Here is a 72,089-nt window from a genome sequence, read left to right on the forward strand (position 1 = left end):
TTACCAAATATATTGTACCAAACCCCAAACATACTAAATCAAAATCTACGAAGTTGGGGCCTAGACATGTGTTTTAAAAAGCTCAAAAGGAGGGGGGGGGGCGCCTGGGTGGCTCAGTTGGTTAAGCGACTGCCTTGGGCTCAGGTCATGATCCTGGAGTCCCTGGATCGAGTCCCGCATCGGGCTCCCTGCTTGGCAGGGAGCCTGCTTCTCCCTCTGACCCTCCCCACTCTCATGTGCTCTCTCTCTCTCTCATTCTGTCTCAAATAAATAGATAAAATCTTTAAAAAAAAAAAAAGCTCAAAAGGGGGTGCCTGGGTGGCTCAGTCAGTTAGGTGTCTGACTTCGGCTCAGGTCATGATCCCAGGGTCCTGGGATGGAGCCCCATGTCAGGCTCTCTGCTCAGCGGGGAGCCTGCTTCTCCCTCTGCCTGCCGCTCCCCCTGCTTGTGCTAGCTCTCTCTCCATCAAATAAATGAATAAAATCTTTAAAAATAAAAAGCTCAAAAGATAAATGTAGTAGATATTGTTGGTTGCTCACCATTTTTCCTAATCTGAATCCTGATTTTAAAAAATTATCCATGCTGCCCCCATATATACCCAATGTGCCTCAGAGGAAGAGGATTCTAAACTCCAGGAGACCCAACTGGCCTAAGGGTTATTCCATACCCTTTCCCAGTGACTGCCTCAGGGACGGACAGGTCTAAGCTACTTTAAATCAATGAGACCCAAGGATTTGGTGGCAAATCCTGGGAAAGCTTTTGCATATTAAGAGAAGGCCCTTGGAATCCAGCCTGACTCCTCCACTGCATGTAAATGAAGATGCACATGGCTCAAACCGCTATTGGCAATCATCCCATGACCACGAGGGTAGCCAGCCTTAGGATGATGCCAATGCCGCAGTTGAAAATGGGAGAAAAAAACCCTAGAGCCTCTTGGTGACACTACTGAATCACTGGATCAGAAATACTAAAGCCTGTTCTATCAGCAGACTTCATGATAATGATTCAATACATTTTATTAAGTCCTTTTAAGTTGGATTTTTAGTTATTTGCATCTGAAAGCTAGAGTGGTCCCACCCAGTACAGCAGTCTTTCAACCATAACAATCTGTATTAAATAGAAACCATATAAACACCAATTCATATTTATTTAATCTATAAATCTGAGGTTTTCTTTCCTATTTTAACAAAGAATGAATCTTTTAAAAAATAATTTATATGTGGTTATATTTTTCCAGTATTTGAGCTGAATTGTATTTAAAAGTTTATATTCATTGCATTCACTTCATTATTTACTCAAAGTTTTTGCTATAGGCTTTATCTTGAATGTGTAAGACCATTCGCCGTGCATAGAAGTCCCTGTATTCCTCTGGTAATTCAGCCAGTGTTTTTAAAGCTCTGTCCAAAATTTGTGCAGCTCTTGATGCTGCTGTAGGATCTTTGTTTCCATAGGTATCTGTTTTATCATAGCATTCAGATGGAAGGTGCTTCCAAAAGATATTCACTCCCACTCCAAACTCTTCAGAAATTACGTTATGGAACCATAAAGCTGGAGAAAGTTTAAGGAAAAAAAAAAGTTAAAAATAAAACCTAGAGTAAAAAAAAAAAACCAAAATGTCAGTGAAATATCACAAATTGCATATAGCCAGTGTAAGAAATTCTTGTAACTAGATCCCTTCGTTAGCACACTCCCAGCTTTTAACAGAATCATTTTAACTTTTATGAATTGCCAACCAATTTAAAGTGTCAGTAACACAACCCTACTTTTAAAACCTTTGGAAATAGCAATTTTCCCTTTTAACTTGAAAGACATAATAAAGTTATATTTGTTTTGTAGTTCTGTAATTTGGGGCTATGTTTTCTGTTACTTGTTTACACTTTCTGAGTCATACAACCACATTAAAAGTGTTTATTTTTTATACACAGAACATTTCAATCATTTGAGGAGTATCTCTGACCTTTTCTGCCTCAGCACAGTACTTTTGTTCTCAAAGACTTCCTATTCAAGCTGCATTTGGTTTTCTAACTTGCTTAAATTTGCATTCATTGTAGCCTGCTTAGTTTTATACTTCTTTTTGTAATGCATTTATAAATGTCTTATATTTCTTTCAGCTCCTGTACAATAAGTATATAAAACTAAAGCAAATATTTTGGTGGTAGAGAAGATGAATAAACTTTATCATATGATATAGCTAATTAATTTTTCACTTCCTCTAGAACGTTTCTTTGTTTTCAGTTGAGTCTGAATGTTTTCAAACTATAGGTGCTATAGGAATATGAAAGCAACATCACAATATAACCAAGACGAAATACTAGTCATGTAAATGGTGCATCTGGGTCGTTCAGTCGGTTAAGCGTCTGGTCTGCCTTCAGCTCAAGTCATGATCTCAGGGTCCTGGGATGGAGCCCCGAGTGGGACTCCCTGCTCAGCGGGGAGTCTGCTTCTCCCCCTCTGCTCCTCCCCCACCCCTGCCACTACTCTCTCTCAAATAAATAAAATCTTAAAAAAAAAAAATACTAGTCACGTCAAAAAATGTTTAATCTTGTGAATGGGAGAAAGTAAGATTTACAAGATGCTAAATTTTAGAAACAAACTGATTCTAAGAGTGCTCTAGGAAAAACAAAAGCTTAAAATATTTTGATTTGCAAAACTAGTTTCAAACATGGATTTAATCTTAACTACTCTTTCTTTCAGAATCTTTTTCCTTATTCAATATAACAGGAAAAAAGCTAACCATTCTGTTAAATTTAAATGCAAAGATGGGGGTTTTGCTTTTATTTCAAAATATATGCAAATGTTAAGTATTTCTGGCTCGCTTTTTTTTTTCCTTAAGTTGTATACAGAATAAGAGAAAACTGCATAGCTCTTAACCAGTCTCAAAGATACAAAACCAAAAAATTTAAATAATAGCAATGGATTTAAACACTAGTGTGCTGGTTGTTTACAAAGAACATAAGAAGTTAATGTATCAAATTTTTATAGATAATCAATTATGTTAAGGACATTGTATCAGGCCCCTTGGGGAATACAAAGATTGCCAAAACATGGTTCCTTATCCTCAAGCAATTTATAATGTAGCCCCAAATAAGATCATCATATTTTTATTAATACTTTTTTTACTTAATTCTGTCACTGAAAAAGAGGTATTTTTTTTTTAAAGATTTTATTTATTCATTTGAGAGACAGAGCACAAGCAGCGGGGGAGAGGCCGAGGGAGAGGGAGAAGCAGACTCCCCACTGAGCTGGGAGGCCAACAGATCCCAGGACTCTGAGATCATGACCTAAGCTGGAGGCAGATGCTTAACCATCTGAGCCACCCAGGTGCCCCCAAAAAGAGGTATTAATGATTAAAAATATATTAACTTAAATATGAAAAATAAACTATACAAACAGAATTTGTTAATGCACTCCTTTAATCTTAATTATGATTTTTATAATCTTAAGGTATTCACTTCTGAATAATTACAGATGTTAAATGTATCACTAATTACTAACAACTAATGCCCTATTTATTGTACAAAGAAATTAAGTGACACTAATTCAGACCATAGAAAATAATGCACACGGGGCGCCTGGGTGGCTCAGTCGTTAAGCGTCTGCCTTCGGCTCAGGTCATGATCTCAGGATCCTGGGATCGAGCCCCGCATCGGGCTCCCTGCTCAGTGGGAAGCCTGCTTCTCCCTCTCCCACTCCCCATGCTTGTGTTCCCTCTATCGCTGTGTCTCTCTCTGTCAAATAAATAAAAATCTTAAAAAAAGAAAAAAATAATGCACACAAAAGACATCACAGGTGTTGAGATTATAACAATTTGATATTTAATAAAATCTCTGATCTGTTTTGACTTTGAAATATATTTACCATTTCTTGGTAAATACTTAAGTGACATAGTTCTAAAATATGCAGTATTTTATTTTTTTTTTTAAAGATTTACGTATTTTAGAGAGACGGGGGTGGGGGAGGGACAGAGAGAGAGGGAGAGAGTCTTAAGCAGACTCTGCGCTGAGTGCAGAGCCTGACATGGGGCTCCATCTTACAACCCTGAGATTAGGACCTGAGCCAAACAGAGTCGGATGCTTAGCCCATGGTGCCACCCAGGTGTCCCAATATGCAAATATTTTAGAAAGGGTTAAAAAGAACCAGGTATAATCTTTTCCCAGATACAAAGTATCTTGTTTGATGTCATTTAATAAAATAAGAGTATAATGTTATATAGATTGCCTTTGAAAAGCAAGATCGTTAATTTTATAAGAATTTGCTTAAGCATACTTTAAACACACATACACAGTTGTATAAAAATCAACTTGTATAGGACAGAATACATATAACAAACATACATTTGTACTAAAAAAATCACATAATGGATGAGTGACAGAGTACAGATTTTATAAACAGGAAATGACTGAGGTCTAGAAATCTTACCAGGAATGAATAATACATCTCCAGCTTTAAGGGAACATTCATACCTTCTAGCCTTGGAAAACAGTGGATATTTAGCTAAGTCTGGGTTATCTATATCCAGTACTTCTGATTTAGTACCTGAAAAGTTCCAAAAAAGGATAATATAGATTAAGCAAAGTTAGCATTTCTTAAAAGGTAATCACAAATATAAACTTGAAAATTTTTCTTTTCTGTACCATTATTTATTATATCCACACTGTAAGAACAATTACTATTCTCCTGAAACCTAAGACAATTTTCAATGATCCACCCTTTATGACTATTGACATCCATGTAATATAATTAAGAAAATCTGAAAATTTCATTGTTCATATAGCCTATCATTACATATATACATGTGGAGAACACAAATACATCATAATTAGAAAGAGGCCCTAAGATGTTTTTCTATGAAAATAAAGAGGTTTCCTAAGAAGAGTAACTGAATAGACTAGACTTTTGAAATATAAACTTAAAAAAAAAAAAAAGTACCTGATAAATATAAATACTGGGCATCTCGAGGACTGAATAGTACAACACGCTTTTTTCCTGTCACTTGTATTAAGAAGTTATCCATTACCTGAAGGCCAATAAGAACTTATGGATAAGCAATATCTAAAATTTAAATGAACAGAACCAATGGTATATTCCAAACAGTTAAATGTAAATCCTATCCTTTAGTAAGACTTGACTCACATTATCTAAAACATTTATAGTAATATGCTAACAGTGCAAACATTTGTATTGTAAATGAAACTGTGCCTTTATTAAAGACATTCCTGAAGGACTGGCAAGCCATTAGGAAATCGGAGAACTATCTGCCCTTGCCCCACCAGTATGACAGGGAGGGTAGTTATACTTATTTGAGGCTCTCCTTGTTAGTACTTCCTTATCTGTCATGGAATGCTGTATGGCCAACATTAGGCAGCAGATTGAAAGCACTTAGAAGAATTAAGTGCTGGGAAAACACAAGGTACTGCTGTAATCAACCATCACTAAACTCTTTTAATATATACGGCCAACCATAATTTAGTTACAGGCATCTTGATTTCCAAATTCTTTCTTTCCAGATTTTCTTAAATGTACTTATTAATGGAGTAATCTTGACTACTACTGCATACACAAGGGTACACTTTGCGGAAAATGTTAAAAGGCAGAGCTACGTAATTCTCAGCCAAGGAATTAAAATCTATACTAAGCAAGATATATTCATAATTATTTACATATCGCTTCTACCTAAGCATTTTTCCTTTCATTACTAACCCTTTTCTTATGTAAACCTTAACTATGTAACAGGCATTCCTTTGACTTATTTTTAATGTAAGAAAAGCTGTTTGGAATTCTATTCTAAATCTAGATAGTGATACTAGTTAAAATTTAAAATAGTCACATAATACAATTAAAAATATATTTAAGTCACCACATCATTTTTTCACCATATCATTTATGCAAAACTTTTAAAAAATATACTAAGAATTTATGTCTATCTCATTTAATTAGAGTTATGATGTTAAAATCCTCCCAAGCGGCCCTCAGCTGAATTATAACACACTTATAAAACTTAATATAGCTTGATTTAGAGCTTTTTAAAAAATTATCTTTAGAAACCTATTAGGTATTGCTTTAGCATCCTAAATTTCTCCACCCAACACCAAACCATATACAATACTCTTAATGTGTTTAAAATATTTATATGCATATATTTAAGCAAGTAAAATTGTAATACCATAGAGTAAATGATCAGGGACAATATTCTATACATCTTGGTGCTCAACAAATACAGTGGACATTTCACATTCTCAAGGGATGTATAATCTAAGACCTTCAGAAATCCCCAAATTCTTATAACTGGAAATGGCTCTCCACAAACTTCTGCCTTTCTCTTGAATAACAGTTCCATCTAGTCATGTGTATCATTTCCACATCCTCATTGTCACAACCTTATTGCTTTTTCCACTTGTACAACTTTCCCCCTCATCTGGTGGCCATTTTTCACATATTAAAAACCACTTCATAAAACTTCACACACACACACACACACACACACACACACACACACACACACAATATAACGAATCAAGAACACCACCACAGAGAAATGCAAATGTGAGAAACTAACTAGGCTATAGCATTAGTTAAATAATTTATTCCCGTATCACCAACTTGCAGAGCACCCTGTTTTCAAATCTCACGTTTCAGCAAATTATGTCTCCAAGATCTTTAGGGTAGTCTACAGAAAGTTGAAACTGTAAATGTTATGTCTATAAATGCTAAATATCTACTGTAGCTTCAGATTTCTCATTTATGTAGCATACATCATAGTGGGTCCAAAGTTGTAATCCTGGTGAGCTAATTCGAAAAACACTGGAAAAGAACTGCTCCTCTTTGAAAAATTTTGGAAACTTAATATCTCCTTCCAGTAAAGGAAACTGCTTTCTGATATCTGCAACATCCTGCATTGAGAGAAACATGGTAAGAGTTTTAATAATGCAATATTTGTATAATGCTTGTTTTACCTCAGGCTGCCATCAGAGCCCATGATATTAAGGAGGAATGGGGTAAAACTGTTCATTGCTTTAAAATACTACTAAGTGATGACAGTCAACACATGAGCTTTCAAATGAAGGAATAACAGACTATGTAACAGACTGCAGATTCAACAATATCAGTACGGTTAAGCTTAATATGCTTCATTAATAGGTTCTTCCTATTTAGACAACAATCATACAATTGCCATCTACTCCAATAGTAAGTATTTAAAATTTAGGAGTCAACAATTTGACCATTATCAACTATGTAAAACCTATGGGTTTTACTGAGGGAAGAGACTAAAAGAAGTCAAAGAACTAAATGGGGACAGAAAAGGAAAAAACAGAATCTTTATCATTTTAGGGACCATTCCTTAACAATGCAGCCATACTAATTTGACTCTGAATACATGTCAAAGCTTGTATTAGTGAATTATTCAGTATTTTAATAATTATTTTAGATTATATTTTATGAGCTGAATGGCCATCTGTAAAATATAGTAGAAAGGATTTTTTAATTGTGTAGAGATTAGAGGAGTGACTTTAAACACTAAGATACTATGGTCCTACTTAAAAACTAATCAACTTTTAATAATTTTACTTCTTTTTTTCTTTTAAAGATTCATTTATTTATTGTAGAGAGAGAGAGCATGTGCATGCAAGCAGGGGAGGGGCAGAGGGAGAGAGAGAAAATCCTCAAGCAGACTCCCTGCTTGAGTGCAGAGCCTGACTCGGGGCTTGATCCCAGGACCCTGAGATCATAACCTGAGCCGAAATCAAGAGTGGCCACTTAGCCGACTGAGCCACCCAGGCACCCCTAATAATTTTACTTCTTATTCAAGGGCAGAAATCATTGAGAAAAGAATGGGAAAAAGATGAAACAGGTCATATGTCAGGCAATAAGTATAAAAACTACAGTGCCAATTTAAAATATATACATCCATTAGGTTTTAAGCCTTTGTTTTACATTCAGAATTCTTACCTTTCTAGGGTCTTCCCCAAGTGACCGTAAGTAGTACTTCTCATCCTTAAACACCCCAAAGAAAAGTAACATAAATATTCATGTAAAAATAATAGAAAATAAAGATGGAAGGAAATGAGTTGTAAAATCTAACTCAGTTGTTTTTGAAACAGTTCCGTTTTCTTACCCTTTCTACTAATGCTCTCTGGTGGCCATATGAAGAAATGTCTTTATTAGGCTGCTTGTAATAATGACTGGATCCACAAAATATTATATAAATATGAAAGGCAACACATATCTACTCTATCTAAAACACAATGCTTAATTCAGACTTTAAGTTATTTAGACTCTTAACAATAAGACTTAAAAGAATTCTCATTTGTATAACACACATGATCTCAAGGTATTGTTGAGGCCAATAACAAACTTAATATAATGCAAATGTAGAATAGGAGATAAATATGATAATTAAAATTTCAGTAATACATTTTTTAAAAATCTGGAACACTGCATTTTATCAAGTTAAGCCTACCACTGGTCATATAAATTCTCAAGCCAAATCCTTTAAAGTCAGCTCATGTATGAGTTAGAAATATGTCATTTCAAAAAAAAAAAAATGTCATTTTAGAGTAGTAAATTCATGTTGATACTTAAAAAAAACTGCCAATTACCCTTCACTGAGTAGCTATAAGAGAGAACTGTTTGAACTATAAAACACTACTGTTGCCTGCATTTCCTCTAAGAATTAGAGAACTGAGATACTGGGTCAAGCACAAGGGCAATCCAACTCAGGAATTCTGCCTCTTTTATACCTACACTGACCACTGTAACACAAAATTCAAAAATCCATGTTATTTACCTTAACAACGTATTATAAATCTATGACCAAAAATTTAACTCTACTCTCAGATCCAGTGTTTTTACATTTTTAAGTAATACCAGATAATTTCTATAAATTTATTATTGGCTAAATAGGTTTCAAAGTATGCTCTTCAAAATTCTAAGAGTTTTCTACCAGTTCTAATGTTTCAGGATTGGAAAAAAAATTCATGGGCAGACACAGAGGTGCACCGCTCAGAACCCCTTTAAGAAAGAATTCATTGCTAGTTGCATAGAGTGCGATTAACTTATGGCTGCCAGCCATTAATTCTTTCAGGTCTACCTCAGCCTTTCAAGGTCATGCTCTTCTTGGGGTAGCCCCAACCAATGACTGAGCAAGACAGTAAAAGGCTCAGACATTGCCAACCCACACAGGACTCCTCTAACAGGCAGTCTTTGCTCAGGAGTTCCACAGTGAGCTGGCAGAGTCCGTCAGATCTAGGTCACTGTCTGATGGCTTCCCCCTACTCAATCCTTCTCTTTCCTTTCAGGGGTATTACTCCCCAGTAAACCTATTTGTACTCCTAATTCCATCTTAGCACCTGCTTCCTGAAAGACTGAAACACTTTCCATAATTTTAAGATGTAAATATACATGTATAGTCAGTTGCCCTTTGAAACTTTCCTGTCCAAGGGTAATGAGCAGCACAAATGTAAATAGCCATGAAATGTCAAGTGAAGTAAAAGAAATAGAGACAACATAAAGGATTTACGTCTAAAGATTATGGAAAGTATATAAATAAGATGAATATACACTGTTAGTTCAGGTATAGTTAATGGAATCAGTTTTAGTAGACAATCTTATCACACCACAGAATCACAGACCTGCAGAGTTTGGAGGGATCCTGGTGGTAATGTGATGTGACCACTACCTGTTGAAACAACTGTGAGCAGGCAGCACTTGTCACTACCAAACTGGCCACCAGCCTGGCTGGCTCAAATGCAGACAACAGCTTTATTCAAAGCTTAAAAAGCAGTTTATTTTTAAAATGTGCTTTTGAGATAACCGTGAATTTTAAAAAAATGTATTTATATATAAGCCTCAATGCTTTATCTCAAGATATTTAAATTGAATTAAAACTGAATTATAATGTAAATAAGTAGAATTCTTCTGCATTTAATCCTGAACAAATGTTATAGCAAATACAACAGAAATCACATTGATAATAACAATAATAAAATATAGAAATAGTCTAACAGTCAATAAGATATGAAAATAAAGTTCTCCTTCAGCATTTGAACTGAATATCAGACCAAAGCATTTTCTTTTCTTTTTTTTTTTTTTTTTTTTTGAGAGAGAGCGAGCACAAGCAGGGGGAGCAGCTGAGGGAGAGGGAGAAGCAGGCTCCCCACCGAGCAGGGAGCCAGATGCGGGGCTCGATCCCAGGACCCTGGGATCATGACCTGAGCTGAAGGCAGCCGTTTAACCGACTGAGCCACCCAGGCGCCCCAGACCAAAGCATTTTCAAAGAAAGTTATCATTAATCGCTAACATTTAGTAAGTAGTTTCCACATGTCAGGCATTGTGCTAAGTACTCTACAGATTTTATTTAGTTAACTGTCACAAAAACCTTATCAAACAGGTACTGTTATTGTTCCTATTTTATAGATGAGTAGACTGAGGTACAGAAAAATAATTTGGCCAAGGTTTGAGATCTAATAAATAGCAAAACTAGATCTACTGGCACACACAACCAAACCTTAAAAACAGCTATCAGAGAAGACCACAGCTCTTGTATATCTAATATTCTTGTATAAGAAAATTCACCTAGTATATACATATTAATGCTTTCTAAAGAAAATATGTTCAAAGCAGTTACCTCTGAAATAAAGAATTCTTCATGCTTTTCTTCAGCTGCCCTCTGAACCAACTTATCAAAAGGTAAAGTTCTGAAATAAAGACAAAGAAGCCTTGGACTCAATAAGTCAACTAGTAATACCCTTATCACTATATATAGGCTTGTTGGAGTTGTATATGCTCTTCTGTTTTACGATAGCCATAATTTTATTATAATCTATTATGTGGAATTTTAAATTTTCAAAATTCATTTAGCAGTATGCTTATTTGACCTAGATTGTCTAAAATTATAATTTCAAAAATTAAAGACTTCTAAATCTACGGGACAGATGAATCCTTCTTATGTCAATACCCTCCTATTCCAAGTTACTGTTCGAAAAATGTTTCTATGGTATCTGGTTACCTCTGGATATACACAAACTTTCAAATGTGCTACTTCAAGTGTCATGGCAAAACAAGTCTTGTGACTGAGAAATGGGACAAACTACTAAGTGCTACTTTGGAAGAGATAGTAGGTAAATGGTCCAGTAAGATCAAGTCCTTCACTCTCTCACTGATCTTCCTGCCTTCTGGAACTACCACAGAAAATAGAAGCCCACAACACTGCTCTCAATCTCCTTCACCACTCTGTCATTTTAAGGCTTCTGAGGAATACCTCAAGGAGAATTCAGGGAAGTGACCAAGTTTTATTCTTCTTCAACATTTCTGTTCAAATGGCTATCTCCTTCCCTTGTGGTAAAAGGGCTGAACATCACAAAAGCAGTTCGTTTCCTTTTATCTCACTATTGAGCCTGGAGGGCTACCATTTCTCTGGGTCCCATCCTGTCCCTTCACCAGTCTAGAAGCAAAAGTACTGATCCCTACATGAAGATGATAACAGTAACATCAAGACAATGAAGTCCTCAAAAGCATCTGGGTCAAAGCCTCTCCACCCAACCCCCATTGCACTCCAGCCTCCAAACCTCTGATTAAGAGTAGTAGTCTTTTCTCCCCTTTTTTTCTTTTAGTCTTTTCACTCTTACCACCAAATATCTTTCCACTTTAAATCTGTACTGAGGAAATGGGGAGAAAGGGTTAGCAAAAACCCTTTCTCCTTCTCTATAAGATGACCTTGGGCTTACCTTTTCCTAGCAGTGCTTTTGTAGAAACCTACTGGGTAAAGATAAATGTGGAAGGTCACCTGTGATATCAGTTAACATTGTTTATTGTAAAAAATGACCCCTAATTGATGAACTATGTCTGGACTGAAAGGCTGATGAGTGGATTATAAATATTTGTTAAGAAGCAAAAGATATGGCTTCCCTGTGTGTGGTGTAACTCTTGTAATTGAGTTTGTCCCTTGGAGGAACCTAGATGCTAAATTCATGGGCCATTTCATGTCACTGGTTTCTGTGGACTATGTGGCTTCATTTAGCTAAGGTGTTTCTGTACCCATCTTTATAGTCTTTCTTGTTCCCTTGCAATTAAGCTGTCACTTGGTGAACCAAAAAATGGCTCCTGGATTGGTACAAGGACTCCCACTGATACTATACTGCTAGAATGTGGTTTCCTGCCTTGTATCCTTTTGTAAAGCTAAGTGAATCTGATGCCAGATTATGGACTAATAGGTCCTGTGGGCATGAATGTCAATCTGAACTTGAGGACATTGCTGATGATTATGTATAAGAGTGAGCACTGCAAGAGAGAAGAAAGGAGTCTGCCATCTGCTCAGACCAATTTGCTACTACAGTTTCTAGTTAATTATATCAACAAATTTACTTGGCATCCTCCTATGCAATGTTTTCCATCTCTGACCTCACCATAGACCCTTCATTCCTACCAAAGCAACTTTGAAGAGTTTGGGGAAAATATGGAAGCCTCTCAGGTACAGAGCTACCCCTGTAATTGGTGCAGTTGCCTAGGCTTATCTTTTTACTAGGGAAAACTCAGAAGTGTTTCAAGACCTTTATAAGAACAGAGCAAATAGCAAACTCAATCCAGAGAAGCAGAACTTGGGTGCTCTCAGCAATCTTTTTCCTTAGATAGTGGTGCCTGTCAGAGCTTCTGAGAGAGGGGGGAACAAGGTGTGAATTAGGAAGTTCCTTAGACTCAAGGTTTTCATCTATCCCATGCATGTTTCAAAAAGAAGGACATCTGCTATTTAAGTTCCATCAGTCTGGACTGGTAACAGACCAGTAAGGGAGGTAGTATCAAAGAGGGGTTAGGATCATGGGTTCTGTGGAGTCAGGCAAATTTGGATATAAATTTGGTTCCATTATTTCAAGCTATATGTTCTTGGGTAAGTTACTTAATGTATTTAAGCCTCCATTTTCTCAATTGTATAATTATTGAAAACAAAACAAAACAAAACTACCTCACAGGCTTTCTAAATTAAATCTAGGATGCATGGCACAGTACTTGATATATAGTAAGTGCTCAGTAAAGGACAAATGGTGGGGTTAACAACAATGATAATGTACCCTTCAGCAGCATGAAAGTGGTTACCAACATTAAAAAAAAGAAAAAATAATCTTCAGTGTCCTGCTTCCCATTTGCAAAAGCTGCTTTGCAAAATCAAGATCAAGATTAATAAAAGTATAATAAATAGTAAGAGCAGGATGATGAAAGGAATTAGATGATGTGATAGACAGAAGCAGTTAAATAAAGCTATATTAAGAGTCAGACTGATTTACTTCTTTAAATCTATGACCAGAAGAATACCAACAGTATTCTTCCACCACACAATACTCCTCTCACTCATAGTACCCTGATTCTGGAAGAACACTGAGAGCCACCAAGAAGAAAGAAGTAAAAGCTAAGACCTGGAAATGTATTGCTCTTCAAATATTTAATAAGCAGAAATGCAACCTTAAACTAAAGTGATGACAATGATATATGTGTGTAGGATTTCTTCCTTTCTAGACTCTTTCTGACCTAGATGCCTCCCTTCTTTCCTGCTCCCTGGTAACTGCCAAAAATGACTACATCTATTTTTTTCTTGCACTAAGAAAATAATCTTGCAACTCTTTAGTAGCTCTCGTGAAAGGCCTGGAGAAAGCTGGGATAGGAACTATTACATAATGTATGTGATTCAAAAACAAGTTTTGAGAAGTTTATGGAACATGACAAAACAGCAAACCAATTCAAGATGAAGTTTCAATACCCATTTGTTATGGCTTTGGACTCTCTGGAAAATAAACATCATTAACTGCCGGCTTAAAAACGTTCATCATTCCAGCACTTTCATCCACCTTTTTGATTTAATAAAAAATGAAAAGTTCTTACACTTAGAAAAACTTGTGGCAATTAAACTCAATTCACGGCCTATTAAAAACCAAAACTATAATGGTGAATATTCAAAGGATCAAAAACTGAGAAATGCTTTGGCAAGCTGCTATATGAGCTTGGAAAACTCTAATGAGAAAGGAATGGCTCTGGACATTAGAAGCTCTGTTTAACTCATCTCTAAACTCTGGAAGGAACAGTGAGAACCATCTTTCTTTAAAAATCAGTCTTTTGTGAACTACATGGTTTTTTAATAGACTGAGTTTGCTGGAAACTGCACGTGCAGAATATAAATATTTGTTTTTTAACATTTTTAATGAAACATGGGAATAAATAACATATTACATCTATAAGATTACAACATTTAAAACTTTCAAGTTTGGACACTCAACAGCTTTTAACTATCTTACTTACTTTTAAGATATCCCAAAGCATAAAGTGACAACCACAAGGGAAATTAAAAGTATTTAAGGTTATTTTGTCAAAAGAGAAAATTTAGTATGATTTTTTTAAAGCTATCCAAGTTGATGAAAAACTATACCAAACATAGCAACTACCTGTCCTTTATTTCTGGAGAGAGCAGAAAAAGAAAACATGGCCTTACGCTTCTGTCACAATAATTACAAATTAGAAAATCTTCTAAAAATAAGAGCATTAAAAATCAAAATAGGTTATGAAGGAAAACTTCAGAATTCATTACTCTAGATAACAATTACTGATGAGGTAGGATCAACTAATTAATGAAGCACTGAATGAGTATAGCACACCCAACGTTAGAGGTACTCTAACTCCAGTTACAGAAATCCAGTTCCTTCCATAGCTCCAGAAGGTATCAGGCATATACCTTATTTGAAAAAAATGGTCTTCGCAAATGTTTTTATATAACTGTGTACACTCAGAATTCTTGTCTTTTAAAAGCTATTCTTTAAAAATTAGCAAGCTATTCCATGGCTGTATCAAAGTAGCCAAAAGATCAAATGCCATATGGTCTTTGTATAATAACACAAAAATATTTTCAAGGCTTAAAGTAAGTTATTTGTAGTTCCAGAGTAAACCTCAGAAGAAAATACCTATATACAAAGTTCTTACTAATGAAGTCCATCTGGGCAACTGCAGCAACATGAATCTTCACTTCTCTCCTCCCTCCAACTTGGCTCAGGTAATCCACTGTCCATTTGCTTGTGCATGCCCCCAAATCAATTCCTTCCAACACTAGGGGTTTTCTCTGTACGTGGGGAAAAATATACAACAAAAAATTAGGGAAAATGAACAATATATCTGGACTTATATTTGGCAATAGAAGGACAAAAACAATTAAGAAATGATTCTTGATCCTAAGATGCTCAAACTCAAACCTTTGACAATTCATGCTATAAAGCAGGAAGAGCATCAATGTAATAGAACAAAATTTTAACATTAGGAAAATAAACCAAATGAAACAGCAGTACCACTACTAGCTGAGAACAAGAAATCTGAACATTATTTAAAGCATTTTCAGGGTGCCTGGGTGGCTCAGTTGGTTGAGCATCCGACTCGTGATTTCAGCTCAGGTCATGAGCTCGTGGGTCATGGGATTGAGCCCCACATCTGGGCTCCAGCACTCAGCGGGAAGTCTGCACAAGACTCTCTCTCTCCTTTTGCCCTCCCCACCCTCACACTTGCGTTCTCTCACAAATAAATCTTTAAAAAAAGGCATTTTCACAAGTGTTATTTATGATAAAAATATAAATGATTAAAATTTGTATTTTATAGTCAAATATTGTTTGTAACTTTTTATTTTGATAGTATTTCAAACTTGTGGAAAAGCTGCAAGAACAAAGAACTCCCATATACCCTTTACTCTGATTCACCAACTGTTAATTTAACATTTGTCTCATTTACTTTATCATTTGTTCTCACTCTATGTTGTGTATAGAGAGGAACATATTATTAAAAATAATTAAATTTTTTCTTCTTAACTACTTCAAGGTATTGCTGACATCATACTCCTTTATCTCCAAAAACTGGAGTATATTTCCTGAGAACAAAGACATTTTCTTACATAGTCACAGAATAATTATCAAAATTACATTTAACACTGATATAATACTACGACTTCACAGTCCATATCCAAATTTTGCTAACTGTCCTAATAATATCCCTTATAGTTGCTTTTTGTTTTGTTTTGTTTTGTTTTCCCATTTCTGAGATGCCACATTGCATTTAGTTGCCATGTCTCTTAATCTGGAACAGTTCCTCAGCCTTTTTCTTCCATGATCTCGATGTTTTTGAAAAGTACAGGCCAGTTATTTTGTAGGAAGCCTTTCAATTTCAGTTTATCTGATGTTTCTTCATGATTAGATTCAGGTTATGCATTTTTAGAAGGAATGTACCAAAGAAGCAATGTTGTGTCCTTCTCAGTGCAACGCATCAGGTAGCACATGATATTTTGCCCTATTATTTGTGATGTTAATTTTGATCAACTGGTAATTCCTCCCTGAATTAAGTATTGCTATGATGAACGCAAAAATTATGATTTTTAAAAACTCCATCATCTTCTACATTAGTTGGCTTTCTGATGTCAAAATGAGCTAATTTATTTATTTATCTCCATTAACTTTATTCACTTGGTTATAATCTACTGATATAATTTTGATGTTCAAATTATCTTAGATTTGGCCAGTAGGATCCAAATCAAGCTGGCTCTTGTGACTTTTTACCTGAACACTTCCTTACTTCATAGCAAAGAAAACACAATCCAGAATCCTTTTATACTCTTTCCATCCCAGCCCTACAGTCATTTCTTCAAGCAGCTCTGGTTTCTTTTAAAGGGTATGTTACTTAAAACCATGATCTGGGTGTTAGGTGTGTTCATTGCTATTGGGGTATCATTACTTCTAGGCCTTCTTAGTGGACAGGGCTAGGAAATATGTGGAAGTCTGTGTATACTTATTCCCCCTTTTCCCAAATACGCGTGTGTGCATGCGCACACACACCCCCACCCCACATATGTATATACCATATCTATTTATCTCTCTCTCCAAGCATATGTATATACTATACACATACATACACACACACACACACACACACACACACACACACGCACTTAATGGATGTATCTATGAACGAACCATAATACCTCTAATACTGATACCTCAATTCTGATCTTATACCACAAGACTCATTTTAATTTTTGTTTATATATTTGTAACTCCTTTCTCCTAACAATGAGAAACCTCGTTCCTATTATCCTCAATGTTTAATCAATTGAATAAATTCAAAGTAAGTACTTTCACAATTGCTAAGTCACATCACTATAAAAAGCAAGTCTATTAACTAGAGTTCAGTATTTGTTTATAGTTGTTTTTTTTTTTTTTTTCTTTTTTTTTTTTTTTAAGATTTATTTATTTATTTATTTGACAGAGAGATAGAGAGAGAGCACAAGTAGGCAGAGAGAGAGGGAGAAGCAGACTCTCCACTGAGCAGGGAGCCTGACGCGGGGCTCGATCCCAGGACCCTGGGATCATGACCTGAGCCGAAGGCAGCCGCTTAACTGACTGAGCCACCCAGGCGCCCCTAGTTGTTTTTGTCTTTAGACTGAGGATATACAATATGTACTGTGTTCAAAAGTGACTTGGGTTACTTATCTTCCTCCCCCTTACTTACTATTTTTTTATATTTTATATTTGAGTTTTGGGTTTTTTAATCATCCTCATCCTTATTAATTTTATTATTACTATTACTTTAGAATGTAAAACATTAATGTGATCCCCAAAGTCAAAACTATACAAAAAGGTCACCCCAGCCACATTCTTTCACCTCATACTCACTCATCCCCTATAGATAACCAGTCTCATTTCTGGCTTATCATTCCTTTTTTCCACCCCCCCCCCAAAGAGACCAAAAACATATATACTTCTTTATTTCCCCTTCTTTTTTTCACAAAAAGGTGGCATGTTATGTATTTTCTTTTGTAATTTGATTTTTTTTTAAATTTCAAAACATATCCTGGAAATCACTGCTATCAGTTCAGGTTATCTTCCTCATTCTTTTTTGTTGTTGTTGTTTTTTAAAGATTTTTTTTATTTATTTGACAGAGAGAGACACAGTGAGAGAGGGAACACAAGCAGGGGGAGTGGGAGAGGGAGAAGCAGGCTTCCCCCTGAGCAGGGAGCCCGATGTGGGGCCCGATGTGGGGCTCGATCCCAGGACCCTGAGATCATGACCTGAGCCGAAGGCAGACCCTTAACGACTAAGCCACCCAGGCGCCCCTCTCATTCTTTTTTACAGCTTTGTACACCACAGTGTAAATGAGCAATTTAATCAATCACTCTCCTATGCATAGTTTTTTTTTTAAATGTGTTGAACTTCATGGACTCTACACACTGTCTTTTTTTTTTTTTTAAGATTTTATTTATTTATTTGAGAAAGAGAATGAGATAGAGAGAGAGAGCATGAGACGGGGGAGGGTCAGAGGGAGAAGCAGACTCCCTGCCGAGCAGGGAGCCCGATGCGGGACTCGATCCTGGGACTCCAGGATCATGACCTGAGCCGAAGGCAGTCGCTTAACCAACTGAGCCACCCAGGCGCCCATAGTTTTTTTTTTTTTTTTTAGGTTATTTGCACTAATCCTCAAAGTAAACTCCTAAAAGTGGGACTGCTGGATCATAAAGTAAACATATATACAGTTTCATTAGATATACCAAATTCCCCCCCACAAGAGTTGTACCATTTGGCATAAAGTGTGAGAGTGCCAGTCCCTTCACAGCCTCACCAACAGTAGTATTTTTAAAAATCAGCTTTCTGATTTTTTGCCAATGATAGATAAGAAATGGAATATCAGTTTGGCTTGAGGTTCTCTTATGAGTAAAGTTGAACACCATTTCATGTTTAGAGGTCATTTTATCTTTTTTTTTTTTTTTTTGGTCAACTGCTCACATTTTATCAGACTTTCGGCCTTTCACACCCCACCCCTTTAATTTTTAAAAGTTCTTAAATACATGGGCTTCTATGGCCCTTTTATGAAACATGTTGCCAATATTTTTTTCCCAGCTTGTATTTTATGTATTCAAATTTTAATCTTTTACTACACCTGAATTTTCAGTCATAGTTAGAAAGCCCTTCCACAGACCTACATTATAGAGGAATTTACCTATGTTTTCTTCTAGTACTGTGTAGTTTCACTTTATATTTGCGTCTCTGATCCATTTAGAGATTACTCTTGTGTATGGTGTCAGATATAAATCTAATTTTATCATTTTTTAAATGACTATCCAATTGCCCCAGCACCATTTATTTAAAAGAAAATGTGGTGTGTATATATATATACACACACACATACATATATACAATGGAATATTATGCAGCCATCAAAAAGAATGAAATCTTGCCATTTGCAACGACGTGGATGGAACTGGAGGGTATTATGCTGAGCGAAATAAGTCAATCAGAGAAAGACATGTATCATATGACCTCACTGATATGAGGAATTCTTAATCTCAGGAAACAAACTGAGGGTTGCTGGAGTGGTGGGAGGTGGGAGGGATGGGGTAGCTGGGTGATAGACATTGGGGAGGGTATGTGCTATGGTGAGCGCTGTGAAGTGTGCAAGACTGTTGAATCACAGATCTGTACCTCTGAAGCAAATAATACATTATATGTTAAAAAAAAAAAAAAGAAGAAGAAGAAGATAGCAGGAGGGGAAGAATGAATGGGGGGAATCAGAGGGGGAGACGTATCATGAGAGATGATGGACTCTGAGAAACAAACTGAGGGTTCTAGAGGGGAGGGGGGTGGGAGGATGGGTTAGCCTGGTGATGGGTATTAAAGAGGGCACATTCTGCATGGAGCACTGGGTGTTATGCACAAACAATGAATCATGGAACACTACATCAAAAACTAATGACGTAATGTATGGTGATTAACATAACATCATAATAATAAAAAAAAAGTTCCTTTGCCCCAGTGATTCTTAACATACCGTGTTTATCACATACTAAATCTCCATATAAATGGAAATTTACTTCTGAATATATGTAGATCTCCAGACTTTTGGTTCTATTTCTCTGGTCTATCTATTCATGCACCTATATCACACTGTTAACTATTAAAACATGTTAAAAATATGAATCCTATGCCCCCTCATAGATTTTCTTTAGTGTTTCCAAAGAAAGATCTTGTTTTCCAATTTCATTAATTTCTAATTTTATTACATTGTGACCAGAGTGTTGTTTGCAATTTTCCAGTTTATGAAACTTAGTGATGCTTTCTCTGTGACATATTATATATCTTGCCTGGGAAGATTACATTACAAAATACCCTCTGCCATGCATCTTACAAAGCATTTCCACATACAACATTGGATCTCCACAGTGGTGCTCTGCAAACATCTTATATTAACACATACTGAGGTGGGGGTGGGGAGTGCAACAACAAACCAACCAGCACTAGACCCACAAGTAAATGAAGGCTCAGATCCTCTCTGTAGGTTGCTAATTCCCAAAAGAAAAAACTTCATTCCTGCTTCTTTAATACTGAGAACTGTAGCTCTATGACCACCTTGTAAATATCAAGTGAAATTGCGGGGAGAGAGGAGTTGAACCATAAGCATACTAACTATAACCTTGTCCGTTATTTTTTTCTTTAACTATCTGCTGGGCTCTTAGTCTCAGTTTCTCTGAAGTATGGGTTCCCTTACAAAGCACTGCAAGTAAAAATACTTCTCTTTAATATTTTCCTCTTGAGTTTTTCTCTTAAAGAACTAAGGTTCGAATTACACATATAAGAGCTTCCAATGTCTGAATTAGAACCCAGGTTAGTTAGAATCCAAGACCGGTGGAAGTTTCCTGAGGGATTCCCATCGCTTCCCCTTTGGCTCAGTGCAGTGAAAAATTGCTCTTCTGAATCCAGTAACTCGAGTAGACTAACAGGCACCTTTTGCGCCACCAGCGGGGCGGTGAAACCTCCTCTAAACTTTAGGAAACCCGATGCAAGATGGGGTGGCAGTGGGAAATCTCCCTTCGTTGCCACAGTCACGGAAGGAGACAGCGTAATAGAGTCCCAGAAAGGCCACTCTTGGCAGCGAGCAGTGCTTACTAGGCAAGCCGTTTCTCGCACTCAGCTCTCCGCTGTCACCCTGCTCCCCAGAAACGTGGAGCTGTTCTCTCTGGAAAACTTAACAGATGATCCATTCGACATCCCCCAGGCGCCCTCTCCCCTAGCCACAGAGCCAGCCAACCAACCATCTTCAGCCGCCCGCTGCCTCCCCCCCATAACCTGGGTCTCGAGAAACCAGTTCGGAGCCGCCCAAGTGGTAGGGAGGCCCTCACCTGCGGGTAGAGATGCTGCATGAACTGTTCCTGCGAAACGCCCTCAAGCCGAGGTACCGGGAGACTCTGCCAGGCCATGGTTGCTCACGCCCGCCCTCTTCCAAGTCCTGGAAACCGTGGCCTGACACGTCCCTCAGCATGCCATCCGCCCGGAAACACCAGCCGGAGAGAAAAGGTCCGCGGGACCGACGGACTCGCAGGCGCGGCGGGTCGGAGAGCTGGGCCCGGGGCGAAAAGGCCTCTACTTGAGTTGCGTGCTGGAGAGCCGGAATGGGGCTGACTCACCAGAGGTGGCAGCAGCCCGTCACCTTTACTCACTAGTCTCTCTCCGGATGCCGCTCTGCCGGTTTCCCACCGACTTTCATTGGACACAGCACAGACAGGGACTGGGGTGAGAAGTCGTAAAAATGGCGCTGGCCGTTCGTCTTTTGCCCCGCTTGCTGCTCTCTCCGCCGCTGTCCGGCGGGGCCGCTCGACCCCGGACTCCCGGTGGAGCCGAGGGGAGGCCACCGTTGGCTGGACTTTGCTGCTTCTGCCGCCGCCGCCTCGGCTCCGGAGCGGCCCCATTTCCTCGAGTCACCTGGGCCTCGGCGCTGCTCGCTCGGGGCCCGCAGCGTCCCCTGCTCAGCCCTCCGGGACTCCCCGCCGCCCTCTCTGCTTTCCCTGTCTACCCTCGGCGCCGCTACAGCGCCGAGGAGCAGCCCCAGCAGCGCCAGAAAACCAAGATGATCATTCTGGGATTCTCCAACCCCATCAACTGGGTTCGGACTCGAATTTACGCCTTCCTAATCTGGGCCTATTTCGACCAAGAGTTCAGCATCGCAGAATTCTCTGAGGGAGCGAAGCAGGTTTGTTTATTTTACGTGGGGTTGACCACTTAGCCTCTCATGCATTCAGCTGTTACGCGCGAAGTGTTTAGCGGTGAGTTTTCCTCCCTGCGTCCCAAGTTATCCAATGTGGGTACTGACCCAGACACAGAGCCCTCTGGCTACTTCTTGACTTAAAGTAAGTTTTTGCTTGTGTTTGCATGGTCGCCGAGGAGGAGGGGTCCGATTGAGACACCAGGGTGAAGTCCCCTAATTTCTTTTTCCGCTCTACAGGTTTTGAATCCGGTAGAAATGGATTCGATTCAAAGCCCATTTCTGCCACTTAAAAGCTGCATGGCTTTATCTTTTCTGAACGGGGTTTTCTGCAAAATTAAGAAGACACTGCCTGGCACGCAGTAGGCACTACACAAATGTTTGTTGAATAAATGAATGAGTAGATAAGATTGTTTTGAAGAGTAAATAAGATAGTATTTTCATAGGGCAATAATGTAATTTTGGTAGAAAAACAAAACTTCCTGCTAGCTATTTGGTAGAGCTTCCTTGCCCATCTCCCTACTCCCCAATCCTTCCCCATCATACTCTTTAAAGAATAACCTAGAGATAAGCAGTTTTCCCCTTTCAAAGAATTTGCTGAGACAGCTTGGTCGCTGATAAGTGCACAGCACCCTGCACCTAGAGAAATAGCCTTTGGTGATTCATAGCCCTGACCTCCTGCCTATTCTGTCTCTTTCCGAGTGACTGGTAATACCCTGCCTTACCCTTGCCACACAATGGTCACTTTGGGTCCTGAGATTATTTACGGATTTTGTGTGTACATGCATTTTTCTAGGATGAAAGCCCATCTATAAATTTCTTTTGAATCCCTTCAAGAGTTTATCATTCCCAAACGTTTCAGAACTGTTGATAAATAGAAGTCATAGTTTATTTCCCAGTTCATACTGCCATATACCTTAAACTTATGCTATTAGTGTAATCATTTCACAATACTGATTGTATACTGATATTGATATGTCTATTCCTAGTTTATTTCAGATTATTTCTGTAAACACAGCCATTTATATTTATTTGTGTGACCCGTCAGTCATAAATTGTTTCCAGCTTTATATAATCAATGTCAATATTGATTGACATTGGACACTGGTAGGAACCAGTGTCCAGTGTCCTGCTTCCCTGAGTCAACTCTTGACTGCTTTATGTGTTTATAAAAAAATTAAAAAGAAAAGGGCAAGCTTGACTTATAGCATTGTAAGAGGTAAACCTCTGCTCATGTCAGTTCTCAAAATCTTTTGTCCATACAGAGGTAAATTGGCATGATTTTACTATCCACAATGCTCACTCATGATATGCGAGTTTGTCTACCTCATAACATTATATGACTGTACCAGCTCATTTTATATGTCAATAAGGAATGAAATCCTCTCCCCTCCATGGGCAGGAATCAGGCCTTAGGCCCCGTTTCCTCTGAACACAGAGGAGCATGGAACACTTTTTCCACTCTCTGATCCTTTCTCTAGCTGTTAGCTGTTTTAGCCCTCCCCCTTGCTATTAAGTAATATCTCCACCCCTTAATCAGAGAGTCTGTATACAGTTTTTGCCTAATCTAAGTCAGTTTTTGTGCATTTAACCACTGTGATTTTCAAAAGGAATGTTGGGTCATCCATGGCAAATATTTATCTATTCCCTAAAACCATTGGTTACTTAACGTACCTTTTATATCAAGCAAATCAGTTCTTCAAGACCTAAGATTTAAAAGAACATGGCCAAAAAACCTTCTCCCTACTGGGTCTCTTAATGCAACTGTATCTTTTTTTGCATGGGTATAATTCTAGGGTTTAGGAATAACCTGGTGTGGAAACATTAGCTAGTTTATCTACTCTCATGGGCTTCACTTGCCCTTTCTCCTTAAGCTAACCTCCAAGCAATAAAATGTTATCTTGGGTTATGAATATCAAGTTATCATTAGATCATGTTCATTCAGATTTTTTTCTAATCAGAGAACATGAAAACAAAAAGGCATCTTAAGGATCATCATTCTAGTCTAACTGCTTTACAGATGATAAAACAGTTGGCTCAAGGATGCATTGTGAGCACTGTCCTGTGACCCAGTCTACAAGCAGTCTTGGTCCTCTAGTCACTAGAAATTGAGATGGTTAAGTACAATCTAGTCAAGCTTTTATGCATCACATGAGCCGGGTAAATAGGTGGTCCAATGCTAAGCTTTATTAGCACCACAGACCCTGCTTTCCATTAATGTGTACATAAAACATATAATATGATATCTTCCCTATTACTGCCATTAAACCACATTCTTCATATACTGTATGTTTTCTTACATACCTTGTTTGCAAGTTTTAGCCTTTTCTATGAACAAGAGGGCTATTTTCTAGAAGCCTCTCTAGGTTAGACACTCCTATGTCATCAAGGCCTCATCAAGGCATCCTACAACAGTTCTGACACTAACTCTCTGGAGTTAATGCAGATCCCACAGGTTAGGGCTCAGTCCCAGATGACTGCCTCCACTTCCTAATCACAAGTCGGGGCCTCCATTTGACTGGCCAGTTATACATTAGAGGTTTCCACATCTCCTTTCTCGAGTTCGATAATTTGCTAGAACAGCTCATAGAACTTAGGAATGCACTTTACTTGGTATTTCCAGTTTATTAAAAAGGATACAATTCAGGAACAGCCAAATGGAAAAGATGTATAGGGCAAAGGATGTGGGAAGGGTGTGGAGCCTCCATGCTTTCTGGGCACTCCACTTTCCCAGCACCTCCACATGTTCACCAGCCTAGAAGCTCTCCTAGTCCCTTTGTTTAGGATTTTTATGTAGGCATGATGGATCAAATCATTGGCCATTGATGATTAATTCAATCCCCATCCCCCCCTACCCTCCCTGAAGTCTAGAGGGTGGAGCTGAAAATTCCAACCCTCTAATCACATGGTTGGTTCTTCTGACAGCAGTCACCTCATTAGCCTAAACTCAGGTATGGTTGAATGGGGCCAGGAATCAGAACGAAGAACAAATGTATATTTTCTTCTATCACAGTATCGCACTATTGATATGTGCATAGATCTATCTTCCCTGTTAACTGCCATCAAACCACATTAATCATACAGTGTTTATTTTCCTGTATCCTGCTTGCATGTTTTAGAGGGCTATTTCCTAGAAGCCTCTTTGGGTTAGACAATCCTGTATTATCAAAACCTTGTCAGAGCAGCCTCCTAATGGTTCGTTATTATCTTATCAGATAATTTGCTCAGGTGGGATCTTTGTTTGGCCCCCCAAACATCACACCTTGTTCATACAAACTAGAATGTAATGGTTGGGTTTCACCATGATCACTGTGGTCTTTGTTTCTTCTTACCTAAACACCACCCATCTTCCTCACATGAAGGCTTATTAATATATATAATGTCTCTGAACCCTCGGGCCCCTAAAGTGTTTGCAAGGGGTCCTTGAATCCGTTTGGATATATGCATTTTCTCAAAATTCAACTCTATTATTGTCTAGTTCGCCAGAGCTGGCATAACAAAATACCACAGTCTGGGTTACTGAAGCCACAGAACTTTATTTTCTCACAGTTTTGGAGGATGGAAGTCCAAGATCCAGGTATTGGCAGGTTTGGTTTCTTCTGAGGCCTCTCTTCTTTGCTTGCAAATGGCTGTCTTTTGTGTCCTCATGTGGGTTCTTTTCCTCTGTGTGTATGTACCCTTGGTGCTTTGTGTGTCAGAATTTCCTCTTACAGAGACACTAGTCAGATTGGATTAAGGCCCACCCTCATCTTACTTAATCACCTTTTTAAAGACCCTGTCTCCAAATATAGTCACCTTCTGAGGTACTGGGAGTTAGGGCTTCAGCATATGAATTTGGGGGAAACACTGTTAATCCCATAACATCCCATTCCAAACAGTAATTGTCTGACATGCCTGTGCATCCTCCTTGTCCTGCCAGTTCTTCAGACTTCATCTTAGATGTCACTTCCTTTAAGAGGCCCTCCCTGGTGCTCCCAGTTGGGCTTCAGTGGCTCTTCTGCTCAGGTCATCCTGTTCCTACCCCTGTTATAATTCTTGAACTTGTCAGTTTACTTGCCTCCCTTCTCAAGTAGCCTGAAAGCTCCTTGAAGACAGGTGGAGTCTTCTAACAGTTTCATTTCTCACTGCTAAGAATATGGAGTGCAGAGTGCAGTTGGTTGCCCCCTACTTTACAGTGGGATCTCATACTTCAAAGTTGGCATCCACTTAGACTGTCAACTCGTTATCTTTTCTCCCACTTCTCCAAACATGCCTTACCAATCTTAATGAGGTTCAGATTGCAACCCAAATCTCCAGACTCCCAGTACGATCTAGATTGCACTGCTTCTCAAATTCTTTGTGTTCATGGTTAAGAGGGGGGTGTCATATAATGGTCATTACGGTAATAACAATGATTACTTAATTATTTTAAAAGGAAATCTAAGGAAGATTTTTATTGAGGAGCTGATGTGTGTGTACACTCCATCCTTTCCCCGGTCCTGAGAGTGGGTACATAATTGACAGTCAGCTCACTATTGTCCATGTGGGAAGGCCAGATGAGAAGAGAAAAGCCAACCAACTTTGAAGGAGTCATGCCTAACAGTGATATCATAGTATTTGACATTGTTTATCGCCTCTATCATAAAATAGTCTTTGTGATACTAAGCTATTTAAATATGAGCATTGTACATTGTATGGTATTTTGCATGGTGTTTGAAATAATGATTACCAGCCTCTCTCCACTTTTTTTTTTTTTTTTTAAGGCTTTTGCTCATGTGTCCAAGTTACTGTCACAATGTAAATTTGATCTATTGGAAGAACTTGTGGCCAAAGAGGTAAAGTATACTTTTAATTTTCCTTTAAAAATAGATGTATTATTCTCCTGCAGTAGAATAATATGTTACCCTTATTCATGCATAAAAGTAGTGTGTGTGCCATCAGCTAAAGTAGAATCCCTGTATCTTTACTTTTGGGTACTTCGGGTCATATAAAAGCATAGAATGACTTGCTACTTAAGGAATAAGTAAGTAAATACGATGTCTCTTTCAGTTGTCTTTATACTGAATGTTCTGTTAGGAATTACCTATTGAATAATTTGATGCCTTTCAGCCTTGCTTTTGAATATGAGTAAATATGGTAGTAAATTTAACAATAGGCAAAGAATTCATCTGCTTTTTGAAAGGCTTTTGAAAATTCAACAGGTGAACTATGGTTTGCTTTTACCATACTTAGGTGCTCCATGTATTGAAGGAAAAGGTTACTTCACTACCTGACAACCATAAAAATGCCCTTGCTGCTGACATAGATGAAATTGTATACACATCAACAGGAGACATCTCCATTTACTATGATGAGAAAGGTAATGCTAGAGCATAGTCAACTTTAAATATGTAATTGCCCAGATAAGCTAAACTAGTGGATTATCATGAAATAGTGGAGTTTTGTTGGTACAAGCAGACTTCAGGGAAAATAATACATTCATTCTTTCAAGACCTAACTCTGGGAGAGTTGAGATATGATAATAACTTAAACCCTTCTATCTAGGACCTTCCTCTACTATTATTTCATTCACAAGAGACAGCATCGTCACTTAAGTTGATGAAAATTGTCTAAGGCTGCTATCATGTCTCAAACAGAAAATATTTGTGTTTCAGATTTCATAACTTGAAGGAAACAATTCAGCATTTTAAACGTCCAGCTGTATGTTAAATAGAAGGAGTAAGGAGTAAAAGAAAAAGTAAATAATATCAGTTAAAGACTTTTGAAAGTAAGACTAACTGTGGAACTCCCAAATTGGATTTGTTTGGAGACGATGAAAAAGGTTGAAAGGAACTTTAGTGGTTATCTGGTTCTTCTCCTTGTCCCATGCATACATTTTCCCTGTAGCATATCCTAAAAATGTATTGACTCATTTATTTCTTCTACAAATATTTGCAAATGTATTATGTGCCAGGCACACAGGAGATCTGACCTTTGCTTACATACTTTCCAAGGCAGTTCTGATATAGGGCTCTCTAATGGTTAAACATTTTTCATACACATGTTAATTTGAAACATTTCTATAGGTACTTTTAGTGATAAATATTTTCTTCTCCCCTAATATTTCAGATTGCATCTCAGCATCATGGTCACTACCTGATTTTAACATAGGACGTTGTGATAATCACAAGGCACATAGCAAAGTGAATTAGGGTAAATAGTACATGCTCAATAAATCATAACTGTTTTTTCTGAGATGCAGAGAAGAAGGCAAATACCTCATAAACCCTAAGAATTTTTTAAAAATAAAAAGGTATCAATATAAGTATCTTACTAGACTAGACTAAGTATAAAATATGATCTGTCACAACTGTGTAGCTACTGCCAATTTCTAATTTCATTTTGGATATATGGATGATAGATTATTGTGATTTGTATTTGTATGTGTGTGTGTGTTTTTTTTCTCTAAGGAAGGAAGTTTGTTAACATCCTGATGTGCTTTTGGTATCTAACCAGTGCCAACATCCCCAGTGAAACTTTAAGTGGAGCCAGTGTATTCCAGGTTAAGTTGGGGGATCAGAACGTGGAAACTAAACAGCTTCTTAGTGCAAGCTATGAGTAAGTCTAATCTCATTTCATTGTTTCCTTTCTCTAGAAAATGGAAGGTAGTATGAAGGAAGTATGAAGGTATGAAAACTAAAGGGAGCTTTAGGAAGAGAAGGATTGAAATCTGACAAGTTATTTAAGAAGAGAGAAAGTCATAAAGACATACTGGACATGAAACAGGAGTGTTCAGGAATTAGAAAGAGGTAATATTGCCGAATTTAATTAAAGGATGTTTGAGCTGTCTATTGCTGCGTTATAAACCACTCCCAAACTCAGTCACTTCAAGCAGTCCTTTTTTTTTTTTTTTTTTAAGATTTTATTTATTTGCGAGAGAGAGAATGAGAGACAGAGAGCATGAGAGGGAGGAGGGTCAGAGGGAGAAGCAGACTCCCCGCCGAGCAGGGAGCCCGATGCGGGACTCGATCCCGGGACTCCAGGATCATGACCCGAGCCGAAGGCAGTCGCTTAACCAACTGAGCCACCCAGGCGCCCCAAGCAGTCCTTTTTTTGTCTGCTGTTTTACTGCTCAGGAGTTTTGGAAAGGCTCAGCTGTGGGGTTTTCTTGGTTTCATTTGGCATCAGTGGCAGGGCCTGGAGGATTCATTTCCACAATGGCTTCGTCACTCACACATGCACCCCCTTGGTGCTCCTTGACTTCTCCACAGAACGTCTTATTCTCCAAGGCCTCTCTTCACAGCTTGGGTTTGTGGTGGTCTCAGGCTATTCACATGTTTTATGTGGTCGTTGGCTAGATCATTAAAGGGCTTTGCCCAGGAATGGAACATCATTTCCACCCTAGTCTGCCTGTCAAAGCAGTCCTAGGACCTACACAGTTGAATGGCATGGAGAGACTCCACCTTTTTATGGGGCAATAGCAGGGTCACATTGCAGAAGAACATGTGGGATGGGGCGTATGGTTATAACCATCCTTGGAAAGTAAAATCTGCCACAGTTGGCACAAGGACCATCCACTCTCTAGACATTTATTGATCATTTCCTATTTATCAGGTACTCTGGTAGGGGTTCAGATACAAAATTGAAGGGTTCCTGCCTATAAGGAGCTACTATCTAGTAGGTTAGCAACTTATTTAAAAGAGACACTATCATATATTTTTGTGCTAATAAAATTTGGAACAGTGAACCAATCAAGCAAGTCAGTGGAGACATAATTTAATAGTTATTTAAAAGAAAACACTATTATGTTACCAAAACTATATAAACTTGATTTAAAATAACAAATCCCAAAATGACCTAAGAAAGAAAATATATTCTGTTTCACTAAGGTAAAAGGTATCCTTATTTTTTCACTTTTCTTGAAAAGACTATGCTTTTTTTTTTAAATTTTGCTTTATTTGTATTTATTTATACAAAATCTGAATCATCTCCTTTTAAAGACACCATTTATAATTAAAGAACAATATAATCAGTACTCACCTCTGCTTCTTCTGATATTCCCTATTAAGACCATGGACAGTTCATAAACACTGTTATTTTCAAGATTGATCTAATTTATAAACCAAATTCCACTGAAGTCCCTTTCCATCACCATAGTCCAATTTATTTTTCCTCATATTAGGCATTTTTGATAGCTAGTATTTGACAGCAGAATAATATCCAAGTTTCTCTTAAGGACTAGCAGATGTTGGAATATATATCAGTTGATTAAAATACTCATTTTAGGGCGCCTGGGTGGCTCAGTTGGTTAAGCGACTGCCTTCGGCTCAGGTCATGATCCTGGAGTCCCTGGATCGAGTCCCGCATCGGGCTCCCTGCTCAGCAGGGAGCCTGCTTCTCCCTCTGACCCTCCCCCCTCTCATGTGCTCTCTCTCTCTCATTCTCTCTGTCTCAAATAAATAAATAAAACCTTTAAAAATAAATAAATAAATAAAATAAAATAAAATAAAATAAAATAAAATACTCATTTTAGGGGCGCCTGGGTGGCTCAGTCATTAAGCGTCTGCCTTCGGCTCAGGTCATGATCCCAGGGGCCTGGGATCGAGCCCCGCATCGGGCTCCCTGCTCTGCGGGAAGCCTGCTTCTCCCTCTCCCACTCCCCCTGCTTGTGTTCCCTCTCTCGCTGTGTCTCTCTCTGTCAAAAAATAAATAAAATCTTTAATAAAAAAAAAAATTGGTTTAAAATAAATAAATAAATAAATAAATAAAATACTCATTTTAGGGGCACCTGGGTGGCTCAGTCAATTGTGGCCGATTCTTGATCTTAGCTTAGTTCTTGATCTCAGAGTCATGAATTCAAGCCCCACGTTGGGCTCCACACTGGGCATGGAGCCTACCTCAAAAAAAAAAAAAAAACTCATTTTAGTGGAAGTATGTTCTAATTTTGTGAGGATATTTTTTGTGATTGAATTGGTAAATTAAACTTTTTTTGTTTTGGTGTTTGTTTATGATTAACCATTAGCTGTTGCTAAAAACTGTCTCTAATGTACACTTGCAAATTATATAGTTACCCAAGAAGTATTTGGACTAATGTTAAGATTCATATTATTTATAATTTTTTCCCCTAGATTTCAGAGAGAGTTTACACAAGGAGTAAAGCCTGACTGGACCATTGCACGGATTGAACACTCAAAGTTATTAGAATGATCTTTCTTGGAAAAATCAGCTTATCGGACTTCTGGCAATTACTACGAAAAATTAAGGAAAGAAATTTTTGGATGAGTTGATCTTCACTTAGTCAAGTGTGTGGCTTACTTTTATATTAATTTGAAATATTTCTTGTAGTATATTGGCATGATACAATAAAGCATTTTCCACAGATTGTTATCACCTTCTATAAAAGAGATCAAAATAAGAAAAACTACAACAGCCCATTGTTGGGGTCATATTCAGTATCATTTCTAATGTTACTTGTACACAAACTAATTTTATAGACAGTAAAAATATTGAAAAAACTATTTACACATTTCTAAATTAATAGCCCTTAAATATTTTGTCATTAATACATTTAAACCAATAATTCAAGTATGTTTAAGATTTATTTTTAAAAATCACTGCTGCTATTTGATTACTTCTGGTCACTAGCTAGATGAGAAGGACTAGATGGAATTGTACCAGATTGGTCACTGCAGAACCAAAAAGATCAGTGAACTTGAAGCTTACTACAGCACCAAAAGAAAAAAAATACAGCAGTGCCTCAGCCACCTATGGGATAATATCAAGTCCTCTAATGTACTTGTATTTGGATTCCTAGAAGTTTGGGTAAGGGAGACAAAGACAATATAAGAAATCATGTCTGAAATTTTCCTAATTGATGAAAACTATAAACTCACAGATCCAAGAAATTCAGTAACAGGGTAACACATAAAGAAAACCTCACTAAGGTATACCCATAATCAAATTGTTGAAAACTAGAGAAAATTGTAAAGCAGCTAGAGAAAAAAAAAAACAAAACACATTCCATACAGAGAATGACTGTATATTTCTTTCCTCAAAGTGCAAGTTAGAGACCTTGGTATAACATCTTTAAAGTGTTTAATAAAAAGCCTATTAACCTAGAATTCTATATTCAGCAAAAATATCCTTCAGGAAAGGTGAAAAAAAGGCTTTTTTCAGACAGGGAAAAGATAGTGAGTTTGTTGCCAGTAGACCAGTAGACCTGTTTTATAAGAAATATTAAGGACCAGGACACCTGTGTGGCTCAGCCCGTTAAGTGTCTGCCTTCAGCTCAGGTCATGATCCCAGGGACCTGGAATCGAGCCCCACATCGGGCTCCTTGCTCAGCAGGGAGCCTGCTTCTCCCTCTGCCTGATGCTCCCCTGCTTGTGCTCTCTCTCTCTGACAAATAAATAAAATCTTAAAAAAAAAAAAATGTTAAGGACCAACGGACAGAATAGAGTTCAGAAATAGATCTATGCCTATTAGACAATAGTTTTTCGACAATGCCAAAGTAATTGAGTGAGGAAAAGGTAGTCTTTTTTTTTTTTTTTTTTTTATTTATTCATCTGAGAGAGAGAGAATGAGAGACAGAGAGCATGAGAGGGAGGAGGGTCAGAGGGAGAAGCAGACTCTCTGCTGAGCAGGGAGCCCGATGCGGGACTCGATCCCGGGACTCCAGGATCATGACCTGAGCCGAAGGCAGTCGCTTAACCAACTGAGCCACCCAGGCGCCCGAAAAGGTAGTCTTTTTAACAAATGGAATAACTATACATTCAAATGGGAAATAACCTCAGCTTTTGCCTCACACCATAATTTTAGTGCAAAATTTGGATTGCAGAAAGGGTCATAGACTTAAAAACCAAAATTCTAGAAATTGTAGAAAGAAACTTTGAAATTGCTATCTTGGAATAGACAAAGATTTCTTAGGACACACAAAGCATCAATCATGAAAGAAAATTAGTAAATTGGAATATATTTAAATTAAAACTTAACTCTTTGAAAGACAGCAGTAAGAAAATGAAAGCCAGGTCATAGATTGGGAGAAAATACTCGGACTACGTATATTTGACAAAGGACCTATATTTGGAAAATATAAATAATGCTTATAAAGCTCAATAATTAAAAGTTAAACAGCCCACTAAATACTGGGCAAAAGGTTTGAATAGATTCTCCATGAAAGAGAACTCGAATTGCCAATGAACACATAGAAGGATGCTCTATATCCTTGGTCAATAGGAATATGAAACTACGTGGAGATACCACTAAAACCCACCAAAATGGCTTCAATAACAAAAACTGCCGGTACCAAATATTGGTGAAGATCTGAAGCAACTGGAATTCTCAAATATTGTTAGTAATAATGCAAAATGATACAACCATTTGGAAGATATTTTGGCAGTTTCTTATAAAGTTAAGCATATGCTTATGGGATCCAGCAATTCTATTCCTAAGTATTTATCCAAGAGAAGTGAAAACCTACATCTATACAAAGTGTTGTATGTGAATGTTCATAGCTTTTTTTCTTAATGCCTCCAAACTAAAAAGCCCCCCAAATGTTGAGTAGATGAACGGATAGACAAATGAGTGAAGGAAGCCAGACACAAAAGAGTACTTACTGTATAATTACATTTCTGAAATTCTAGAAAAGTTAAAACATGTTCATTGTAGCATTATTTATAATAGCCAAGATAGCAAGTTGGGGGCAAGTTATTTTATCTAAAAGAACATAAATTTGGTTTGACTTCTAGCTAGGTTACTTTTTAAAGCTCTTTGAAAATGTTCAGCTACGTTTTGGAACTCTCCAAATTGGCAATTGTCCATTTCATTGTACTTTCTCTGATTAAGTCCCCTATTTCAGGTGTGAGCCCATTGACACTGAGAGAACAAAGCCCCTTTCAGGTGTTGGTGTATTGTGTCTACTCTGTTTAAAAGTTTCCTGAAGTTTATTTTTAAAGTCTGTTATTAATTTATCATCACTTCCTTTACAATTTTTAATCTGCCTTCAATTATACGTAAAGGAAAGACTATATGTCCCTATGGTGCATTTCATATATATATGTTCCCCTTTAATGCCATTTTCTTACGCTTACGTACAATTGGATTATTTAAATCTCCTCCTGCTGTTCCCCATACTGCTACTTTTAGTCATTTTTTTGCTTTTTGAGAGGCTAGCAATTAAGCTAACTATAAATTAGATAGCCCAGGAAGACATACATATATATATATACATATATACATATGAATACGATATAACATATAAAATATATCCTATTATGTATGTGCTATCTATATTATATATATGCTATCTATATTATATATAATAAAATATATCCTATTATATATGTGCTAGAGAGAGAGAGGGAGAGATAAGGAAGAGATATTAAGGAATTGGTTCATGTGATTGTGGAGGCTGGCAAGTTAAAAATTTGTAGGATAGGAGGGCAGGCAGGAGACCCAGAGAAGGGTCAATGCTGCAGTTTAAGTCAGAAGGTAGTCTCCTGACAGAATTCATTGGGTGTTAGTCCTCTTCTTTTAAGGCCTTCAACTGACTAAATGAGGCCCACCCACAGTATGGAGGATAATCTGCTTTACCCAACTCTGCTGATTTAAATGTTAATCTCATCTAAAAATACCTTCATAGAAACATCTAGAATAATGTTTGGCCAAATATCTGAGTATCATGACCTAGCCAAAGTGACTCATAAAATTGTCAGAGCTACAATATAGACTATCTACTCTCCCCTTGGAATCAAAAAACATGAACATTTTGCCATATTGTTTCATCTCTCCACCTCCCCATCTACACACAGTTTTTATCTAAAATATTTGAAAGTAAGTTTCAGACATTGTATATTTCACTCCTAAATATTTCAACATGCATTTCCAAAAAATGACATTATCCTATATAAATATAAGAATATTAGCAATAATTCCATAATATCATCTAATATTTAGCCCAAGTTTAAAATTCCACCAATTGTCTTTGAACCAAGATCCATTCAAGGTTCACACATTGCATTTAGTTATTATGTTTCTTAAATCCTTTTTAAAAAATTTAGAGTATCCTCCATTCATTTTTATGACATTGTAATTTTGAGGAGTCTAGGATAGTATAACATATTGCATAGTAAACATATAGCATGTCCCAGATGTGGAATGTGTTTGAGTGTTCTATTACAGTGTCGTTTCTGTAAGCTGGCTGGAAATCAGGGCTAAAGGCTTGATTAGATTCAAGTTAAACATTTCTGGCAAGAATATCTTACAAGTGATTTGTGTACTTGATATTATAGAACACGTATATACATATATATAGAACACACACACACATATACATTACACACACACATACATACACCATACATAGTGGTAGTCTGTGCAATAGTCTCCAGAGACATTTATATCCTAATGCCTGGAACCAATGAATATGTTATCTTACATGGCAAAATGGGAGTTTGCAGATACAATTAAGGATCTTGTGATGGGGAGAATATCCTGGATTATCTGGGTGAGCCTGATGTTATTGCAAGGGTCCTTATAGAAGGGAAGCAGATAGGTCAGAGTCAGAGAGAAGGAGATGCAGTAATGGAAGTGGAGGTGGGAGTGATGTGGGGCCATGAAGCCCAGGAATGTAGACAGCATCTAGAAAGTAGAAAAGACAAGAAACAGATTTCCCCCTAGAGTCTGCAGAAGGAGAGCAGCCAGACTTCTGACCTCCAGAACTGTAAAATAATACATTTGTGTTGTTTTAAGCCACTAAGATTGTAGTGATTTGTTACACTGGCAACAGGAATTAATATACAGGATGATCCTTGCATGAATTCTACTATAGTTTCGAAATAATGATTCTCTAATTCTATAACACCTTCTATTGGCGTTCTATAAAACAGAGCCCCTTCCCTTTAAAAAAATAAATCACCACAAACTCAGGAATTTTAGTCATCCAATGTAAGATCAATTACAGTTACTATTCTCTTGATGCTTAAATAGCCCCCAGTTTGGCCAGTAGGAGCCCCTATAATTTGTTTGCTATGACAGGTAAAGACTATTATGACCATAGTAGTTAATCTTTGAATGCTTCTGCATTTTTTGGCATAACGATATGTCCCAGGATCTTCATGTTCATTTCCTGCCTCAGACCTGACACATCAGTGTTTTGTCCAAAGAATCATGATTTCTTTTCAGGGTGATTGCTATAGACTGAATGTGTCCCTCCCAAATTCAAATGTTTAAATCTAACCCAATATCATGTTATTAGGAGATGAGGACTTCAGGAAGGATTCAGTCATGAGGGTGGAGTCCTCATGAGTGGGATTAAAGGCCTCAAAAAAGAGATCCCAGAAAGTTCCTTTTGCCATGCAAGGACACATGTACAATCCAGGAAGAGGGTTCTCACCAGACACTGAATCTGCTGTCACCTTGATCTTGCACCTCCCACTCTCCAGAACTGTGAGAAATAAATGCTTGGTGTTTAAGTCATCCAGTCTATGGTATTTTTGTTACAGCAATCTGATCGGACTAAGACAGGATAGTGTTTAGAAACCAAGCTGTGGGCATCTTGAAGCATCTTAGCATTTAATATCTGCAAGAGAACGCTCATATTTATATATACTTGAGATTTGAGATCATTTTTCTAAAGTAACTTTGGGAGAGTTAAATGTAGACTGTTTGCCTTTATTTCTGTCAACCTTATTTAAAACAATTCCTCCTCCATCACTCTCTATGCCCTAACCCAGATTTATTTTAGTTTATAGGACTTATCATATCTGCCATTATAGTATATGTTACTTTGTTGATTTATTCCACTGTCTATCTTTCCAACTAAGGCAAGGACTTTGTCTATCTTGTTCACTGCTGTATTTCCAGGACCCAGAACAATATCTGGTATATGGCAGAACTTAGTAAATATTATTTGAATGAATAAATGAACAAGCCTCACTACTATTGAGTTTCCTGGCTCACATGACAGGAACATTTTTCCCTCTTGCTTTTGATTTGGTGTCCCAGCAAGCTGGATGTGGTTTTTTTTTTTTTAATCATGTACAACCCCCTTCTCAATGGGTAAATGATACTTGATAAGTGACCGTGCTCTTATAGTCCTATAATAAATGTCATTTAGTGTAAATACCACATGGTGGCGCTAGTTGTATATGGACTCTGAATGCCGGGATGGGCAGTAACATTTGATAGGGTCTGAAGTCACTGAGGAATGGGAGAATTGCTTTGCTTACTGACAGATTTTTATAGATAGATATGTTGTAGGAAACTGCTTAACAAAAAAGTTTCATGAACAGAATTTATTGATGTTAAAAGGGTTAAGTGCATGAATCAAATCAGAGGGAACTTACCCACATCTCTTCTCTGATTGTTGGAACCATAGATTGTACCATTCAGTTCTGCTGTGATCACTTCCATCTTCAGGTTTTTTTCTGGATGGTGTAGTACATCAGTCAGGATAATCAGATTATGCTGCAGTAACAATCTCCAAATATCAGTGGATTGAAGCAAAAAAAATTATATTTTTTTGTTCACACTACTTATCCAATAAGAGATACCTGGGGGCTCTGCTCAGCAGTGATATCGCATCACCTGCCCCCTGGACACAGCTGATGGGCAGCCACTACCTGCTATGATGGTAAATGAAAAATACAACTCTGCAGGGTCTCACATGAGCAATTAAATACGAAACTTGGAAGTGATACAGTTCATTGGCCAGAACATGACCCTACTCAACTACAGAGATCCATCAAGTACAGTTTATCATGTGGCTGAAAGGCAGACATTGAGAAGCATTTGGTGAGCAGTAACAATTGTTACCACATGCTGCAGGTCACTACCTCTCTTGTTTTAATTCTAAGAATGGCTATTGTAGAGCCAGTCAACTCATACATTTGCAGCCGAAAGATCAGGAAGCTCAGTAGAAAAAGGGACTTCTCAGATCTGGTGACTTATTATTAGCTGAGGATTATTGACTACTCTGCTATAGGAGGAGCCTTAAGATGAGGGGCTCTATTTCTGCATGCCAGCGATTGCAGATGTCTTAGACCAGTGTTAAATGAAAAAGCTCATCGAACACCTGAATTCCATTCTCTTCTGTGATGAGATCTGCCAAGGTGCTTTAAAACACCCCTTAGATAACGGGGGCACATTATGAAATCAAAATTGGTTAGCTAAGACCTTACATAGTGTCAGTCTTATTATAAGTTGTTTATTGTTCCAAAATAATAATTTTAAGGAACTTAGATAAAATAAGACTTTATGAGAGTACTTAATCTTGGTCATTCAATCTCAATTTAAGTAGATCATGCAAATATTGGTGTATCATTTAGGATTGGTTTTGACTGCATGAAACAAAAACTTTTAAGATCATGACTTAAATAATACAGAAATAGTTGATTTCTCTTACACGTAAAAGAAGTCCAGAGATAGGATACTTTGGGCTGGTATGCCAACCCTACAGAGTCCTTGGGGGTCCAGGCTCCTTCCAGTCAGCATTGCCTTCCTTAGAGTATGACCCTTGTACTCATAGTACAAAATGGCTGGTAGAGCTCCAGCCATTATATCTATATTCTAGTGGCAGAATGGGGGGAAGGAAAGAACAAGCGAAGGGTATACATCAGCTGTCTTTTAAGATGCTTTCTCAGAGATCACACAAAAATACTTCCATTTAATTTTATTGGCTGGGAATTAGACATATGGTCATACACAATTTTGTTAGGGCTGGAAAATACAGTCTTTTTGCTGGGTACATTCTATTGCCCAAATAAAACTAGGGGTCCTAAGATTAAACGAAGAGGAGGAGGCAACTAGCAATTTGCCCTAATTGGGTTACTTGAGTCACGAGGAGGTGTGGACTCTGGTAGATGGCTGACAGGTTTGCTTTGCCAGCTTTACTGACCAAGACCTGCACATACTTTCTAGCTGGGGTCTGGTAATAGTCCTAAACATTGCCCAGCTAATTTATAAAACCTGGATGTAATAGAGCACCCAGAGAAGACTCTGAACCCACAGCTGCTTAAGAATGCTCCAAATAGTATGTCCAGACCTCTGAGGGCTCATCTCCTGTTGTTTATACCACACACGCATTCCTGCCTGGAGGACTCTGGATATAGTTTATCCCATCTTCAAAAATAGAAACCTCTTGACTGTCCCCTTGCCCCATTCTATAAACCAATCAAACTATGGGACATTCTATCAAAATTTACTTCATTTACTTAATGAATTACAACTCTGGTTCAATTTTGTATGAGAAGTAAAGTATCCTGTGATACTTTTTGCTTTTATGTGAAGAAATCCATGAGGAACCGTGGAAAAAGTAGATAATCAGATTCTTTGATGAGCCTTCCTTAGTCTCTGACTGTGAGCGCAGAGGAACTATGGACAAAGCTGTACGGGTTTAGCAGAGCACCTCACCTGCCCTCCTCCCTGCCCCTTATCCTGGCTTTATTGATTCTCAGAATGTGCATTGTAATAAGGTATCCTACCTAGGACAAAAGCACCAACAGAGTAAAATATGGTTTATCTCAAACAGGAATAGCCAATTCCAATAATTGACCTTGTTAACTATAATTTATTGCTAGGAAAGAGACTCCCTATTATTGCTCCCTAAAGGGGGGAAAAAAAACAATTTTAAAACCAACTTAAAATTTATACCACATAACAAATCACATATTTTCATTACCATCAAGTACTTTGAGGCAATAATTTTTCCAAGGGAATAAACCAAGAAGTAGCATTGTCCAAAAGAAGCCATTCTGTGTGGCCTTATTGGAATTTTACTTGACTCCCTACGTCCCCCCTCACCACTGGTCTCTAGCCTCCCCATTCTTTCTGTTGCTCAGGCACAGCCAGGTTGTCCCTACCTTGGTGCCTTTGGAAGAACTATCCCTTTGCCAACTATATGTTCTCTGTTCAGATCTTCAATGGCTGGTCACTTCTTGTCATCCAGGTTCCAGTTTAAATACCACCTCCTCCATGAAGGCTTCCTGCGCATCCAATCTAAAGCAGCCCAACCCGATCAAGCTCTGCTGTTTTATTTTTCTCACAGCATTTACTGTCATCCAATAGTTTCTTTTTTATTTGTTTATTGTCTGGCCTCCCTCTGCTAGGATGGGGGCTTCCCGTTTCAAGGTAGTGCCTCATCATATCTGGGAAAATATCCTTTACCTCACTGTGTTCAGTTTAGGGCAGAGTTTCTCAGCCTTGGCACCACTGATGCTTGGGGCTACATACTTTTTTGTTGTGGGAGGAGCCGTCTTGTTCACTATAGGGTATTTAACATTATCCCTGGCCCCCTAGTTGTGACAACCAAACACGTCTTGACATTGCCCAGTGTCCCCTGGGGAACGAAATCACCTGCAATCGAAAAACACTGGTTTAAGTTATTGGTTGCTGTGTTGGGGTTCAGGAGGCAATACTGTCCATATTGTCAACCACTTGTTGATTGTCTACAGATATTGGGCACTGTTCTATGGGTTTTACATGTAATCGATGCAACATCCCTTACAATAGGTACTATTATTATCCTCATTTTACAGCTTGGGAAACTGAGGCACACAGTGATGGGTTAACTTTTCTAAATTCACACCGTTAGTATGTGGGGAAGCCCGGGATTCAAACCAGACAACAGGCTCCAGAACTCTGTGCCAAGAGGAGCAGACACTGTTGTGGGCATCTCACTGCCCGGCCTTTGGTAACAGGGACTGGGCATCAGATGGGCTCCCATCCCTCCAGCCCACAGGGCCGTTCATCCAGTGACCATGTGCAAGTGACAACTTTCCTCTCCAAGCCTCATTTACATCTGTATATAAAAACAAACTAATTAATTAAAAAATGCCATGCAGAGTTGCTTTAGGCATTGACCACAATAGGCTATCTGTAAACACCCTGGTTTGTGGCACCGAGTAAGTCCTGAGTTCATTTCTGCTCTCCTTCCCTTCCCCTTGGCTCCGCGCTCCAAGTACTGAAGGTGGGTCCTAAAAATCTTGGTTAGACAAGTCCGTGGGGAAATCTAACCTTTAAGCAATCTGCAGGGTTTTGTTGTTGTTGACCAGGAGCAGGTGAAAGCAGCCCCCTTGGAAACAGCCTGCCGGCCTGGCATCTGGTCCCTGTCTGCTAATGACCAATAGCCACAAACTATCAGCCCTTCTCCATTAAGCCAAATGGAGCTTTTAAATCTGTGCTGAGTGAATTAATTGCCTGACCTATTGTTTTCTAACACCGCCAATTACAGTTTGCAGATGACTGGCTTGAGCCCTTTGGCCAGCAGGGGGCCTCCTTTGCCAACATAACCGAATTGGTGCTCAGGCTAGCTGGCAGAGCCCCACTGGAAACCGGGTACCTTTGAAAAGTTTGCTTAGAACAGGAGTTCTAAATTTGGGGGCCACCCTTCTCTATGGATAGAATTCTGTGAACTTAGATGGGGAAAAAACCTATGTGTTTATTTTCACTATCCTCTTATTGAAATTTAGGATTTTCTTCAATTATGAACGCAGGCAACAAATCACAGGTTATTTGTAGATCCCACCATAGGTGCTGCAGAGATCTTGAAATATTGGTTGTATCCCTCATTACTTCAAAATTACAGTAGCAAGAGGACCTGCTGCTGGATCTTGTTGTTAAATACATTAATAAAAAAGCACATATGGGGGCGCCTGGGTGGCTCAGTCGTTAAGCGTCTGCCTTCGGCTTTGGGGTCATGATCCCAGGGTCCTGGGATGGAGCCCCACATCCGACTCCCTGCTCAGCGGGAAGCCTGCTTCTCCCTCTCCCACTCCCCCTGCTTGTGTTCCCTCTCTTGCTGTGTCTCTCTCTGTCAAATAAATAAATAAAATCTTTAAAAAAAAAAAAAGCACATATGGACCATATCACAAATTTGTTGTTTTTGTTGTTGGTATTTTAACATTGATATCATTAGTTTGCTATTTTATTTTATTGTATTTTACTTTACTTTTTTTTTTTTTTTTTTACATATTCTGAGAAGAGGTCCATGGATTTTACCAGACTATCAAAAGTATTCATGGTACAGGGGTGCCTGGGTGACTCAGTCAGTTACACATCTGACTCTTGATTTCAGTTCAGGTCATGATCTCAGGGTTGTGAGATCGAGCCCTGTGTTGGGTTCCATGCTGAGCATGGAGCCCGCTTCGGATTCTCTCTTCCTCTCCCTCTGCCCCTCCCCCTGCTCATGCTCTCTCTCTCTCTCAAAAAAAAGAAAAAAGCATCCATGGTATAGAGAGAAGGTTAGGAACATTTGGCTGAGAGGCCGCTAGGCTAGTCTCTGGAAGAAAGAAGTTAGTCTTCGGGAATCTTTATACTTAATAATTTTTAGTTGTGACTCACCTCTTGCCCTTCCATCTCCTCTGATGACATAAAGATGTGACAAATATATCAAAACTATTAGTTACAATGCTCAGCGGTGTACAATTTATATCAGAATGAAATTTTAGTGTATTCAGAATTGTGTTGACCAAATTTTAGAGCATTCAGGATGTCTGTCATTCTGGCCTTGGGGAGGAAGGGGCCTAGCTTTTCTAGCTGTCTCTGACTTCACATTTTCGCTATAGTTGGTTGATTTCCAGGGCTCAGGAATCATCTGAAATCATGAGTTTCTCTCCATGCTCAGCTCTGAGGGATAGAGTCACTTTTCAGTGAGAGGCCCATGGGAGAGTTGCTTCCAGAATCTATTCCTCTTCACTCCTGTAGGAAACATTCTGAAATATGTACACCAGAAGTGGGGATGTGGAGAGTTCCTTTCCCCAGATTCTTCTGTTTCTTTTCCCTCAGGGAAGTAAAGCCAGGCCAGGCCAGGGTGAGGTGTCCAGTTTTCCGGACCAAAGCTGATAGCTTATCCAGGGTCTTGGCCTTGGAGGCGGGGAGGGGGAGGACACAGAAAACCAAGCAAGCCCACACAATAATTGCCACTTTAGCACTTTCTCCTCTCTCTTTCTGAACCTTCTACTTGCCCTCTGCTGGGTCTTTATGCCGTCCCCTCCCTTACTACTCCTCAGGCCTGCCCTCTCATTCCCAGATCAAACCTTTTTTTTAATTCCCTAGGAAAACAAGGGATCCTGCAGCAGCAATAGTAACAAAACCAATAACCATTCCTTTATTTAAGACTGGTAACAAGCAAGTGTGTGTGAGGCACTTCTCATTTAACCCCCTAAGCAACCATCATAGGTTGATGGTGACTGCCCTCCCCCCCAAACTCATGTCCACTTGCAATCTCAGAATTTGACTTTATTTGGAAATAAGGTCATTGCAGATGTAATTAGTTAAGAATCAAGATGAGATTATCTGAATGAGGGTTGGCCTAAATCTAACGACTGACACCCTTATAAGACAAAGGACACAGAGGGAAGAAGGCCATGTAAAGATGAGGCAGAGATAGGAGCTTCAAGAGGCAGGGAACGACTATTCCCTAGAGCCTTCAGAAGGAACAGACTCCTGCTAATACCTTGATTTTGGACTTGAGCCTCCAGAACTATGAAAGTAAATGTTTCTGTGATTTTAAGCCACCCAGTTTGTGGTACTTTGTTACAACAGTCATTGGAAACCAATATACCAGCCAATGAGAGGGGTTTTATCGCTCACCTTTGTCAAATGAAGACACCCAGGCTCAAGAGACAGCACACCTGCATGGATTTGTAGAGCTAGTAGAAGACCTGGGGTGTGAGCCCTGATCCAGGAAACCCCCCATGCCGTCCAACCTCCCACCTGCATGGATTTGTAGAGCTAGTAGAAGACCTGGGGTGTGAGCCCTGATCCAGGAAACCCCCCATGCCGTCCAACCTCCCACCTGCATGGATTTGTAGAGCTAGTAGAAGACCTGGGGTGTGAGCCCTGATCCAAGAAACCCCCCATGCCGTCCAACCTCCCACCTGCATGGATTTGTAGAGCTAGTAGAAGACCTGGGGTGTGAGCCCTGATCCAGGAAACCCCCCATGCCGTCCAACCTCCCACCTGCATGGATTTGTAGAGCTAGTAGAAGACCTGGGGTGTGAGCCCTGATCCAAGAAACCCCCCATGCCGTCCAACCTCCCACCTGCATGGATTTGTAGAGCTAGTAGAAGACCTGGGGTGTGAGCCCTGATCCAAGAAACCCCCCATGCCGTCCAACCTCCCACCTGCATGGATTTGTAGAGCTAGTAGAAGACCTGGGGTGTGAGCCCTGATCCAAGAAACCCCCCATGCCGTCCAACCTCCCACCTGCATGGATTTGTAGAGCTAGTAGAAGACCTGGGGTGTGAGCCCTGATCCAAGAAACCCCCCATGCCGTCCAACCTCCCACCTGCATGGATTTGTAGAGCTAGTAGAAGACCTGGGGTGTGAGCCCTGATCCAGGAAACCCCCCATGCCGTCCAACCTCCCACCTGCATGGATTTGTAGAGCTAGTAGAAGACCTGGGGTGTGAGCCCTGATCCAAGAAACCCCCCATGCCGTCCAACCTCCCACCTGCATGGATTTGTAGAGCTAGTAGAAGACCTGGGGTGTGAGCCCTGATCCAGGAAACCCCCCATGCCGTCCAACCTCCCACCTGCATGGATTTGTAGAGCTAGTAGAAGACCTGGGGTGTGAGCCCTGATCCAAGAAACCCCCCATGCCGTCCAACCTCCCACCTGCATGGATTTGTAGAGCTAGTAGAAGACCTGGGGTGTGAGCCCTGATCCAAGAAACCCCCCATGCCGTCCAACCTCCCACCTGCATGGATTTGTAGAGCTAGTAGAAGACCTGGGGTGTGAGCCCTGATCCAAGAAACCCCCCATGCCGTCCAACCTCCCACCTGCATGGATTTGTAGAGCTAGTAGAAGACCTGGGGTGTGAGCCCTGATCCAGGAAACCCCCCATGCCGTCCAACCTCCCACCTGCATGGATTTGTAGAGCTAGTAGAAGACCTGGGGTGTGAGCCCTGATCCAAGAAACCCCCCATGCCGTCCAACCTCCCACCTGCATGGATTTGTAGAGCTAGTAGAAGACCTGGGGTGTGAGCCCTGATCCAGGAAACCCCCCATGCCGTCCAACCTCCCACCTGCATGGATTTGTAGAGCTAGTAGAAGACCTGGGGTGTGAGCCCTGATCCAGGAAACCCCCCATGCCGTCCAACCTCCCACCTGCATGGATTTGTAGAGCTAGTAGAAGACCTGGGGTGTGAGCCCTGATCCAAGAAACCCCCCATGCCGTCCAACCTCCCACCTGCATGGATTTGTAGAGCTAGTAGAAGACCTGGGGTGTGAGCCCTGATCCAAGAAACCCCCCATGCCGTCCAACCTCCCACCTGCATGGATTTGTAGAGCTAGTAGAAGACCTGGGGTGTGAGCCCTGATCCAGGAAACCCCCCATGCCGTCCAACCTCCCACCTGCATGGATTTGTAGAGCTAGTAGAAGACCTGGGGTGTGAGCCCTGATCCAAGAAACCCCCCATGCCGTCCAACCTCCCACCTGCATGGATTTGTAGAGCTAGTAGAAGACCTGGGGTGTGAGCCCTGATCCAAGAAACCCCCCATGCCGTCCAACCTCCCACCTGCATGGATTTGTAGAGCTAGTAGAAGACCTGGGGTGTGAGCCCTGATCCAGGAAACCCCCCATGCCGTCCAACCTCCCACCTGCATGGATTTGTAGAGCTAGTAGAAGACCTGGGGTGTGAGCCCTGATCCAAGAAACCCCCCATGCCGTCCAACCTCCCACCTGCATGGATTTGTAGAGCTAGTAGAAGACCTGGGGTGTGAGCCCTGATCCAAGAAACCCCCCATGCCGTCCAACCTCCCACCTGCATGGATTTGTAGAGCTAGTAGAAGACCTGGGGTGTGAGCCCTGATCCAGGAAACCCCCCATGCCGTCCAACCTCCCACCTGCATGGATTTGTAGAGCTAGTAGAAGACCTGGGGTGTGAGCCCTGATCCAAGAAACCCCCCATGCCGTCCAACCTCCCACCTGCATGGATTTGTAGAGCTAGTAGAAGACCTGGGGTGTGAGCCCTGATCCAGGAAACCCCCCATGCCGTCCAACCTCCCACCTGCATGGATTTGTAGAGCTAGTAGAAGACCTGGGGTGTGAGCCCTGATCCAAGAAACCCCCCATGCCGTCCAACCTCCCACCTGCATGGATTTGTAGAGCTAGTAGAAGACCTGGGGTGTGAGCCCTGATCCAAGAAACCCCCCATGCCGTCCAACCTCCCACCTGCATGGATTTGTAGAGCTAGTAGAAGACCTGGGGTGTGAGCCCTGATCCAAGAAACCCCCCATGCCGTCCAACCTCCCACCTGCATGGATTTGTAGAGCTAGTAGAAGACCTGGGGTGTGAGCCCTGATCCAGGAAACCCCCCATGCCGTCCAACCTCCCACCTGCATGGATTTGTAGAGCTAGTAGAAGACCTGGGGTGTGAGCCCTGATCCAAGAAACCCCCCATGCCGTCCAACCTCCCACCTGCATGGATTTGTAGAGCTAGTAGAAGACCTGGGGTGTGAGCCCTGATCCAAGAAACCCCCCATGCCGTCCAACCTCCCACCTGCATGGATTTGTAGAGCTAGTAGAAGACCTGGGGTGTGAGCCCTGATCCAAGAAACCCCCCATGCCGTCCAACCTCCCACCTGCATGGATTTGTAGAGCTAGTAGAAGACCTGGGGTGTGAGCCCTGATCCAAGAAACCCCCCATGCCGTCCAACCTCCCACCTGCATGGATTTGTAGAGCTAGTAGAAGACCTGGGGTGTGAGCCCTGATCCAAGAAACCCCCCATGCCGTCCAACCTCCCACCTGCATGGATTTGTAGAGCTAGTAGAAGACCTGGGGTGTGAGCCCTGATCCAGGAAACCCCCCATGCCGTCCAACCTCCCACCTGCATGGATTTGTAGAGCTAGTAGAAGACCTGGGGTGTGAGCCCTGATCCAAGAAACCCCCCATGCCGTCCAACCTCCCACCTGCATGGATTTGTAGAGCTAGTAGAAGACCTGGGGTGTGAGCCCTGATCCAGGAAACCCCCCATGCCGTCCAACCTCCCACCTGCATGGATTTGTAGAGCTAGTAGAAGACCTGGGGTGTGAGCCCTGATCCAAGAAACCCCCCATGCCGTCCAACCTCCCACCTGCATGGATTTGTAGAGCTAGTAGAAGACCTGGGGTGTGAGCCCTGATCCAAGAAACCCCCCATGCTGTCCAACCTCCCACCTGCATGGATTTGTAGAGCTAGTAGAAGACCTGGGGTGTGAGCCCTGATCCAAGAAACCCCCCATGCCGTCCAACCTCCCACCTGCATGGATTTGTAGAGCTAGTAGAAGACCTGGGGTGTGAGCCCTGATCCAGGAAACCCCCCATGCCGTCCAACCTCCCACCTGCATGGATTTGTAGAGCTAGTAGAAGACCTGGGGTGTGAGCCCTGATCCAAGAAACCCCCCATGCCGTCCAACCTCCCACCTGCATGGATTTGTAGAGCTAGTAGAAGACCTGGGGTGTGAGCCCTGATCCAGGAAACCCCCCATGCCGTCCAACCTCCCACCTGCATGGATTTGTAGAGCTAGTAGAAGACCTGGGGTGTGAGCCCTGATCCAAGAAACCCCCCATGCCGTCCAACCGCCCACCTGCATGGATTTGTAGAGCTAGTAGAAGACCTGGGGTGTGAGCCCTGATCCAAGAAACCCCCCATGCCGTCCAACCTCCCACCTGCATGGATTTGTAGAGCTAGTAGAAGACCTGGGGTGTGAGCCCTGATCCAAGAAACCCCCCATGCCGTCCAACCTCCCACCTGCATGGATTTGTAGAGCTAGTAGAAGACCTGGGGTGTGAGCCCTGATCCAAGAAACCCCCCATGCCGTCCAACCTCCCACCTGCATGGATTTGTAGAGCTAGTAGAAGACCTGGGGTGTGAGCCCTGATCCAGGAAACCCCCCATGCCGTCCAACCTCCCACCTGCATGGATTTGTAGAGCTAGTAGAAGACCTGGGGTGTGAGCCCTGATCCAAGAAACCCCCCATGCCGTCCAACCTCCCACCTGCATGGATTTGTAGAGCTAGTAGAAGACCTGGGGTGTGAGCCCTGATCCAGGAAACCCCCCATGCCGTCCAACCTCCCACCTGCATGGATTTGTAGAGCTAGTAGAAGACCTGGGGTGTGAGCCCTGATCCAAGAAACCCCCCATGCCGTCCAACCTCCCACCTGCATGGATTTGTAGAGCTAGTAGAAGACCTGGGGTGTGAGCCCTGATCCAAGAAACCCCCCATGCCGTCCAACCTCCCACCTGCATGGATTTGTAGAGCTAGTAGAAGACCTGGGGTGTGAGCCCTGATCCAGGAAACCCCCCATGCCGTCCAACCTCCCACCTGCATGGATTTGTAGAGCTAGTAGAAGACCTGGGGTGTGAGCCCTGATCCAAGAAACCCCCCATGCCGTCCAACCTCCCACCTGCATGGATTTGTAGAGCTAGTAGAAGACCTGGGGTGTGAGCCCTGATCCAGGAAACCCCCCATGCCGTCCAACCTCCCACCTGCATGGATTTGTAGAGCTAGTAGAAGACCTGGGGTGTGAGCCCTGATCCAAGAAACCCCCCATGCCGTCCAACCTCCCACCTGCATGGATTTGTAGAGCTAGTAGAAGACCTGGGGTGTGAGCCCTGATCCAAGAAACCCCCCATGCTGTCCAACCTCCCACCTGCATGGATTTGTAGAGCTAGTAGAAGACCTGGGGTGTGAGCCCTGATCCAAGAAACCCCCCATGCCGTCCAACCTCCCACCTGCATGGATTTGTAGAGCTAGTAGAAGACCTGGGGTGTGAGCCCTGATCCAGGAAACCCCCCATGCCGTCCAACCTCCCACCTGCATGGATTTGTAGAGCTAGTAGAAGACCTGGGGTGTGAGCCCTGATCCAAGAAACCCCCCATGCCGTCCAACCTCCCACCTGCATGGATTTGTAGAGCTAGTAGAAGACCTGGGGTGTGAGCCCTGATCCAGGAAACCCCCCATGCCGTCCAACCTCCCACCTGCATGGATTTGTAGAGCTAGTAGAAGACCTGGGGTGTGAGCCCTGATCCAAGAAACCCCCCATGCCGTCCAACCTCCCACCTGCATGGATTTGTAGAGCTAGTAGAAGACCTGGGGTGTGAGCCCTGATCCAAGAAACCCCCCATGCTGTCCAACCTCCCACCTGCATGGATTTGTAGAGCTAGTAGAAGACCTGGGGTGTGAGCCCTGATCCAAGAAACCCCCCATGCCTTCCAACCTCCCTTCAGTAGAAATATTGCATTCAATGAGTTGTTGACTTTGATAGTTGATTAAAGTAATTCATTTTCACGTTTGAGGGAGATGTTGAGCACAAGATGTGGCTACACTGTGGAGGGTATAGAATCCTGAAGGACCCCCAGTCTACCTGGGGTGGGAAGAGGAGAAACAAGAACAGCTCCCCACCCTCCTTCTGCTCTGCTGTTGCTGGAGTACTGACATGGACCCATGCACCCCAGGACCATTCCTTGGGAAGACTTGCTCTCCCCCCTGCCCTCGCTTTCTTATCCAAACTCTTTCTGGGGCTCTCTAGATGTTCAGATGAAGAATCAAGATGTCTCTCTGAGGCAGGCCTCTTGTTATTACAGGGAGCACTCTATTTCCCAGCAGATAGGGTCCAAAAGGCTAGTAGGGACTTTATCATAAGCCCAGTGTGGCACTATAAATATTCTGGCTAAAATCATCTGAGGGTGAACAGAAAAGCCTGGCTTTAGCCCAGGTGCACAATTTTTTTCCCCTCATAGGAACATTTCTAAGAAAATGGGTGTTTGTCCTTATAAAATCACTTAATTCCTGAGGCTCTTAGGGGTTTTGTCATATTCTACATATTAGGCCCAGTAGTGTGGTGTGAAGTTCCTGGGGACGCTGGACACCTGTGGGCCCCATCAGCATGGTAGGTGGCTGGCCTGTAACTTGCTTTGGTGACACTTCTAGGGATTCAGTGGTGTCAGGTCATTTGGCTGAGGGGCTGGCAGTTTATTAACGTCCCTATCCCTGACTTGTCAAGAGTTACAAGGTTACACGCTGACAGGGGATATTTTTATTTAAAAAATGGATTTCTAAGACAAGATCAGTTTTAGTCTTGGCAGCCCTGGTACTGTCACTCTAGGTAAAACTCATCACTAGTTCAAATCCCAGCTCAGTTCTTACCAGGTGGGTGTCCTCAGGCAAGTTCTCAAGCATTCCTGGTCTTTGGACCTTTCAGTTTTGAAAATACTAACCCATCTCAAAAGCCTGTGGTAGACTGAACATTTAAAAGTCAAACAGGAGCTAAAAATGGGAAAAAGCAAAGTAATAAAAAATGTGTGTTATCCTCTCCCCGATTTAATATTAAGGGTTATAATCAGATGCGGAATGACCACAGAGCTACATGCCCAAACCAAGAAACAGATTATCCTAAATGACTTTTTTTTTTTTCTAAAAAGCTGTTGATCCCCTTCATTTTAGTTCTCATCTAATTCCTAGCAGGAGAATATGGTGGGGAATAATAACCTATACCAAGTTAGCAGGTTTTGTACTTACGCGCAAGGTTGTGCTATTATTAGTCTTGTGAGATCAGGGGTCTATAAATACGCGAGAGAGCCTTTCTTTGTAGTTATGTTTTACTCAGGGCCCTTGAGTTCTTTTGCATTAGGATCCTAGGGTCTTGCAGAAACAGCCTGCTGTGTCAGCTGGTCCAACCTCCTCAATCTGACAGACCGAGAAACAGAGGCCAGAGACTCACAGCCTCTTCAGGCTTTATTTGCCTTATCTGTAGAATGACAGTCCTTATCTTAGAGGTGTTTCTATACTTTAGGGCCTAGAAAGGTACCTGGCATGTGATAGGCCTCATATGAACGTGTGAGAGGCAGCAAACCTCGGTAGTGAAGAGAAAATCTCTGTATCAGACGGTTGCCTTCATACTCTGGTCTTCCTTCCCCTCACTCTTTTGTGACCTTGGATGAATTAACTAAAGTCCCCGATCCTCACAGAACTGTTGCAAGCATTAAATTAGTTACTAGACAGGGCGCCTGGGTGGCTCAGTTGGTTAAGCGACTGCCTTCGGCTCAGGTCATGATCCTGGAGTCCCGGGATCGAGTCCCGCATCGGGCTCCCTGCTCGGCGAGGAGCCTGCTTCTCCCTCTAACCCTCCCCCCTCTCATGTACTCTCTCTCATTCTCGCTCTCTCAAATAAATAAATAAATCTTTAAAAAAAAAAAAAGTAAATTAGTTACTAGACATAAAACACATAGCACCTCACACTTGATAAGCACTAGACAGGGATTAATTGTTACTCTTGTTATTTTAAAAGAGATTACATCATTTATATAAGATTGCCCATTTAGCGGCAGAGCCAGGGAAAGAATAAAAACTGTTAGCTCCTAACTGTGTGTACTCCCTACCAAACCAACGTTCCTCTCCAAGGAAACTAGTTAGACATCAGCCCAGGGTCCATTTCTAACTTCTTTGAGGCCATTTCTGACTCCTAGGACTATGAGAGAGCTGGATTGTTTATTTCACCCATGAGGATCACAGAGTTTGCAATACAACTTAATCGATAAGCTGTGAGTAAGGTGCATCAACACGCTGTACACAATTCCCGGGGACTGCGGGAGCGGCTCTGCCATTTGTCTCCATTAGGGGGAGCCAGAGAGAGAGAGAGCGAGAGAGAGAGAGAGAGAGAGAGAGAGAGAGAGAGAGAAAGGTGGAAGGAAGAGGAAGAGCTAGCCGCTTCCTGTCCTTCCTGTTCCTGTGGGGGTGGCCCAGCAATGGCCCTGCTGCCTGACTCTTCCTGAGAGGCATTGATTTCAATTTTGCATTTTTTCCAACCTTCCCTGACACCCCTTGTCAGAGATCTGAATTCATCCTCTAAGATCCCGAGGCACCAGGGCCAGCCACGCTCCCTTCCAAACTTTCAAAATGTAATAATGCCGACCTCCCTTTATTCCCCAGCCCGAGCTGGTGGGCACTTTGTGCAGTTAGTACTCCTTTTATGCTTTTAATTCTTTTAACACCTGGTTAAACATTCCTTATGTTAAATTCTCACTATAAAGTAATTGGGGTGGTTTATGTCTTCTGAGACTCTGGCAGATACACACGTGAGCATGCATTTACAAAAATGAAAAATAATCCCCTGATAGGGGCAAATCAAAAGTCCTCAATCATCTCTCCATTCTCACACTCCATACTGGATGTGGTCATGTAAATGAGGTCTTTTTTGAGTGTCTATCAGTTACTCCATTCCCTGGAGGAAATCCGTTATTAGCGGGTGTCTGTCCCTCCAGAATTAAAAATAAATAAATAGAAATTTACATACATATCTGTACACAGTCATATATTGTAGAGCAGGATTACCCAGTGAAAACACAATGAAATATGGGGCGCCTGGGTGGCTCAGTTGTTAAGCGTCTGCCTTCGGCTCAGGTCATGGTCCCAGCGTCCTGGGATCAAGCCCCACATCGGGCTCCTTGCTCGGTGGGAAGCCTGCTTCTCCCTCTCCCACTCCCCCTGCTTGTGTTCCCTCTCTCGCTGTCTCTCCCCCTCTCTCTGTCAAATAAATAAATAAAATCTTTAAAAAAAAATGAAATAATGTAGCATAAACACAACCATATATTAGCATTTAAAGTCCTTTTTCTCTTTTCTAAGAAAATTGATTTCTTCCATTTTCAAATCTTAATTAGAGTTAGATCCCAGCTCTCTCATTTTAATTGTTCCTGCTTTATTTCCCCATTCAAAATGCCATGGTCTTTCATTTTTTTTCTTTGTTCTTGATATAACTTATGCTAGGTATAAGGTAAACACACAATAAATGGGGTCACGAAGAGAAGAGAATGCCAGAAGAGTTCAGAATAGAAAGAAATCCCTTTCAACTGAAGAAGCCAGCAAAGACTTCTTGGAAGAGATCGAATTTGGGTGAATCTTGAAGGATGTGTTGGACTTGAAGTAAGAAAAGCTGGAGAGAACGTTAAGCAGCCTGATGCATGGGATCCAGATTCTCTATCACAGTGAGACCACCTGCTTTCTGCATCACGGAACAGGATTACACAAAATCCACAATGAAGATTGATCCAAGAAGAAACATATCCCTGTACATAAAACCATGAGATGGACCCAAGGAGCAAAATGCTAATTTCTCCAGTCTAGAGTGGGATGAATCTATACTGCCCATGTCGAAGACACTGTAAGATGCATTTTCTTCTTTGTTTATCCTTCCCACACAGTTCGGACAGTTGCTCCATTGTCCCCCTCCCCCATTCAGCCGCGCAAGGCCCCTCCCACCTCAAAAAGCCCAAGCCCTCCACCAATGAACAAACAGGATTTTTTTTTTTTTTTTTTTACATTTTCCACCTAAATTTGCAGACCCTGGTCTTAGCTTCAAAAATCAAGCAGCCCTGTTGCATTATCATTTGTAATCCCTTTAGATTTTCCCTTAACATCTCAATGAAATTCTCTCATAAATCCCCTTCTTTGCTGACCAAGTGTTATGCAGTTGCTGATTTTGCAAGATAAGTGCTAATGTAAAGTATGTCTCCTTTGAGTCTCTTTATCACTCGGTTGCTCTCTGCTCCACCTTCTCCATATTTATGTCCTTATCAGAGCCGCACACAGTATTTCAGATGAGCCTCAGTGTTCTTCCCGCCATGCCAGAATATTGACTAACCTGATAGCCTATCTCAAAATTGGTTTGGGGGGCATTCTTTTTCTCATTGTGGTGAAAATAGCTTGCCTTGTAAATGCCAGAATATATTTGTGCAGATTAGGGTTTTTAGAAAGAATGATGTCAACTGCTCTCCGGAAAGGTGTTTAAATTATTTGGAGAGGCTGTTTCAGCCATTAACATGTTCCTTTGCGGATTCACCTCGCAGGTTTGCAAAACAGTTTCTCCGCTGAAAATTTGTGCTGATTTCTTTGTAATTAAACAGAACTTTCTTAGCAATCCCTGCATGCGAGCTGTGGCTCAGAGCTTCAAAACGCTTTTCCCCTGCTGTTGAAAATCAGGAAGCCCATGGTCTCCCAGATCCTTTCTAAAAGCCTCTTTTAACCAAGAAGAAGCCTTCACAGCTTCTGTCTTATTCAGCTGTTGCCACTGATAATTTCAAAGACATACTCACAGACTCTGCTCTGCATCAGGCAGCTGTTATGTGGTTACTGAGTGTTTGTGGGAGAGTTTGCGGCCCCATGTCTCCTTTCAAGTTTCCACTTGCATGTAGGATTGTCTGTTTGAGGAAGGTTTTGTGCTTTTCCCCCCCAGTGCAACGTGTTTCCTGTTTTCCTTGGGAGGGCTCTGCGCTGTAATCATTTTTCCATTCCAAGTGCCTTCGAGGCGGATTTACTTAACTATTTTGACGCCTTCTCTGTGTCTGAATCTGCATTTCTGCAATACAGTTTTGGTGTTTGTTTCCTTTGGGCAGGAGCACATTCCCTGTCGCTTCTCTCTACCCTATCTGTGCACAAACTGCCTCCTTCCAAGACCCGAGACCCGAAACGTCAGTTTTGCTTTTCTACTGCTTGGATTGATGTCAAGATGATTTATAAAGCACTCTTGCCCCAGTGCCATGGGCCAACGATAGCATCAGTTTAGCAGCTCTTGAACTGCATACCTGGACTTGCCTATTGATTAAGGCCACTACCAGATGCAGCTCAGGCCCCACGTTCCAGCCGGCAAGCCCCGGTTTATAAGCCAGTCATTTATGATGAGCATCATTTCAGTCCTCATTGCCCGATGTGCCCGTGGCACTGTTTTGATTCACATTCATAGACTGCAGGCACCCCTGATTAAATCCTGTTGCTGTTGCATGAATTATTTTATCTAGTCCTATTTAATTCACCTCTCTCTTCTTTTGGAAATCTCTGGTGAGCTTCAGGCTTCATCCTGTAGATCTTTTGTCTATTTCTGAAGCTAAAGCTAGATTGATTACACATCCTGGCCTTTGAATACTTTGTGCTAGTCCTCATGCCAGGAATAAAAAGCAACCTATTACCAGTCTCGTTTTCTTCTTTCTTTCTTTGGCATGATCCAAGGTTTTTCAGATCACTGCAATCCACCTGAAGAGGGTAAGTGTTCCCTGAGAACAGTGCTTCTCAACTGGGATGATTTTGTTCCCTGGGGACATTCGATGATTTCTGGAGACATTTTTGGTTGTTTACAACTGCTGGTGGGGGTGATACTGGCCTTTTGTGCGCAGAGGCTAGAGATGCTACTAAACGTCCTGCGATGTACATGATAGCTCCTCGCGACAATGAATTTTTCAGCCCCGAATTTCAGTAATACAGGGGCTGAGAAACCCAGCACTAGACCCTATGGTTCTAGATGCACTTAAATGTGGCAATGATATATCTCTGTATGTCCTTTCCCAGATCCCTGATACCTGTTCTCTGGGTTCAGGCACCATCAGGCTATCCCTTAATAATATATCTCTACTTCCAACCCCAGCTTTAGGATTAGGCATGGGAATGGTTGAAACAATGCATGCAGAGCCCAAATTTGCTGTTCATCCTTGTTACCTTCTTTATTTAGTTACACACGATTCTTTTGACCAGAAAAGAAATAATACAGCCTGCCAGTGGACATTCATTCATTCATTCATTCATGGGTATTTTTTGAGTGCCTATTATGATGAACACTGTGCTAAGTGCTGGGAGACAAAATCAAAATGCTCTTTTGCATTCTTGGAATTTACAGTCTAGGAAGGAAGCCTGACAAAATTCAGGAAAGCATTATGAAGAAAGCCCAGTGTGGTGATACAGACTAATGGGAGTGAGGGAGAAGGGGGCATGGGAAGTGGTTCTTAGAGAGGGAGGTCAGAGAAGACCTCTCTGAGGGGGTGACATTGTGGCCAAGGAGGATCCAGTCATGCAGGAGCAGAGATGGAGGGTAGAACATATGGTAAGGACCCTAGGCCAGAACGAGCTCAGCCCTCGATAGGGTATAAAGAAAAAAAATGAGGCTCTGGGCTGAGCAATGAGCAACTCCAGTGACCTCCACTGACCTAATCTAGCAAGGTAGCCCTCAAGAAGGCAAGAGGCAAAGAATTGCATGATAGACGTGTTGGTAGTAAAAGCCTTGCAGAGAACAAGAGTACAGCTCTCCTCATCAGAGGGACTGCGCCTGGCCCCCACTGGACAGGCCCCAGCTTCCTTAAAAGACTTAGTTTACAAAGGAAGCATGTTGGGAGAGGCAATGAGCTGGGGACAAGGATTGGCCCTGTTTGCCATCTGGGGGTAAGAGGAGAGCCACAGGAACAGCAACAAACCCTCATTTCTCCACCTTACCATGGATAGTAGGACGGTCCTGTCTCTATTCTTTCTACAGTACCTGGCATGTATCTCACTCAGTAACCCACAGAAATATTGATGCTGACCATTCCATTTATAACCTCATTCCCCATTAATTTAAGCAAGCCAGCAATGGCTCAGATCTCTCCATAAGGTATAAATTCTTTTGTATTTAGAGACCAGGTTTTCTTGGTTTGAATGATCTAGCATATATCAACTTGTACTCAGAGCAATAGAGAACCCACTTCAATCACAGAGTGAAGTCTGAGAGTGCACTTTGCTCTGAGCTCTGGGGAGTCAGCTATTATGTTCCTTGGGTAATCTAAACATGACCTTTCCAAATGTTCTGATCTAAAGCAAATGATTTCAATCTCTTTCACCAGAGGAATATAGTCCTTTTATTATTTTCCTTATTGTTTCTGAGATGTGTGAGGTTTCCTACGTGCTCAGAGTTGTTCTTTGGAAATCAAGTCCGACCATTCCCATTGGTGTTCCATACTTTTACATCTAAATGGGAATTCTTATTCTTCCTTGGCTCTAATGTTAACTGGGATTTGTGTGAATGCCTTTAAGTCCTTTCCACAGCTCACACTCTACCAGACTTGGTTACTTGGGCTATCTGAGCCAATGTATAACAGGTACAGTGTGAAGGAGTGGAGGTTGGATGGCTGCAGACGCAGTCAAGAGGAATAGTGGCTCAGAGTCCAAAGTCATGACTTACTGAGTATCAAGTCCATGGGCCTCTGGCCTTTCCACAGGAGTTCTTTGGAAAACAACCAAAATAATTGCCCAATCGTCTCTATCTCTGTCTCTGTCTCTGTCTCTATCTCTATCTCACTGTCCCTCTAGCATTTCTCTCTCTCTCTCTCTCTCTCTATCACTATTAATGTAGGCACTTATAGCAATAAATATACTTCTCTTAATTGGGGCACAGAATGAGTAGGTAAAATAGAGTAAAAAAGGTGTTTGTTTGTTTGTTTAGAATCACAACAACCTGAAACCATTCTGTTTCTAAGGGACTTGCCTATTTCTGTGTTTATTTGAAAGGCAAGGATCACTTTTCCCCTTCCATTTTGCTCCCTCCCACCACCCTTTGGTTTAAAAAGCAGGAAGAGAGCATTAAGCTGCTTTCCAAAAGAAATGAGGGGGAGAACAATGGGGAAGAAGAAGAGGGGCCTTGAAATGTCACCAGTGAAAAATCACCAATGGCAAGGTGGTGGTGGTGGCGGCTCTAGGGCTTTTAAGGACAGGAATGTTTAATGTTGAAATTTAAAGCTGTTTGTTTCCTCTTGTTGTAGTGTAAACCATGTTGCTTCCTTCGCTTCTCCTCATCCCAGCTGCTGCAACACTCCTGCTTTATCCTCAAAGCCTGGTCAGGTGGAGTTTGAGGCCAGTGAGAAAGAGAAAGCTGTTTCTCATCTGGGGCATGTTGGAGCAGAAATCTAAGAACAGCTTCATGAGAAGAGATGTGAATGAGACTGAGAATTTACAGGAGCAGCACATTAAAACTCTCAAGAGCACTTCTTGAGAACATAAGATACCAGGAATTCATAAACATCCTGAGGAGGACATTGAACTTTTGCAGGAAAGAAAGTTCCTCTCAACTATATGTAGATCTGAAAGAATGGATACCTCAAGCTGATATCTGAGTTACTTAACGTTCAAATAATTGTGAAGTAGGACCAGATATCTTAAGAATGCATATGTAACTTGACAGGTGAAGCACATCTGAGTCATTCATTCATTATTCAATAAACACAATATAGAGCAAATGCTGGTACCTATACCAGACCCAGTAGCATATAATGGTGAACAGGACAGACACAGCCTCTGATTTTATGGAGTTAACAAGTGTGTGGGAGGAGTAGAGGAAGAGGTGGGGAGAGACGATAAACATTTAAACAAATGGTCAAAATAATGATAGATTCTATTCAATGTTAATGGCAGTACTGTAATAGAAAATACCAAGGTGGGCTATTTAATGTAGGGTAGTCAATGAGGTTTTTTGAGAAAGTGATATTTAAGCTGAGAACTAAAGGCTGGGAAAGAATCCTCCATTCAACGAGCAAAGAGAAGAACACTCCTAGGCAAAAGGAACAGTGAGTGAAAAGGCCCAGAGATGGAAGGAGATTGGAAATTTCAAGGACTTCATGGAACACCAATGACTAAAAGTTAAGGATAAGGTTTGAAATGGTTATGAAACGAGGTCAAAAAGTTAGAAATAGCCATTCATGGCTTTGTAGGCCAAAGAATGGAGTTCATATTTCCTTGAAGCTCCATGGGAAGCCTCTGAAGGATTTTAAGCAAAGGAGTGATATCATCTTATCATCTCTGTAAAGAGAACAGATTGGCAAGGAGCAAAAGTGGAAGAAGCAAGACAAAAAGAAAGGCTATTTCAGACATCCAGGTAAGAGATCATCAGAATGGTGGCTGTGAGATGAAGAGGCATGAGCAGGTGGGAGTATGGTTTGGATTGGAAGTGTAATTAATCAGATTTGCTGATGAATTGGATGTGGAACATGAAAATTAAGGGAATCATTTACTCAACAAATAAATACTGAGTGCTTACTATGTGCCAGTCACTGTTCTGGTTGTTTGGGATACATCAACAATGTAAACAGACAAAGATCCCTCCCCTTGTGGAACTTACATTCAACAAGGATCACTGGCCTGACCAACTACCTGGGTAGAAGTGTTACGCCTTTTTCTTGCTTGAGGAAGGCTGAAGAAGAAAGAGGGGCTTAAGGGAATCAAAAGTTCCATTTCAGCCATTTGCAAATACCTATGAGATCCCCAATGGAGAATTCTAGTAGTGAGCTGAATCTGAATTTCGAGGTGAAGTTGGAGGAATATTTGTGAATTGAGGAGTAATCAGCACATAAATGGTATTTAAAGAGATCTAAACCCATGAGAATGGATGAGACATATCTGGCCCTTGATAGGGTATAAAGAAAAAATGAGGCTCCGGGTTGAGCAATGAGCAACTCCAGTATTTAGGGGTTGGATAGAAGAGGGTAGACTAGCAAAGGAGCCAGAGAGAGGGTAATTAGTGAGTAGGGATGAAAATCAAGAGAGAGTTGGCATTATAGATGCCAAGGAGGAAAGGTTAAAAGAAGGACAGTGGGTAACTTCACTGAAAGCTGATGTGAAGCCAAGCAGGACAAAGATAGAAAATATCCCTCAAGATCTGTCAACATGGAGATCTTTGGGAGTCTTAATAATAACAGTGGCAGCAGAGAGAAAGGAATGGAAGCCACAATGGATTGTGTCATGCAGGGAATGGGGGTGAAAAAGAGGAGACAGTATTGACAATTCTTCTAAAAGGTTCTGAGGAATAGGATAGTGGTTGGAGGGTGATGCAGGGTAAGGAGAGGGTACCCGTTTTGTTTCGGTTGTTTATTAACTGGAAGATGACAAAGTATGTTTGTGTGGTGTTTGGAATGATCCAGTCCAGAGGGAAGCATCATAATGAAGAGGAGAGAGGAGGTAATGGAAGGAACCACCTCAAGGACTGGGATCTTAGCCCAAGCAGAGGGCTGGCTGTGGGGGTCCTTGCTCTGTGGCTGGAGGAAGAAGAGAAGGCAGATTCTGCCAGTGTGTCTTATTGAGGAAGAAAGTCGGGATCAGGAGCAAGCCCTTCTGTGTCTGCCACTCCAGGCCTCCAGTGTTAACTGGACTCGGTGTGGCCAGGCTCCTCTGGCCACAGCTAATGTCACCGGCCAGAAGCAGACAACACAGCAATAAGGGAGTTTGAACTACAAACACATGCAACAGCCCAGAAGGAAGTTTCTGGGGTTCTAGTTTCTCCAGTTAGCCCTGCATCCTGCTCTAATCCAAAAGATTTTTGTCACTGTGGGGGCTGTTTAGAGGGCCTTCAGAATCAGGGGACATTCAGTTACTAGGACCTCATGTTTTCACAGCTATGGATTTACTGTCACTCTGGACTGGCCAGGCCCAGGTCATCTGGGCTGAGGTATCACTTAGCCAACAAGCAGCTTTTTTTGTGGTAGGGGAAAATAAAGACTTCCTCCATACTTCTCTCTGGGGCAGGGAGAATTTGATGAGGACCAGAGAGCTATTGAGAAAGGACATTCTGGGAGAAAGAATTGGATAAGTAAGGGTAGGGCTCGACCAGGGAGTTAAGAATAGCAGCAGAGACGGAATTTGTTGTTGGGAACAGCGGGGGTGGGCAAGGATTATTAGATACAGCAGGTTTTCCTGGGCAGGTCCTACACATGCTTCAGCGTTTCCAGTGGGGGGAGAAGGGACGATGGAAGGAAATTACAGCTTGGACACCTGACTGGGCCAGAACTGCTCTAGGGTTTTACAGGTACCTTGACTCAAGCCTCACAGCAACCCTGTGAGGTATTTCCCCCACCCCATCATTACACAGGTAGGCAAATTAAGGCTCAGAAAGTTACTATGTTTATGACTCCATAACTAGTAAATAGCAGATCTGGAATTTTAACCTGATTCTCCTTGGCTCCAGACCCTACGCATTTGCCATAATGGTGCTCCGTCATCGTGGGCCTGTAGTGAGTGGTAACTGGTGGAAAGGACAGATCCATGAGATCGTCTTTCTGGAGAAGGGCTTACCAGGTGGGACAAGTTGGTGCTGGGATTCAGCCTGAGTGGCCACGTTGCTGGTGCCCCAAGGGATTTGTACTGCCATCTTTTCTTCCCTAAGCTGCTGCGTGATGACATTCAGAAGAGTTTCATCAATAAGCTCCCAAGAAGTCTTTGACTTTGAGGGGCTAATCAGGAAGGAAAAGGACAGACTCTCACAAGGAAGACTCTGCTCCCTATTTTCCTCCCTTTTCCTCATTTCAACTTCCTCTCCTTCCTGAATTTGCCACATTGGGCCGGTAGGATTTAGAACCCCCTTCCCTCCAAGAACTGGATTAAAGCCCTCCCAGGACCCATTTAGCCAAAGCAAACCTCCTATGACTTAGCCATGCCAAGCACATCCTCAGTGTTTACATGTTGAATAGTTTATGATTTGCTCTACATCTGATCAGGCAGAGTCAACTACCAGAACTGCTGATCCGTGGAAACTTCGCAGCCTTTCCGGGCATAATAATGGCTACAGCTCATTCAAAGAGAGAAATAGCCTTTGATGAGCAGAGCAAGGACAAATTAAGACGTGACTCTCACCCAGTATCTAGATAGTAGCCTACTGCTGCAGGTTTCACTTGAAAAGAAATGGGGCTGGGGAGCGGGGGAGGTTTCCGTCACCCGCTCCTAAACAGCAGCAGAAGAACCAGGGTGGAAAGTGGCCAGACCACCAAGGACTTCTCAGTGTGTCAGAAGCAAAGAGAGGCTGTTGCTAAGGCAAATCTTTCTGTTACCTCTTCTCTTCCAACCTGTGGCAGAGTCCCTCATTGTCTAATTGTCCTTACGTTTCCGTTCTATTCTTTAGCAATCGAATCCCTCAGGTTTGGGAGGTGAGGAGAGAATCCCAGTTGACGGGAATAAATGCTGTATTTCCCAGCCTCTTGCAGTCGGATGTGGCCCATATATCTAAGCTCTGGACAGTGAGATGACAGTAGAACTGCCCCTTATGACTTCCGAGAAATGTCCTAAAAGGGAAAGGTATGTACTTTCTTCTTCTTCTTTCCAGCTTGCTAGGATGTGGTTGTGATGATTGGAGCTTGAGCAACTACCTTGAACCATGAGGTGGAAACTATTATTCAGAATGCTGGATAGAAGGAGCCTGGGTTCCTAGTGATTGTGGCACCAAGTTTGCAGCCTTGACTGCCACTATATAAGCCATTGATATTTTTTGGCACTTGTAGTCAAACCTAATCTATCTTAGTGTACTTTCTAAATGCCCCTGATGGCCCCTGGAAAGACATGTATCTTGCTAAAACAGCCTTACCAGGAGAGGGAGAGGCAACAACCTTTGCACTGTGAGGAGCAGTGATTCCAGGGACACCGCAAAACTCCACTGTCTTTAACAATTTTCTACCATCCATCAGCTGGTATGGGAAATCCCACTTAATTTTATTTATTTAGCTCAGTGATGTTCCAGTTTCTGCTGTTTGTGGTTCTTCGATCAAACTTTACATCCATGTTTCTAAAAGCCTGCAGGATATCTCCATGTGGGGTTCTGGCCAGCTCCTCAAACTGGACACATTAAAGCCAAACTTCTTCATTCTCTCTCTCCTAACAGCCTCTAGGCCTGGAAGAGAAGTCCTGCACTGGACCTCAGGCATTATGGGGCTCATTTCCTCCCTTCCTCTGCTCTGCCAGTCCCCGCAAGGCAAGAAATCCATGGGGCAGGGGAACTCTCCACGTAAAGCCCACATCCCCCTTTTTTTAGACCACATCTGCCTTGGGATCCAGGACCCCCAAATTCCCTGTGCCGATAGCCTCAGGGCTGCTTCCAGGGCCTATGTCAGCCTCTTCCCTGGGTCGGTCACCCCAAGGATGGGGTGCACAAAGGGAAGATGTTTCCAAGGAGTGTGGATGAAATTCGAGCCTGAGGACTGGGATGTCCACACGGGTCCTTACAAGATCCCTCCCCAGGTGGAGCAAAGCCAGATCAGAAAGGCAAAGGGGTCATGTGGCAGGTTGGGGACTAGTTCTTATGTGCCTCCATATTCTGGCGTAAAACTCTGAGGAGTTCAATACACTGAATTTTCAATCTGGACTTCAAGGACACTATGAAGGTATATATGTCCAGGTAAGATAATAGAACGTGTTTTCTTTAGCAGTTAGTTGGCTTAATGTAGAACTTGAAAATATTTAGACGTCCTATATAAGGACCTCCATTCGTACTTCTCCTTGGGGCCCAGGTATTCCAGGTGACACTGCCTGGGACACAGAGGCCTGTTGTCCCAGGGAGGGCATTGGGAATCCCACCTCTCCCAGGTGGGAGATTACTAGTCAGTTGCTCTAACTGGGGAGCAAGAGGGTGCGTTGGAGCTCAGGTCAAAATGGAGTCAGGACACAGCTTCTTCTAGAAGCAGGGAGCATAAAGAGCAAACCAGGGAAGGCAACCAAAGATGGAAAGAAAGTGGAGCGGGAGATGCTGAATCCAGAAATTCTGGCCTGGAGGGATGGGATGGAAAGGAGCTCCTAGCCACAAAGGTGGAAACCAGGGACTGTCAAGGCTGGAAATAGGGAGGGCAGAGGCCAGGTGTAGAGGACCCTGCCTGAATCAAAGCCTTGCTTCTGCTTCTCTGTTTTTGCATCTAGTCTATCCAGATAACTAGTCTGATGGCTGTCCAGTGCCCAGGAAGTGAAAGGGAAGAATAACTCCAGACAAGCTCGGTGGGGCCCATGCCAGTGGGTGGGGAGGAGTGTGGGGATTCAGGCAGCAGGTTTTGGCCCAGTCCGATGCGTAGTGGCACTATGCATCTAGGTCATTTTATTGACTGAGGCATCCAGCCCCTAGAAGAGGAGCCGGGAAGAACTTGGAAGGGTGTCAGGGCTGCAGTCAAGGACACTGAGGGTCAGGGAAGGCTTCCAGTTCCAGCAAGCCGACAGGGGCAGAGCATCAGGTGTATGGACTTGGCCAGTGTAGCAGGGAGAGGGACAAGCTATGAACAAATATCAGAGAGAGAGAGCCGTTGGCCAGCTCCAGGCAGAACTGTGGCCATAGCAACTGCTCATAGTCTGTGTCTATTTTTGCCAGTAGAATGGTTGGATGATTGGATGGTACTCAGGCCATGTTTGTTTTAGAAGAGCTTTAATGTCACCACCAATCTCTTCTCGAGTCATGGCTTGCTTCTGAAGTTGGAGAAAGGGAAGTGGTCAACCTGAGAGCTGAAGGGATTCCAGGAAGTGAGGCTGAGGAGTCTACAGGACCACGGGAATGTGGCCATGAAGGGGGCCCATGACTCCCCTTCTGGATCGTACTCTAGGTATCTAGGACTCTAGAAGTCTCTGTCCAAAAGGCCCCTACCCCACTTTCAGGGCCCATGCAAACCTCTGCCTGGGTCTGCCTTCCTGAGTGTGGACCATACTCCCCTGCCACACTCCTCAGCCTGACCAATGGCCAAAAACACAAACTTGGTGGGGAATATGGGTGGAACTTAGGCATGAGGGCAGAGATGTCCACGTATGTGTGATCTTAAGACGCCTCAAAGTGCAGGATGGAAGAGAAAGGGTGGGTCTGAAGCCACCATGTCCTGGGAAGGAACTCTGAGGTCTGAGGAATTCTAAATTTGAAACCAGCCTTCAAGTTCAGCATGAAGGTATATTTGTCAAGATACGAGAATATACTATATTTTATTTAACCGTCATATTAGTTTACGTGATAACTTCAAAAATATTTATACATGGGGCAGGTGGATTTCCATTCATCCTCTTGCCCCAGGAGCTGCAAATGTCGGGGAGTGTGTATAAGAGGAGTGGGGAAACTTTTTTGGTAGAAGTACATCCTATAGGCATAGAAATCGTCTAATGATCTAAAGTCATGAATAAATGCGACACATGTGCCACATGCCCAAAAGACCTCCCCCAGCACGGCGACAGGGAAATTCTGAGCAGAAGGTGAAGACCGCTGCCCAGGGAGGGTGCAAGCCCCGTCTTCCTAGCTGCCAGGGCACGAGGCTTGGAGGGCTTTGCGTGGGCTTCTTCTCTCTCGGAAGCACGGCACCTACTGTTTCACTAACCTATTACTGGGTATAGGTGAAATTTTATCATTAGAGGCAGCTCTTTATAAACAAAGCCTCTGTGGCCCCGTCAACACTTGATAAGGCTGACATGCATCGCTTTGAAGTTTTCATCTTGAGTTTTCAAAATCCCTTCAAAAGCATTACCTTGTTTATTCCTCACACCCAGCCTGTGAGTGGCGAAGCAGGTTTCATCATTCCCATCAGCAGATGGGAACACTGAGATTTAGGGGAGGTTCAATAACTCCAGGATCTCACAGAAAACAGAGGGAATGGCCTAGCAAGGAAACCAGGCCTGGTTACTCCTACCTGAGTACCCCTGTCCCCTCACATAGCCCCAGCTGAACTCAGAAATAGCAGGGCCAGAAGAAAACTCCAGTATTTCTTTTCTGAAATAGCCTGTGGGCTGTATTTGCTCAAAGGTTGGCATGTGTATTTACAGGACTTCTTTATTCCCTTTGGTTAATGATATTTAATCACACGTACCATGCAGTAAGCCGGCATAATGGGGAGAAATGTATAGGGATCAACTAACAAGTAATTTGATAAAACCCCAAAGCTTTTAGGGAGCAAAACTGATGCATTATATAAAGTTTCATAAGCCAAAGGTAAAATTAAAGTCAGAGAAACTGCCTAAAAATGTCAGGTAGGTGTACTGGACCATGAAGTTTCTTTTTCTCAGGCGGTTTCAGGATCTGATAACTTAGCAAGATTGAAACCTTTATGTGTGAAAGTTGGATATATAAAACAAGCCAGCAATCAGAGTGGCCAGTGTTCCTTTGGAGAAGCTGGGGACTTTGATGTCTCCAGTGAGCCAGATAATGAAGCCTTCTGCTGTGCTATCCAGGGAAATGTACAGCGGCTGTTCATGCAATGAGGTTCCCATCGCTGAGAGCTCTAGAGTCACTACGTCCCCCAAACCTAGTGGATTAAACCGACAATCACTGATTAGCTCCTGATTCTCTCCACTGGCCATTTGGGCTAGACTCATCTAGGCAGTCCTGCTGGGTTTACCTGGGCTCACTCACTCCTGCGGTTGTAGTCGGCTTCCGGACGGATGGGATGGCTGTGGCCTATTCAAGTTCAAGCTTGCTTACATGGTTTCCAAACAATTCTGAACCCTCACGTGCAGTCCATTTCAAGCTTCTTTCTGTATGTTTGCTAGTGTCCCATTGACAAAGGCAGTCCCCAGGACCCAGTGTTAATGGAATTCAAAGAGATTGTGACCCTTTTTTGCAAATCTACTATGGTCTTCACAGGTCACTCAAAAGTCTCCTGTCATTATGGTATCAGACTTGAAGTCCGGGATTATTATCGAAGTCAAGTTCCTCTGTGGACGAGGTGCTTCGGATAGACTCCTCCAGGGCAGCACCTCTTCCTCTGGAGACTTATGAACTAGAACTACAAGGATCTCCATCCCCTCCACCTACTCACACCCACCCTACATCAGTGGTGAGACCGTTAAGACTCACCAAACACTCTCAGGTATAAGGTGAAGGACGAGGGGTAAAGAGCGGGCACTAGTCCAGCAATTCTGAAATCCAGCAGGGTGCATGCTGCCGGCTTCCCTGCCTCTGGAGACAGCAAATGTGCTTGACTGCTGCCAGGCTCCACTCCCCGGAAGTACTTCTTCCCATCCCTTGTTCTCCGTTCCTCCCTGGGAGTGCTCACCCATCTGTGGTCGGGTACCGATCCTGTGAGGAAGCACAAGGTGCGTTAGAAAACATCTCCTCCCTCAGGGGCCCTGACTGGCTCAGTTGGTTAAGTGTCTGCCTTCAGCTCAGGTCATGATCCCAGGGTCCTGGGATCGAGCCCCGCATCGGGCTCCCTGATCCATGGGGAGCCTGCTTCTTCCTCTCCTTCTGCTTCTTCCCCTGCTCGTGCACATTCTCTCTCTCAAATAAATAAATAAAATCCTTTAAAAAAGATCCCTGCCCTCAAAGGACTTACCACTTAGATTAAGCAAAAGTCACAGAAGGTCAATATTAAATGTTTAACCTGCAGACACAAAGTATTCTAGAAGGTCAGAAGCACAGAACAGAGTAAGATCTGATGCCATGTTAGTGATTTCTCAGGTGGATGAGGCAACTTAAAATGGGTGAACACTTTCCATTCTGGACTATTGATTAAAACCTGGCCAGTTTGGCCTGTATGGTTGGTACATGATTTAGGTTTTCAACAATATAGTTACTAGTTCTCTAGATCAAATGTCTAGTTTTTAATAACATCCTTATTTGCTCTTGGCTTAAATTATTTGAGGGACCCTCAAGTTGTCCCCTCTCTCCCTGCCCCCAGATTTGAGTCTTCTAGGCTTGAGATTTTGACCATTAAAACTGTGAAGATACTGCCTAAGGGCCAATTAATTGATCCTTATATTTTAAATGGTATTTCATACTAAGATGCCCTAATACAGTGGCTCTCAAGGGTACCTACCCCTAAGGCCATTTGGAAATATGGAGGAGAATTTTCAATTGTCACAATGTTTAGGGGTTACAGTGGCCATTCAGGAGATAAGTGTCAGGGATTGTGTATACTCTCCAACATACAAGACAGTCGTGCATAGTGAATAATTAATGCATGATCTACGTGTCTTTAAATGTCCCAACAGACATCAGTGTAGGTGAAAAACCTGTTTATAATAATCTAAGCCTAAAGTCCAACTCTACTTTATATTAAACACAGACTACATTAGGTAGAGTTTAAAAATATACTGAGTTTCCCATGAGTGCAACTACCATGCAAATGGATGGAAGATTATACTTTGCTTTGTTGGGAATTTAATAAAAATTTTTAGCTACTCCAGAAAACTGTATCACTGACAGCAATACTGCTTGGGGCACTTGAATTGCCAACATAGCGCCTATAAAGGTTGGCAGTTTTTGCTGTTGCAAGCATAGTAATTCTACCCATAGGTACAAACATCTGACTTTTTCATTCTTTTAATTCAGGCATGTCTGAGCTTTTATATACTGAAATATATTTTATTTTATTATAAATAACTTTCCTTTTATCTCTTAAAATGACAGCTATGGCATTATATTGATTTTTTTAAGTTACAAGTAAAGTTAAGATACATTATCTGTGATTATCATCTCAAGATAGGAAAGGAGATGTTATAAAATACTTGCTCTAAAAGGAGATACTGAGTCTGACAGGGTTTAGAAGCACTACCCTAATACCCGAATCTCTCTCAGAGGCTCAGAGGGCAGAGTTTAAATATGATAGGGGCTGTGCATTCCATGAAGTCCACGGGTAAATAGAAAGCTATCTTTCACTTTGGAAATGCTTAGAAACTAGATGAGGCTCTGATGGGTTTTCTTAGCACACTACTAAAGCATGTGATTTAAAAAAAATAGGTTTAGAAGGTATTTTCTTATTAATTTTTACTTCAATATGTTCCAGAATTTAGCCAGGTGTTTATGACCTCCTTAGATTCTTACAGTAAATAGCCTTGGGTTTCAGATGTGTGGAAGCAACTGTCCTGTGCTCAGTTTCTCGTCCCCCTCCCCCAGACCCAGGCTTGGTTGTAAGGTTGGTGCTGCTCCTGCCCCAGACCAAGAGGAGCAGTGATTCCCAGCAAGGCACTTGCCTCTCCCAGTGTTCAGGAGAGGATGAGCCAATCTGATGCCTGAACAAGCCAACTCTGGCTCTGAAACTGGCTTGTCTCCAATCCGGCCCTACATCTTGTTTCCTGGGTTTGACCCACATTTTGGCCATATCAGCTCTACTGATGCTAACCTTCACCAAGTTACAGCTTCCTCCTGGGGCTTTTGGCATCCCCTACTCCAAAAAGGAGGACAAGAATACATCCTCAGAGGAGACGAATGGTCTGTGATATCCCTAATTTAGATAAGAAGTGGAAATTTGGTTATTTAGTTCCAGAGTCATTGTTTGTCCCAATTTGTGAAAACGAACCTTAAATAATCTGGATTCCCAAACCTTGACTGACGAGATTCGATCATGATGGATGGCAATTTTTTCATCACAATAAGAAAGAAGTTGGTCAATCTGCTCACCCAACCCCTTTTCCTCAGTGTGGGTCCACCAGGAACATTTCACTCTGCTCTACTTCCAGACTTGCGTTGGCCTAGCAAAGCTGTTAATCTTCTGTAGATAGTAAATCAGCTATTTTACTTTTTTGACACCTTCCTTTTCCATCTCTGCAGCACTGATAGAGGCTATAAACTAACCAGTTGGCATTTGAAAAGAGCCCTTCTTCCTTCCATCCTAAATGATATCTTTTGGGAGGTAGATGTATCTTACTCGGCTTTAGAAGTTTTCTTTTTCAAAACTTGGTCTATCACGCTTGGTAGGTATACTGTAATCCATTGCAGGCTTTGCACTCTCTATACTATGTCAAGGTGAGTCAAACGACGTTTTTAAAGCCATGGAAGCATTTGGGCTAAAGAATGTGCCATTTGTTCGGGATGGAGAGGCATTGTGGCGAAGTATTGAAGAAATGCTTGCCAGGCACGGTTCTATTCCAAACAATAGACAGAGGGGTTCCTGAGCTTCAGATGCCTGCTGGTGTTACTTCCCTTTCCTTTCGGGGAAATGCCCTACGGGAAGAAGGGGGGGCAGTCCTCAGCAGCCATGTTATATCAAGTAGCTTTCGCTTCTGGCTGAAGCTCAATGATACAGCAGTGGACACAATCAGATTCCAGAGGGAATCTCCACTTTGGGATTTTTGAATGGAGATGCACAGAGACGGGACCACTTGGAGATGATTCACGCCAGTGGTGGCCCTGCAGAGAGGTCCATGGACTCCTGCCGCCAAGGTATTAGCCAGCGGGCTTGGCTGTTTTCTTCATCCTCGGATTTTGGGAGCTGCTTCAGCATCCTTTCAATAAATTACCCTTTTTACTTAACTTAGCCAGAGACTGTTTCTCTCACTTGCAACCAAAAGAATGTTAACTAACCAACAGACTGTGGCAGAGAACACCAATGTAGCACAATGTCTGCCGCACGTAATGATGGAGGAATGAAGACAGACAGCCTGTCCGAAACAGGTAAGTCTTTTCATCATGGGTGTACTAGTGACCTTGGTCTCCAAATTAAAAAGCAGGAAACATGATCTGACTGGTATGAATATGCTTATGGGGAAAATAGCATAACATATTTGAAAACAGAAGTCTCTAGAAATATGAAAGATGTGTGGTTACTTGATGTCTAAGTGTACATACAAGACAAAAAAAAAAAAACATAATGGGGCATAGAGAGGAGGAGAATAATAGAGGAAACCATTCTAAAATTAAAATGAAAAAACCCATTTTGCTTCACCTTGGGATGGTCCTGCTTTCTCCTGCTAACCCCAAATTCAACTTTCTCTCACGAGGAAAGCAGGAACAGCATATTAATGAGAGTTCAACTTCACATTCTTATGATCAGTGAGAATAGCCTAATATTCTGTTGGTCACATGGGGTCACCTTCCTGTGCTGTTTGTTTGTTTTAAATGCAGCAGAAAAGCTGCTTTGTCTACAGCTCTGGAGGTCACTGGTTCCAAGGGAGAAAGGCGAGGGAGATGGAAGGAGCCTGTCACGGGTTGCTTGGAAAGGTGCCTTTTCAGATGCGAAGGGCAGTTTAGCTTCCTAAACCTGATTATAGGGGGTCATCCCTAGAACACGCCCTACTCTTGGTCCTGTGAAAGAGTTAATGTTTCTCCCAAGTATTGACTCAAAACAACAGAGTACCATAATGCAGATGCCATGGCAACTTTTATGATTTGCCAGGTGATCCATTTTTCTTTGTAAGTTTAATGTTTTCAGTTCGATAGGTGATAACTCTGATTGGATTTATGCATCCAATAATCAACTGGGAAATAGTCCTGATTCAATAAGATACATTATACGGTTGCATCCATTTCAGTAAGTAATGTATCTGGATTCCTGTACACTACTAGGGAATTCCTCAGATTTTTAGGACAGTATATCTATCGCAGAACAAACTATTGCTAGTAATATAAGCTGGCTAAGTTAGTCTAGTTTGCAGTAATGCAGTCATTTTGAGGTCTAATTCATGTGTACCGTTGGTAAAATCTGGTGAAATGAAGATGTTCATAGCCTTTGATCAAATGAAGGATGAATCAATAAGAGCAAATGCACTCTTCAATATTCCACTAGTAGTCTGACTAGTTATAGTTTATGTAATTTGGAGAAAACAAGCAGACGCAATAACCGCCTCAGTTAATGGGATGTTCACTTTACAATCATTGGCATGGGAAGAAATGCTTTTAACCCCAATGGCACCTTTCCCACCCAACTGTGGTAGACAACATAGTGAAACCGTTACTACAACTCACAGCCTCTTGATTCCCTGTGAAAAGTTCAGACTGCCTCTGCTCTGAATAGAAACCATCCTTTTCAGAGAAATATACAGGCAGGTTCAAAATTTCAAAAGCCCATGTATCTTTTCTTTTACTTGGAATGTTAAAACTTGCACAATAGTGAGTCTATGCATGAGGATCCACTTTACTGTTCCTTTTTGGTTTTCTGAAAAAGAACAAGATTCTAATATTTATCAAGTACTTCTTACATGCCAAGCACTTTTTTTAAATTTTTTTTATTGTTATGTTAATCCCCATACATTACATCATTAGTTTTAGATATAGTGTTCCATGATTCATTGTTTGTGCATAACACCCAGTGCTCCATGCAGTGCCAAGCACTTTTTAAGAGCCTTGCACGTGTTAACTCATTCAATTCTTATAGTGGTCCCATTAAGTGAGTGTTGTCGCCATCACCATTTTACAGCTGAGAGGTTAACTAACTCGTCTAGGGTCTCGTATATTTCACGTGTGCTGGAATTTTAAGGTCTATTACCGGGGTCTCCAGGGGAAGCAGATACGCTAAGAACCTTAGAGTTGAACCACAAGCCGGAGCATGTTTCCTCTGAATGTGCCCCACCTCCGCTCTCCTGCTTTACCCACCCTGCCTTAGTAACTGTTTTTGCCCTCTCATCTATTTTTTGATCAAATAATGTCTTTACTTTCCTCTCACAGTAAAGCACACCGATTGCAAGTGTAAAGTTTGATGAATTTTGACAAATGCATGCACTTGGAAACCAATATCCCAATCCAGTTATAGAACATTGCCATCTCCCTAGAAAATTCTTACCCTAGAAAATTCCCTTCAAAGTCTGCAACCACTCCCCTCGGACAACCCCTGCTCTGATTTATATCTCCATATATTACATTTGCCTGTTACTGAATAGAGTGTAGGGGTCTACCTCCTTTCACTGAGTA

At 41.6% G+C, this 72,089-nt stretch overlaps 2 protein-coding genes across 8 annotated transcripts; one reads left to right on the forward strand and one right to left on the reverse strand.

The window, feature by feature from the left end:
- Positions 1-1,129: 1,129 nt before the first annotated feature.
- TYW5 (tRNA-yW synthesizing protein 5) lies at positions 1,130-21,315 on the reverse strand. Of its 3 annotated transcripts, XM_036105165.2 has the most exons (8): positions 21,178-21,315; positions 14,938-15,092; positions 10,626-10,695; positions 7,949-7,993; positions 6,754-6,891; positions 4,931-5,018; positions 4,421-4,537; positions 1,130-1,549 (listed from the first exon to the last, which is right to left on the reverse strand). In XM_036105165.2, the coding sequence occupies exons 1-8, from the start codon at positions 21,253-21,255 to the stop codon at positions 1,293-1,295; spliced, it is 948 nt and encodes a 315-aa protein (XP_035961058.1). In that variant the 5' UTR covers positions 21,256-21,315; the 3' UTR covers positions 1,130-1,292. The 3 variants fall into 3 exon arrangements, with proteins under 3 accessions (XP_035961058.1, XP_035961059.1, XP_077927282.1); XM_036105166.2 differs by lacking the exon at positions 7,949-7,993; XM_078071156.1 differs by lacking the exons at positions 6,754-6,891; positions 7,949-7,993.
- Positions 21,316-21,514: 199 nt separating this feature from the next.
- Positions 21,515-31,376, forward strand: MAIP1 (matrix AAA peptidase interacting protein 1). 5 transcript variants are annotated; one of them, XM_078071157.1, is made up of 5 exons: positions 21,515-22,025; positions 26,780-26,851; positions 27,249-27,375; positions 28,466-28,613; positions 31,124-31,376. In XM_078071157.1, the coding sequence occupies exons 1-5, from the start codon at positions 21,585-21,587 to the stop codon at positions 31,200-31,202; spliced, it is 867 nt and encodes a 288-aa protein (XP_077927283.1). In that variant the 5' UTR covers positions 21,515-21,584; the 3' UTR covers positions 31,203-31,376. The 5 variants fall into 5 exon arrangements, 2 of the variants coding, with proteins under 2 accessions (XP_077927283.1, XP_077927284.1); XR_013447315.1 differs by having other exon boundaries at positions 21,531-22,025; positions 28,512-28,613; XR_013447317.1 differs by lacking the exon at positions 28,466-28,613 and adding an exon at positions 28,651-28,804 and having other exon boundaries at positions 21,531-22,025.
- Positions 31,377-72,089: the final 40,713 nt, after the last annotated feature.

This window comes from Halichoerus grypus, chromosome 4 (assembly GCF_964656455.1).
Source record: "Halichoerus grypus chromosome 4, mHalGry1.hap1.1, whole genome shotgun sequence".
Lineage (NCBI taxonomy): Eukaryota > Metazoa > Chordata > Mammalia > Carnivora > Phocidae > Halichoerus > Halichoerus grypus.

Excerpts from the sequence above, each read along its gene's own strand:
- TYW5 (XM_036105165.2), bottom strand. The coding sequence starts at position 21,255 with ATGGCCTGGCAGAGTCTCCCGGTACCTCGGCTTGAGGGCGTTTCGCAG. Across the intron at positions 7,994-10,625 it reads AAGAATTCTTTATTTCAGAG|GATGAGAAGTACTACTTACG; the intron begins GTAACTGCTTTG and ends GGGGTGTTTAAG. Across the intron at positions 4,538-4,930 it reads CCAGTATTTATATTTATCAG|GTACTAAATCAGAAGTACTG; the intron begins GTACTTTTTTTT and ends GGAACTTTTCAG.
- MAIP1 (XM_078071157.1), top strand. The coding sequence starts at position 21,585 with ATGGCGCTGGCCGTTCGTCTTTTGCCCCGCTTGCTGCTCTCTCCGCCG. Across the intron at positions 22,026-26,779 it reads TCTCTGAGGGAGCGAAGCAG|GCTTTTGCTCATGTGTCCAA; the intron begins GTTTGTTTATTT and ends TTTTTTTTTAAG. Across the intron at positions 28,614-31,123 it reads CTTCTTAGTGCAAGCTATGA|ATTTCAGAGAGAGTTTACAC; the intron begins GTAAGTCTAATC and ends TTTTTCCCCTAG.